Source organism: Neomonachus schauinslandi, chromosome 5 (genome assembly GCF_002201575.2).
Source record: "Neomonachus schauinslandi chromosome 5, ASM220157v2, whole genome shotgun sequence".
Lineage (NCBI taxonomy): Eukaryota > Metazoa > Chordata > Mammalia > Carnivora > Phocidae > Neomonachus > Neomonachus schauinslandi.
This window is the reverse complement of record NC_058407.1, coordinates 94,106,235-94,178,323: the sequence shown is the minus strand read 5'-3', so window position 1 is coordinate 94,178,323 and position 72,089 is coordinate 94,106,235. Positions and strand designations below refer to the sequence as shown.

Here is a 72,089-nt window from a genome sequence, read left to right as displayed (position 1 = left end):
TGAAGACAATAAAGAATGTAATTCATTATGGGGAAAACAGAATTGCTATAAAGAGAGGCAATGCATCCCGAAGCCTGTACAGATGGATACGGAAAAACGGTGGTGAATGCACTGGGCCAGTGCAGGGAGTTTTCTAGTTAAATCTGAAGAATTGATATCATATAAACTGAAACAAAAAACAGATCTCTAACGATCTTCAGAAATCCACCTTTGTGGTTTCCTCTCAAGTCTCAGGTATCCTGTCTTCTCATGGATAGAGAAATATTTACTTGTTCTCATTTTCTCCTTTACCTGGACTGAAGTAAAATGTAATCAAGTGTTTCTAAGACAAAGGCTCATTTTTTAAAATACTGCTAATATCAGAGGATAGAGAGATAGAAGATAGATGATAGATAGAAAGATGATAGATAGATGTGTGTGTGAGAGAGAGAGAGAAAGAGAGAGATGATAGGTAGATGTGTGTGAGAGAAAGATAGAGTTTTGTTACCAGTATATAACAAAGGTCTGACTTACCTTGTTGTCCACCCTCTGGATGCAAGGAGCTGTTCTCTGTTATGGAACAATGTTCAGAATTCATCTTTGTTCTAGTGAAGATTCCCTGGCTAATCCCAGGTCAAGCTAATCTATAGCAAAATTCTTTGTCAAAGCTCTTGTTCAGTCTCTGAGTCTGTGGGGTATCTCAGCGTTTATATTCGGTTGTATTGTCTCCACCCCCTTCCTCCTGCCTCCTAACCACTCAACTTCATCAGTTCTCTTTAATTTATGCTCCAGCAGCCCAGACAATTTACAATGTGTTATTGCGGTGAGCTGTGGGTTTTCCCTGTTGTCTGAAATGTGCTTTCTCACAACTGTAGGTGTAGCATGAAGAGACAAGCGGGATTTTCCCAGAATCTGAGACATCTTTCTTTAAATTTGTGAAAAACACAAATAACTTAGGAGACAGCATATTTAAGTAAAGAATGAAAAGTTCGGGATTCCTAACTTTGAGGTGGAAATAATTTAGAGAGTAATATTTCCCTTAGAACCTCATTCATTTATTTAACAACTAATATTTATTGAGCATGCACTTTGAACCTGACACTGTTTGGGGCTAGAGAGTTTACTGTTAAATAAGAATTTTAAGATCTCTGTCCTTATGGATCTCTCTCCACTCTGGAAGAATTTTACTTAGGAAGCTATACACTGGCTGTTGGAAGGGTATCATTCACTTCTTTCCTGGGGACTAGTTCTTTTAAGGTATCATTTAGTACGTACTTGTTTTAAGGAAATAGAAACCTTGTGGTCTGGAACTTCCTTTCTATGTTCTAAAATTGTTTATCTTAAATTATCTTTCATTTATCTCTTGTTAATTTTTTGGTCATATTTTACTTTCGTATAGATTGCCCTAATTTCTCCTAATATCTTATTCTTCTCTAAATTTCCCCTATTTTAGATTATTTTCCTGTATCCCTGAGGTGTCAGACATTTGGAGTATGATTATTATAAAAAACATATTACCATGGTATCAATACCATCCCAGTGAGCTAGGAAGGCAGAATGTCTGTGTATGGGGATTTAAGGAGGGGATCAAAATACCACTCTGGTTACCAATCTTTCTGCCATAATTTTTATCATTAGTATCACCTCTTTAAAGACTATGTGTTTTCAGAATAAAACATTTGTGGAAATATTATGCCTAGGTAGGTTCAGAATTATCATCTACCATAGCTTTGTTGGGCCAACATATTTATTTGTTAAGCTAAGACATGAAGAGGTGCATGTTGGTCTTAAGGGCTGTCTGCTTCCACTCCACTTTTTCAGTCAATTTCCTACTATGTTTTCCACATAACAGCAAGAAGGGTTGTTTTACAATTAAGTCATATCACTTTGGTGAGATGTTCATGCCCCCCCTTTACCCTCAAAGGCTTCTTTTCAAAATTACCATAAAATCCAAAGACCTTCTTATAGTTGAGAAGGTCCATGATCTGACCCCTGGCTACCTCTCCGGCCATTTTCCCAATTAGTCACTGTCTTCTCCAGCTGTAACCTCTGTTATACCACAAAAATGTCAAGCATACCCCCACTACAGAATCTTTGTATTTTCTCTAAAAGGTTCTTCTTCCACCTCCTTGCAAGTCTTGGTCTCCCTTCAACTCATTTTATTCACTATTCAACCGTGATCTGCCCAGGAAGGTCTTCACTTACCTTCTTTATGTAAAAAGAATCTCATGCTCTATGCCACCATATACCTTTATCTTTCTTTATATCACTTGGTGATATCTGATATCATACCATTGTTTATTGTCTACTTTCCTTACTAGACTGTAAGCTGCTTGGGGGCAAGAACTTTTTCTGGCTTGCCCCTTCTGTGCCTCTAACACCTGACATAGTAACTGGAAACTGGTATGTAGGCAGTACATACAGTACATACTTGTTGAATGCATGAATAAATAAATATGAACTAATGAAAGAATATGTATAAAAAACAAAAAGTTTTAAACTACAGCGTGTTATTCGAGGAGGTGTGTGGGCTTGTAGATTACCACTGGATAGCAAGTGCACACTTGAATATTGTGGATGAGTGACGGAAGGGTCAAGTTGGGTACTTAAGGGAAACAGCTGATCCTTTTGCTAATTTCTTTGGGTGAAAGCAACTTAGATCAGATCGTCTGTTTATTTTTCTAAACTTGGGAGATCTGAGTTAATGTCCACATTCTGATACTAATTACATACCCTATAATGTGAAGAATGCATGGGATTGAGAGAGTATAGGAAAAGCAAGAGGGACTTAATTCCTGTAAGGCCACAGGTCTGAAGCAAAAGTCTGAGGTTAAAAGTTTCCATAATCTTAGAGACAAATACCTCCTGGGAAAGCAAACAAATGAGAGATAACAGCTGTTAGGGATTAATGGTCGTCTGGGCAAAATTAGAAGTCACAATTTAAAGTCTGCTGTACAAGTATTTATACGTTCCAGGAGCCCTAGAAGAATGTCGACCATGGAGAAAGGCATCCTGTAATTGTCTCATGTCCACTGAAAAGTAACGACCAAAGATAATGACCGTGGGACTGAAGGACGCTTCCTCACTCCCAGCCCCTCGCCCTTTGGAAGAGTGACTTTATAAGCCTTGCACACTACCCCTTTGGGGAGCAACATTCCTCTTTCTTGTTGATTCCCTTGTATACAATCTATCTCTCATAAACTCTGCCTGGCTTTCTTTCTCTTGCGTTCAGTGTTCATTTCTATGACATTAAGGCTCAAGAACGGTCCCGGGGGTCCAGTAACTGGATAATATAGCAGTTTTAAATCTGCAACAGTATTTGAACTCTTCTAAGTCTGTGGGGTATAAAGAGAGAGAAAGAAAATATCTTTACGCACACCGATAATCCTTGCCGTGTGTGTTCTCCATATGCCAAGCAGTTTTCAATAGCTCATTGAACTATCCTAGAAATCGTGGTCCGGTTTAACCACTTACTAATGTGACTTTTCCCCTCTGATGACTCCCATATTCGTGTGAAAAACATAACTTTCTTAGTTGGACACCAACTATTTTTGAAATTATATATTCCAGAACAGTTAGGCTAATTAACATTATTTAAAAAGTATAGATTTTACAGACAAATAATCATTTCCCACAATTTTCCTTCTTATTCCCTGTAAGTCTGCTATCTGATTTTCTTTTCGTTCCTTGAAAAATTAAACTTATTTTAATTTTATGGAGGGTGTTCTTGCTCTTGTTCTCTCTGCTTTCAGATTTTCCATGGCTGACACTTTCTTCTTATTTATGTTACCTCACATGTCACCCTCTCAGTAAGACCTTCCCTAATCCCCTGTATAAATTACCTCCCATTGGCCACAATTTATTACCTCACTCTCTTATTAAATATATCCTCATCTGAAATTTTGTAGCTCATTAGATATCTGCATATCTATATAGTTTTAAAAATTATCATTATTGGGGCATCTGGGTGGCTCAGTTGGTTAAGGTTAAGCATCTGACTCTTGATTTTGGCTCAGGTCATGGTCTCAGGGTTGTGAGATCGAACCCCACATCTGGCTCTGTGCTCAGTGGGGAGCCTGTTTAAGATTCTCTCCTTCTCCCTCTGTCCCTCCCTGCTCACACACTCTTTCTCTCTCTCAAAAAAATTATCATTATTATTATTATTTGCCTTACTAGAAAGTAACATCTTTAAGAGCAGGGGCATGGCCAACTTATTCAACAACGAATCTCTAGCATATAATAAATGCCAAGAACATAGAAGGAGTTCAATAAATATTTATTGGGTAGATACATGACAGAATGTATTTGAATATCAGCTCAAGTGTTTGTTAACTGTGCGGATCCACTGAGCTTTGGCTTTGTTATCTGTAAATTAAAAATATTAGCATCCAACTTATAAAGTTTTGTGAAGAAAAAATTATACACTAGAAAATTAGTGTTCTACTATGGTGTTTGGTATATATGAGGCATTTAATGATGTATAAAGGAATCAGTTTGACATAAGTCATAAAAAGGGAAAGATTTGCATTTGATGTAGGATATAAAACTGAGAAGCCACAGCATTCTTGCTGCTATGATGTAATGTGGCTCTTGTCTGTCTACGATAGAGACAGGGGAGGCCGCTATTTCTTAGGTCCACCTCTGAGAGTGCCCATGACACTAAGACACTGGCCTGTGTGCTCAAGTCTTCTTGGGAATGGATATTATATGTATATATTTATATATATTTTGTATTTATAAACACATGCATATATATGTGACATCTATTATATACTTTGAATATGTAATATATATTATATATGCAGACCATTGGGCACAAAAAATGATAATGAGATCTTATTTTAAGAAATTAAATATCTGGAGGTGTCTGTGTGGTGCAGTCAGTTAAGCGTCCAACTCTTGGTTTTGGCTCAGGTCATGATCTCAGGGTTTTGAGATCAAGCCCCATGTGGGGCTTCGTGCTCAGTCTGGAGTCCACTTGAGATTCTCTCTCTCCCTCTGCCCCTCCCACTCATGCTCTCTCTCTCTCTCTCAAATAAATAAATCTTTAAAAAAGGAAATAAATCTGTAAACATTATAACATTGACCAAAATCTGTTACCCTTTTCTGAAATCATTTTTCTCTGTTTTTATGGGAGGAGCCAAAGTATTCTGTTGAAATCAATACTTGTATAGATGGGAGTAGGCAGCCTCCACAAACATAAAAACCAGCCCAATTCCTGAGAACATGTGTCATCAGCAGGGCTTCTAGGTATCCACTGCACCTCCTGCTATTCAGGTCCTTTACAATAACCTGAACTTCACTGCTGCAAAATTAATATTTTCCCATGAATCCTCCTCTGCTTCCTTATTCTTTTTAAGTGTAAGAAATCTCCCATAGATTTGAGAAAGCAATCAATTGAGATTCATATAAAGCAGTGGAAGAACAATGAATGGGGTTTGCCCAGCACAGTTCTGGTTGACACTTGTCCTGATGTCATTTCACTTGCCAGAGTGTCTTACTATATACAGTAAATTATACGCTCATATTACTAATCAGTACTGTTAAATCAAAGAAAGGTGTCTATACATGTGGAATTAGAGTAAGTAGGACAAAGCAAAGTGTAGAGTGTCAGGATGCGGTGTGGGAGAGATTTTGGGGTCAGGTTTTTCAGTTGCCCCTTATTCATCTAAATATGGAAGCAAGCTTCCTTTGTGGTCAGCCCTGATGGATTCAATTCTCTGAAGCAAGGAAACGCATGAAGAAAACTAAAGAAACAAAACTAGTGCAACTACACTTTTTTTCAATCTCCTTGTAAAATACACATAACTATAACTATAACAACTATAACTATAACTATGTATATGTAGCTTTCAATTCTTTCAGAGATGGTGTATGTCTTATTTCATACATAACATATCAAAAAATTGAAGGACATCCACAGGGCAGAGATTATCATTAACATTTCGTAGTTCATTTGAGAAAACTGAGGCTTAGAGAAATTAGTGTCTGGATAAATTTGGAAGAAGCCACTCAGGACACCAGAAGTCAGTGCAGCTCTTGACCATATATGAAGAATCCGGGGCAAGGTCGCAGAAAGGAAATGAAGTAATATGAGCTAGATGCAAAGTGATGCGGAGAAGACAGGATATACAATCCTTATCAGACAGCAGCTCAGCAGGATGCTTTTAGTAGCTCATGTTCACAGGGACCGCAAACTTCCGACCTAAGACAGTTTCCGGAGACAAAGTGTTCATAATTTTTTTTCCTGAAACTTCTTTTTTCTTTCAATGGGTGAATTAGGTTTCTGAATGGCTTTTAATCTTGGAAATCAAAACTTCAGTTTTTAATGTTTTGTCTCAAATACAATATATATTACATATTCAAATTGGTAAAATTTATTTTTAAATCACAGGTGTGCATGTGCTTTCTAATTGCTTACTGTAAAGGGTCAATACAGGTAACCATGAGTAAGTGGGGGAATTTCCAGTTCGAAACACTTTCCAATCTTCTCTGCTCTCTGAATTTACTCTTTGAACTTTCTAATTTTCCTCTTTGGTGGACTATCTACTAAAAACCAGAAATGAGTTGGTTTGGAAAATATGAACTGTTATATTTCTTCTCCCTGACTTGAAACAGTGAAGGTTAAATACAGAGTTCACATATACGTAAACTTGGACTCTGAAAAATTTGACTATTTTTGAAAGTAAAAGATGTAAAAGAACTCTCATAACCATATCTTAGTACTTTACAGAAATTAGTCCCAGGCTTCTTACACGTAGAGAACATTTTGGGGGAATATTCTCAAAGACAATAGTGTGGAAATGGCAAATGTAACATAGAAATTTGAGGCAGGCCTGGGCCTGAGCCACTAAATGATTAAAATGTGTCCATTTTGGGGCACCTGGCTGGCTCAGTCACAGTTGAGTGGTGGATTCTTGATTTTGGCTCAGGTTGTGATCTTGTGTTCCTGAAATCAAGCCCCCAGACGCTGCTCAGTGGGGAGTGTGCTGGGGATTCTTTCCCTCTGTCCCTCCCCCAACTTGTGCTCACACTCTCTCAATAAATAAATAAATCTTTAGAACATAAGAAACCACATTTTAGAAAAATAAAATAAATAAAATATATCCATTTGTATTTGAATCTTGGTAGATGCACAATGAATTTGAACAGAACTGCTTATCACAACTCCTGTAGATCTCTTTGCACTTACTTATATACTGAGAGAAAAACCTGCAGGTAGAAAACTTTCAGGAATTGTTACCATTCTTTTGCCTAATCAATGTGAAGTTTAAATGCATTAAAATATTTCTTTAAAGATTTATTTATTTTAGAGAGAGTATACATGAGTGGAGGAGGGGCGGAGGGAGAGACTCTTCAGGCAGATTCCGCCGGAGCCCTATTTGGGAATCAAACTCATGACCCATGAGATCATGACCAGAGCCAAAAGCAAGAGTTGGTAGCTTAAGTGACTGAGCCACCCAGACACCCCTAATGCACGAAAATATTTCTGATGGATTGTATTGGTCTTTACTGAGGCAAGATGTTAGGAAAGGAAAATGGAGACCCCTAAAAGGAATTTGCCAAAAGTAGGAGAGGTCAAGGCAGTCATGAAAATTCATAATAGTGTATTATGAATAATTTTAGGCTAGCATACTTGACAATGTAAGTAAAATAGACACATCCCAGACAAACACCTTTTCCAAAATTGGAACAAGAAGAAATGTTTAAAACATAGCATAGTTTTATAAATATTAAATAAATTGAATCCATAACTAAATATATCCTTTTGGGAAAGAACTAAAACATGAGAACAAACCAACAAAAACGCCATACCCAGATAATTTTATGTTCCAGTTTATCAAACATATAAGGAAGAAATAAGAAATAAGAAATTACAAATTCTTTCAAAGAAGATAAAAAGATCTGGTCAGTAAAACACTGTAATCAAAACCAGACCAGCCAGTCTTATTCATGAAGATAAATGAATAATTTTTAAAAATAAGTTTAGAAAATTGAACTCAGCAATATATAAAACAATATACCACAACAATATTGGTTTTTTTAATTATTATGTTATGTTAATCACCATACATTACATTATTAGTTTTTGATGTAGTGTTCCATGATTCATTCTTTGCATATAACACCCAGTGCTCCATGCAGAATGTGCCCTCCTTAATACCCATCACCAGGTTAATCCATCCCCCCACCCCCTCCCCTCTGGAAACCTCAGTTTGTTTTTCAGAGTCCATAGTCTCTCGTGGTTTATCTCCCCCTTCGATTCCCCCCCTTCATTCTTCCCCTCCTGCTATCTTCTTCCTTTTTTTTTTTTTAACATATAATGTATTATTTGTTTCAGAGGTACAGGTCTGTGATTCATCAGTCTTACACAGTTCACAGTGCTCACCATAGCACATACCCTCCCCAGTGTCTATCACCCAGCCACCCCATGCCTGCCACCCCCCCACTCCAGCAATGCTCAGTTTGTTTCCTGAGATTAAGAATTCCTCATATCAGTGAGATCATATGATACATGACTTTCTCTGATTGACTTATTTTGCTCAGCATAATTTGCTATTGTTTCTCCAGCTCCTTTAGGTGTAGGGTTAGGTTGTGTACTTGAGACCTTTCTTGTTTCTTGAGAAAGGCTTGTATTGCTATATACTTTCCTCTTAGGACTGCCTTTGCTGCATCCCAAAGATTTTGATCAGTTGTGTTTTCCTTTTCATTGGTTTCCATGAATTTTTTTAATTCTTCTTTAATTTCCTGGTTGACCCATTCATTCTTCAGTAGGATGCTCTTTAGCCTCCATGTATTTGAGTTCTTTCCGACTTTCCTCTTGTGATTGAGTTCTAGTTTCAAAGCATTGTGGTCTGAAAATAGGCAGGGAATGATCCCAATCTTTTGGTACTGGTTGAGACCTGATTTATGACCTAGGATGTGATCTATTCTGGAGAATGTTCCATGGGCACTAGAGAAGAATGTGTATTCTGTTGCTTTGGGATGGAATGTTCTGAATATGCCTGTGAAGTCCATTTGGTCCAGTGTGTCATTTAAAGTCTTTATTTCCTTGTTGATCTTTTGCTTAGACGATCTGTCCATTTCAGTGAGGGGGGTGTTAAAGTCCCCCACTATTATTGTATTGTTGTCGATGTGTTTCTTTGCTTTTGTTATTAATTGCCTTATATAATTGGCTGCTCCCATGTTAGGGGCATAGATATTTACAATTGTTAGATCTTCTTGTTGGATAGACCCTTTAAGTAGGATATAGTGTCCTTCCTCCTCTCTTATTACAGTCTTCGGTTTAAAATCTATTTTGTCTGATATAAGGATTGCCACCCCAGCTTTCTTTTCATGTCCATTAGCATGGTAAATGGTTTTCCACCCCCTCACTTTCAATCTGGAGGTGTCTTTGGTTCTAAAATGAGCCTCTTGCAGACAGCATATCGATGGGTCTTGTTTTTTAATCCAGTCTGATAGCCTGTGTCTTTTGATTGGGGTATTTAGCCCATTTACATTCAGGGTAACTATTGAAAGATAGGAATTTAGTGCCATTGTATTGCCTGTAAGGTGACTGTTACTGTATATTGTCTGTGTTCCTTTCTCGTCTCTGTTGCTTTTAGGGTCTCTCTTTGCTTAGAGGACCCCTTTCAAGATTTCTTGTAGGGCTGGTTTTGTGTTTGTAAATTCTTTTAGTTTTTGTTTGTCCTGGAAGCTTTTTATCTCTCCTTCCATTTTCAATGACAGCCTAGCTGGATATAGTATTCTTGGCTGCATATTTTTCTCATTTAGTGCTCTGAATATATCCTGCCAGTCCTTTCTGGCCTGCCAGGTCTCTGTGGATAGGTCTGTTGCCAGTCTAATGTTTCTACCATTGTAGGTTACATATCTCTTCTCCCGAGCTGCTTTCAGGGTTTTCTCTTTGTCTATGAGACTCGTAAGTTTTACTATTAGATGTCGGGGTGTTGACCTATTTTTATTGATTTTGAGAGGGGTTCTCTGTGCTTCCTGGATTTTGATGCCTGTTTCCTTCCCCAAATTAGGGAAGTTTTCTGCTATAATTTGCTCCATTATACCTTCTGCCCCCCTCTCTCTTTCTTCTTCTTCTGGGATCCCAATTATTCTGATGTTGTTTCTTCTTATGGTATCGCTTATCTCTCGAATTCTGCCCTCGTGATCCAGTAGTTATTTATCTCTCTTTTTCTCAGCTTTTTTATTTTCCTTCATTTGGTCTTCTATATCACTGATTCTCTCTTCTGCCTCATTTATCATAGCAGTTAGTGCCCCCATATTTGATTGCACCTCATTAATAGCCTTTTTGATTTTGACTTGGTTAGATTTTAGTTCTTTTACTTCTCCAGAAAGGGTTTCTCTAATATCTTCCATGCTTTTCTCAAGCCCAGCTAGTATCTTTAAAGTGATGATTCTGAACTCTAGTTCTGACATCATACTAATGTCCGTATTGAGTAGGTCCCTGGCACTCGGTACTACCTCTTGTTCTTTTTGTTGAGGTGATTTTTTCCATCTTGTCATTTTGTGCAGAGGAGAATAGATTAATGAGAGAACAAAATGCTAGCAGAGTAACAACGTCCCCAGAAAATATACTCTAAACAAATCAGAAAAGACCTTCCAGAATGTGGTCGCTTTTCTGTTCAGAGAGTTGTTGCTCTTCTTTTCTTCGATCTCCTGTTGAGTTTGTAGGTGTTCAGAATGGTTTGATCCCTATCCAGCTCAATTCCTGAGAGGAGACGAAATCCAGGTCTCCTACTCCTCCGCCATCTTGCTCCGCCCACTCTCTTTTCAATTTTTTGATGTAGAATGTTAGATCATTGATTTCAGACTTTCTTTTATAATGAAAGCATTTAGTGCTATAAATTCCCCTCTCACCACTGCCTTCGCTTAATTAGCCCACAGATACTGATAGATTGTATTTATTCAGTCCAGTATCTTTTCCCAATTTTCCTTGAGACTTCCTATTTGATCCATGGATGATTTGGAAACATGTTGTTTCATTTACAAGTATCTGGAGATTTTCTTATTGTCTTTGTTTTCAATATCTAGTTTGATTCCATTGAGGTCAGACCAAATTCTTTGTATTATTTCCATATTTTTCAATTTGCTGAAGTTTGTTTAATTGTCCAGGATACAGTCTACCTTGATATATGTTTATCAGGCTTTTGAAAAGAATGTTCTCCTCTTGTTAGGTTGAGTGTTATATAAGTGTCTATTAGATCTTGTTGGCTGATGGTGGGGTTGAGTCTTTCTATATTATTATTTACTTTATGTTTATTCTACCAATTGTTGAAAGAGAAGTGTTAACATCTTCTACTATGATTGCATATATGCTTTCATCTCTTTTTGTTTCTGTAAGTTTTTGCTTCATGTATTTCACAGCTCTATTTTTGCTGCATTCGTGTTTAAGATTCTGTGTCTTCTTGGTGAGTGAAATTTTATAATTAACTTCACTCTTCATTTCTGGTAATGATTTTTTTTTAAATTTCTAAGTCTATATTACTTGTTATTAAATATTAAATAGGCACTCTTACTCTTCTTTTTTTTAAAGTTTTATTTATTTGAGAGAGAAATTGAGCACAAGCAGGGGGAGAGGTAGAGGGAGAGGCAGAGAATCCCATGCAGACTCCATGCTGAGTGGGGAGCCTGACTCAGGGCTTGATCTCACAGCCCATGAGATCATGACCTGAATCAAAATCAAGAGCTGGCCACTTAACCAACTGAGCCACCAAAGTGTCCTCCTGTTCTCCTTTGATTAAAGTTTCTGTAATAGGTCTCTTTCTACACTTCTTCTTTCAACCTATGTACAACATTATAATTAAAATTAATTTATTTTTTACAGCATATTTGTGTCAGATTATTTAATCCACTCTGTCAATCTGTATTTCTTAAGTGTTATATTTAGACCATTTACATTCAGTGTAATTATTGATACGTTAGGGCTTAACTTTGCCACTTTATTTTTTGATATGTGTCTGTTCTCTGTTTTATGTTTTTCTGTTTTCTTTTCTCTATCTGCTTGAACATTCTTTTTAGAGTTGCCTTTTGATTTCTCTATACTATTTTGAATGTATGTCTTTTATAGCTTTTTTAGTGATTGCTCTAGGTATCACATTTTATATACATAACTTATCACAGTCTACCAGTGTTGGCATACCAATTTGAATGAGGTGTAGAAAACTTAAGTCTCTTTATTACTCTTTGTCCTCCCCCTATTAAATATAATTTAAAAATATTTCCTGTAAATACATTTAGTACCACATCAATCATGAAATGACTTGGAAAACACAGGATGAGAAGTCAAGTCTATCGTATTTACCCATATTTTCGCTCTTACTATGTTCTTTCTTCCTGCCTTATGTTCAAGTGTTCCTCTTGAAATGTTACCTTTCTATTTAGAGAACTTTCTTTAACTGTTATTCCTTTAACTATTCTTTCTTTAACTACTCCACCCCACTTAGGATGGGTCTGTTGGTGACAAATTCAAAGTTCACCTTCAACAGAGGATGTCCAGATTTCCCACTCTGTCCTGAAGGATATTTTCATTAGGTATAGGATTCTGAATTTTCAGTCCTTTATTTCAGCACTTGGAAAATGTAATGGTACTCCCATATCCTGTCATTCAGTTTTTCTTCTTTATAGGTAAGCTTTTGTTTCTGTTTCATTACTTTCAAAATTTTATTTTTGTCTTACTTTTCAGAAGTTTGACTATGATGTGTCTTGCCATGGATTTCTTTGTATTTGCCCTTTTTCAAGGTTTGCCCACCTTCTTAAATATGAAACTTTCTATCTTCTGCTAAATTTGACATTTCAGCTTTTAATTTTTAGAATAAATTTTTAGCTCTACCCTTTCTCCTCTCTTTCTGGAACTCTAATGATATGAATGCTACACCCTTTGTTATGGTCCCACAGATCTCTGAGGCTTTGTTCAGTTTCTTTTTTTCTCCTCCCTAGTGTATTTTCTCTCTATTGTTCAGTTTAATTTCTATTTTTCTATCTTTAAGTTCACTGACTTTTTCCCTCTGTCCCTTGCATTCTGCTGTTGATCCTATTTATTCATTTAAACAAAAAAAAATTTTTTTGGTTACTTTAATATCAGGTTCTTAAATTTCCATTTGGTTCTGCTTTATATCTTGTACTTATTTGCTGAGGCATCCCACTTATTCATTTGTTTCAAATGTGTCCATAATCACTTGTTGAAGACTTTATATGGTGGTTATCTTAAAATTTTTGTCAGATAATTCTAATATCTAACAACTCTAAGATTATTTCCTCTTATCATAGTGATTGTATCTATTGTCTTCTCTCATGCAAAAATCAATACACAAAAATCTATTGCATTTCTTTACACTAATAATGAATATTGGAAAAATATTAAGAAAACAATACTATGTACAATTGTACCAAAAAGAATAAAAACCTAAGAATAAATTTAAACAAGGAGGTGAAAAACCTGTATATTGAAAACTACAAGAAAAAACTTGTATATTGAAAACTACAAGGTATAAATGGAAGAAATTGAAGAAGTCTTGAATAAATAGAAAAATATTTGTACTCATGGATTGGAAGAATTAATATCATTAGAATGTCTTTACTGCCTAAAGCTATCTATAGATTCAATGCAGTTCCTATCAAAGTTCCAGCTGTTTTTCACAGAAATAGAACAAATTATCCTAAAATTTGTGTGGAACCACAGAAGACCTTGAATAGTCAAAGCAATCTTTAGGAAAAACAGACAAGTTTTTGGCCACTTCATTTAAGTTGTTGAATTTGTTGGTTTATTGTATGATTATATGCTTTTATTATCCTTTTAATGTCAACATTCTAAATATTCAACCTGTTACTTCTTAGACACTGAGATTCCTCTTTAGGATGGTTTATGTCAATTCAGTCTTCATCTTTAATAAATTTGAGCTTGCATTCCAATAAAAACAAGAGTGACTTTAGTTGCAAGAAACAACAAAAACCATGTGTCAGTTGACTAAAACAATTAGGAATCACTGTCTCCTGAAAAAAGAAAGTCAGAGGTAAAGTATCAATCATTTGGATGTACATAGCAGGTAACTTGACTCAAGATGGCTTAAACATTATCTGGTGGTAGCTTCAGAGATAGTAATTTCAAGAGTTCAAGGATCTTTCTATCTTGTCTGTCTATCTTTCTATCTTGCTATTTTTGTTTATTAGTTGGAATTATTTTCACCAATGGTCACAAAATTCCAAGAATCCCATACAGACACAAGGGCAACCAGTGAAGAAGAGGATATATATATATTCTCTAATATCTGATCTTTTGCTTATGCTTCTGGAATGAAGTGAAAGTGGTCTGTCAGTGAGAGTGTACTAGAAGTTATAAGTATTTCTGTTTTCCCTGGTCTGCTCAAATTCTCACAGCATTCAGGTTATTGTTATTGACATATCCTTTGAAATTACCTTCTTTTCCAAGTCTTCCTAGTTCTTAATCTTCTTCCTGCCTGGAGATAACCCCCATTCAAGTTATCAGCATTATTTCTTCTTGGGCTTTTTACACTGGTACCAGAATCTTTAGTAATTTCAAAGTTCTAGACTAGATGCAATATATTTCTGAAAAAGTTTATTTTAGATAATCTGTCCAATTCCTCTTTATCAGGGGTTGTCAAATCTAAAATAATTAAGTTCAAGTTATTCTAGTTGTCCCTCAATTATATTAAACTTCAAATGGAAATAAGTATAACTATCATATGAGGCAGTTGCAAAAGTTTAACGTAAAACACTTAAAATAGTGCATGGCTGAAAGTTGGTGTTCAATAAATGTTAGCTTTTATCCCTCACTAGTCTTTCATAACCCAATTGCTGGCAAAGAATGTATACCACCATGATTATTGAACCAATTGGGACTCATCTTCTGAGTTAAATGATTGTATTTACTGCCCCCTGGAACACCATAGCCACATGGAAGAGAGTGACTGCCTGAATAGCCTCTTAATTTGTATAGAAAAGAAGAAGGGAGAAATTGCCCTACTGGGTAGAAAATCATAACAACCTGCAACAATTATTGAAAAGATTTGCTAAAAAGAAATCTTTGTTACTGATCTTCGTATTCAAGCTCTGGAACTTTATGTCCCTAGCTTACATTTATCTTAGTCTCCTAACAGGAAATTTAAAACCACATTAGGTAACTTGAAAAAAATTTAAAGTGCTATTATCCAACACCATAGAGGTATTCTGTGATATAGAATTTAAAGAAGTGGGTGGGGAGTAGCAAGATCAGGTAAAAAGAAAACAAAATAGATATGGCTCACTGCAGTAGTAAAAGCTTGAGATGGAGAGGCTTAACATATCTTGTGATGCAAATGGTAGACTCCTGGGCTGGAAATCATAAATGGAGGCAATTTGAAGATAGACTGCTAGTAATGTACAAATGTAGGGAAGTCGCTCTATTCTGCTGAGTTGCGCTCATTCATTTATTCATCTACTTATTTAACAAATATTTAACAGACTGCTACTTTGTGCCAAACACTGAAAATAGGTACTGTAGACACAGAACTGACAAAACAACCATGAGATCTGTGCTTTTAAGGAGTGTGCAGTCTAGCAAGTAGGACAGAAAATAAGGAATTTAGTCTTCTTTCTTTTCTCTTGGTAATTCTAGCTAAAATTTTGACATTTTGTTGATTAAAAAAACAAATCTTGTGGTATCACTGATTTTCTATATTGCTTTCATATTCTGTATTTGCTCTCAAATTTTATTATTCCTTTGTATCTTCTTGCTTTCCATCTAGTTTGGTCCACTATTTCTAGTTAAGGTAGAAGGTTAGGTTAGTGATTTGGATCTCCTTTTTAAAATATAGGCATTTATGGCAATACATTTTCCTCTAAGAATTGCTTTCACTGCATCCTATGAAGTTTTTGTTTTTTGGTATGTTATCTGTTTATTTTTGTACATATTACAGTATTTTCTAATTCTTCATATGATTTCTTGTTATTTAGGAGTGTGTTGTTTAGTTTATACATATTTATACATTGTTGTTTATTTTATGCATATTTATGAATTTTCTAAATTCCCTTCTGTTATTAATTGCTAATTTCATCACATTGTGGCCAGAGAACATACCTTATGTGATTCTAGTCATTTTAAATTGATTAAGACTTGTTTTAGTGTGTTTTGACCTAACATATGGTCAATATGGAGAATATGTCCACTTGAAAAGAATTCTTGTTGTTAAGTGTTCTATGGATGTTAAGTCTTGTTGGCTTATAGTGTTGTTTAAATCTTCCATTGTCTGCTTGCTTTTCTGTTTAGTTTTATTTATTACAGAAATTGAGGTACTGAGTCACCAATTATAATCACCAGATTGATATTTTTACTGAAATATAATTGACATACAATATTATGTTAATTTCAGGTGTATAACATCATTCCATACTTGTATATACTGCAAAATGATCACCACTATAAATCTAGTTAACCTCCATCACCACACAGTTAAAATTTTGTTTTCTCCTGATGAGAACTTTTAAGATCCACTCTCTTAACAACTTCCAAATATACAATATAGTATTATTAATTAATCTAATTACACTTAATGTAATAATTGGTTTATTAGGGTTTAAGTCTGCCATTTTGCTATTTGTTTTCTATAGGTCTCGTGTCTTATTGTGCCTCTATTGTTCCATTACTGTCTTCTTTTGTGTTAAATATTTTCTAATTTGCAATTTAATTATTTTGTTTCACTTTACTATATAATTTTTTCAGTTATTTTCTTAGTGGTTGCCCCGGGGATTATGATTAAATCCTGATTTATAACAATCCAGTTCTGGTTATTACAAACTTACTTTCAATAGTATCCAAAAATTTTGCTCTTATATAGCTCTGTCCCCTCTCCCTTTGTGGTATTGTTATCATGTAAGTTACATCTGTATGCATTAAACATCTGCATAAATTTACAAATTATACATCTATACAAACTGATATATAATAAAAATATATTTATGCTACCTTTTATATTTACCCAAGTAGTTACCTTTACCAATGGTCTTAATTTTTTCATGTGAATCCAAGTTATGATCTAGTGTTCTTCATTTCAACCTGAAGGACTCTCTTCATTCTTGTAGGCAGGTTTGATTGCAACTAATTCTCTTAGTTTCTATTTATCTGGGAATGTCTTTATCCTTTATTTTTGAAAGATAGTTTTTATGGATATAGAATTCTTGGTTGACATTTCTTTTAGCCCTGTGGATTTTGAATATGTCGTCCATTGTCTTATTGCCTACATGTTCTCTAATGAGAAACAAGCTAATCATCATTCTCATATATTCTTTTATTTCTTTAAGTTTCCTTGCTTTAGACCTTCAAAAATATTTAAAACAGCTGATTTAAAATGTTTGCCTTTCTCTGCTTTTGCAGAGCCTTAAGTTCTGTCAGATGAGAATTTGGGGCCTTCTCAGGTCTTTCTTGGGTATCTAAAAACCCTACACATGTGTATAGAATTCTGTATTTCTAGCAACATGTTAGATCTTTTCAAAGCCCCTCCATCCCCCAAATTTCCCTCATAATTTTTTGTCAATCTTCCTTTGCCCCAACTGCTACTTCCTCCTCAGGCAGCAAAAATGTTCAGCAACTGGGGTCAATGGTTTTTGACAAATGCCCTTGGAGAATAACTGTTTGCACTGAGCAAGCTCTGTTTGTCGATTTCAGGTCAAATAAAGACATGATCTACAGGCAGGAATTTCTGGAAAAATGCCAGATAGTTCAATGAATGACTACTCTGAGCGTTTTCTTTTGAAAATTTCCAAATTCCTTCTGCCCCCTCTGGTTTCTAAGCTGCTGTTTTCCACAGCTGTAGTTGTGAGACTGTTGGTTTTCAAGATTACTGTGAAACTGAAAAGGGGATGGGAAAAGAACAAATCAAAACACCACAAATAGTACCATTCTTTATGAGATTCATCTATTTTCTTGAATAAATTCTTTTAGAGTTTTGCAACTCTTTAGTTAATTTCCGGCATCTTTGGAAAGTTGGTATTGACAATTTTTGTTAATGTTCTTGTTAAAGGGATAGCTTTCTGTAGGTCTTAACTCCACCATCCTTGCAGATGTCTGGCCAGACAATTAAACATGTAATTATGATGAAATATACTTAGTATTTTGATAGAAAAAATAAAGAGAGCTAAAGAGGCATATATATTGGGGAATGTGCTTAGGACCAGTGTAGCTTTATGTAAAAAGTAACGTTTAATATTAGAAGTAAAAAATGAGCAGAAATTTTCCAGGTGACTAGGGCAGGAGAAAAGCTTTTTAGATAGGAGCATATAGTACAAGTCTCAGAGATGAGAGGAAGGGTTGGTCCAGTAGAGAAACTGACAGAAATACAGGAAGCGAGAGTAAAGCGGGTGAAGCAAGCAACAAAGGACCAAATAAATGCACTTAAATAATCTAGAATTATTCTAACCACAGTGGGAAGTCTCTAAAGTGTTATAAATTGGGGACTAACTGAGATTAGATACTCATTTTTTGAAGTATTACTTAGGCTGAATAGTACAGGGTGGCTGTAGTAACCATGAGGAGAGAGAGATGATTGTATTCAAGACTAGTGCGGTCGCAGCAGAGATGAAAGAAAGTCATGGAATTAAAGACATGATTAGTAAAAATCATCTGATTGATTGGATGAGAGAATTTAAGATGAGGAGGTACAGAGAGAGAGAGTCAGAGGTGGTCCTCATGTTTTGATTCAGACAACATTGGGCAGTATTCCTTAAATAGGTTGGAGAATAAAGATTCAACTAGGTATCTAAAAAAATTTTTTTTATTAACATATAATGTATTATTTGTTTCAGGGGTATATGTCTGTGATTCATCAGTCTCAACTAGGTATTTTATTTTATTTTTTTTAAAGATTTTATTTATTTGACAGAGAGAGACACAGCGAGAGAGGGAACACAAGCAGGGGGAGTGGGGGAGGGAGAAGCAGACTGCTGGCTGAGCAGGGAGCCTGATGCGGGGCTGGATCCCAGGACCCTAGGATCAAGACCTGAGCTGAAGGCGGATGCTTAACAGCTGAGCCACCAAGGTGCCCCTCAAGTAGGTATTTTTTTTTTTTAAGATTTTATTTATTTGTGAGAGACACAGAGAGCATGAGAGGGAGAAGGGTCAGAGGGAGAAGCAGACTCCCCGCTGAGCGGGGAGCCCTATGCGGGACTCGATCCCAGGACTCCGGGATCATGACCTGAGCCAAAGGCAGTCGCTTAACCAACTGAGCCACCCAGGCGCCCTCAAGTAGGTATTTTAATAGACATTTGGATGCATGGTTCTAGCCCGACAGAGAGGAGTCTGATCAAGAAAAGGGCCTGTCTTCTCTGTTTATTTATTTTTATTTTTTAAAAAGATTTTATTTATTATTAATTAATTAATTTGAGAAAGACAGAGACAGAGAAAGAGAGTGGGGGAGGAGCAGAGGGAGAAGGACAAGCAGATTTCATGCTGAGCGCAGAGCCTGACATGGGGCTCGATCCCAGGACCCTGAGATCATGACCTGAGCTGAAATCAAGTCAGTTGCTTAACCGAATGAACCACCCAGGCACCCCTATCTTTTGGTTTAGAAAGTGACTTACCATCTGCAGTGGATGCAGTGGAGTATCCCCACCCTGGACTGAGGTACCCAATCCTTCAGCTGCCTAGGAGTTGGCATTTGAAGGCTTTAGCTGAATCTCTATGGTATAGCTTTTAGCCAAAGAGTGCCACCTTCTTAAGGTCACACTCTCTGTTGGGACTGACTGAATCAAATGACTGGTTATTTTAGACTATGAAGCCTGGACTTCTTCCTTGTATTGGGGCAAATTTAAAGGGACCACTCAGCTCCAGAGTTCCCTATAGTGTCCACTACAGCTTTTGTTGGGACAGAATCACTGTTCAAAATTTTCCTTTGCCCAGAGAGAAGTATCTCTCAGGTTTTGATTTTGAAATACCTCCTTAATTAGCATTCTCTATGCAAACCTCCATCTGAAAGTCTGTTTCTTGAGGAATCTGACCTACAAAAACAATCTAAAGAAATATCAGGAATATATCCTAGCAAAAAAGTTGAGTTCCATCCTTGATCTATTTATTTTTTGAATGATATATGCAATCTCTATTCCCTAGGAGCAGTACTACAAAGGAATGAGCAAATGTAGAAGTTCTCTGCAGCATATATCTTGAAGATAGCTGCTTTTCCAACTCCTCCTTGAATCTGACATTCTTGAGGGATGATTATAACGAATATTTTGACTCTTCAATAAACACTTGGATATGAATATTTTGCAGGAAAACTATCACATTTGTAGAAACCATAAAAATGACTTATAGAAAAGAAAAACAAAAATGGTTCTATTTACTGAGATCAGAGTGTATAGATTCATATTTTATCTCACAGAAGCTTCATTTGTCCATTTTTAATTAATCACTTTAACCAAGAGCTTGGTGTACTCTGGCTGACAACCTCCCAAGACCATATTATGTGAACAAATGATTTTTCCAATGAAATAGGAAGGAAGATGATGTAAAGACAAAATTTATAATTATGACTGTCATAGCTGAAGCTGTATATCTATTTAAATGTATGGGGCTTTTTTGTTTTGTTTTGTTTTGTTTTTGATTGACCAGATGACTGATTGGCTTAAATGGTAGGTGTACTGAATTAAATGTGATTGAATGGTAAGGTGAATGAGCACCTAGTGTCTAGAAGAACAACAAAGCATATCCAATATTAAATTAATGAATAAAATAGGAAATATTTTATTTATCCAGACTTTCAACTGCAAAGCTCTAGTGTCCCATGCTTCTCAATAAAGAACAGAAAAGTAAGAACCATAAGTGAAAACGATGAATGCCATGATTCCTGCCCTGGCTGTCTACAGTCTAATTTTAGATATAAGCCTTGTATATAAATCCTTTTACCTGTAAAAATATAATTGCAAAATGATACAATTACACAAGATGGTAAAAGGGAGAGATTTAATAATAAGCCTTGCTAAGGGGTTGTATGAGAAACTAGTTGTAGATAACATACTTAACAACCTTGCTTTCAATGTTGAAACAATTTTTCAACTGGCCAGGTTTTAGGAAACGTCACCTTTCAGTTTTCATTAAAGTCTCAGAATTCATTTGCAACTAAGTAAGGGTGTAAAGCCTACACATCTGTTTCCTTTACATGTTTCTTTTATTTTACCACAGAAGTTACGTAATCTATAGGAAGTCAATTTAGCTTCCTTACATAGAAACAAGAAGTTACAAATTTCAGGGGTATTTTTTAGAGGTACTGGAAGTTCATAATTTTACTTAAGGTTTAAGAAAAAGAATTGCTTAATTAAGGTTATCATTTGTAACTCTTATTAGTATAAGAAAACCCTAACACAAAATATATGTCAAAGTAGCAAATAACTGAATTAATTTTAAAGAAGATAAAATGAGAACATTAACAAAGAGTATAAATATAGAATCCAATGTACCTGTGGAGCAAAAAAATGATTTTTCTTAAAATGGTTTTGTCTATAAGAGCACCGAATGGCCTGGGATTGTAAAATTCTTTTAATGACAGTAAGATCACCTATGCATCATGACTATAGTGAAATCGGTATCTCCTGTCACAGCTCTGTGACTTGACTAATATCATTTGGCAATTCCTATGCAATTAAATCCACTCTTTTGTCTTTACCTGAATAGTACTTGAATAGATCTATTTAGCTGGGGAATAACAAAACCACGTTGAAATGTCTCATTGTAAAGGTATATACAATTCTAAATAGGCTTTTATAGTTAGTATTTCACCTTAAACTTTCTTTTTTTAAAGATTTTATTTATTTATTTGAGAGAGAGCGACACAGTGAGAGAGGGAACACAAGCAGGTGGAGTAGGAGAAAGAGAAGCAGGCTTCCCGGGGAGCAGGGACCCCAATGCCGGGCTTGATCCCAGGACTCTGGGATCATGACCTGAGCCAAAGGCAGATGCTTAACTGACTGAGCCACCCATGCGCCCCACCTTAAACTGTTTCTGTCAGGACGACCAATGACCCTCATTTTGCAAAACCGATGACCGATTCTCTCTGTTCTCATCCACTTAACCCATCAGCAGGTTATGACTTTATAGATTTCTCTTTTTCTCCTTTCCTTCCTTGCCCCTCCCTCTGTGGCCTCCCCTTCCCTCCCCACCCCCCACCTCCCTCTCTTCCTCCCCTTCATTTTCTCTATTTGTCTTGCATGAGACTCTCCAACTGACTGAGCATCCCTCCTGTCTCTTCTGCCAAACCTTTTCTATCCTCTTTTGTTTTCTTACAATACTCTATCTACATCAACTTCTTGGATGACCCTATCTAGCTCCTTGACATTATATCCACATTCTTATAACCTATGATCTCTTTGCCACATTCCATATAAACATACAAACAGTTGTGTATCAACTGCTTATTCACCCTTTCTACTTCAACAGCAAATAGGCATCTTGAACTTAAGATGTTCAAAATTAATCTTCATACTAAATTATTCTCCAGTGTTTCATATCTCAATTAGTGATATTTTTATCCCAGTAACTGAGCCTAAAAATACTGAGTCATCTCTGTCTCTTTTCTTTTTCTTAAAATCTACATTGAAGCTATCTATGAATCCTTGGGTTCTTCTTTCATACATACAAAATCCACCTCCACTGTTATCAATGCATTTCAAGCTAACACAAACTCTTGCCTGCCTAGTAAGATTTTAATTGGGATCTTTCTACTTCTGCCTTTCAGAAATTGCAAAGCAATCCTTTATTTTTATAACTGGATCTTGCCTTATTTGTCTTTCTTTCTTTCTTTTTTTTAAAAGATGTATTTATTTGAGAAAGAGACAGAGAGAGAGATTGAGCAGGCAGCGGGGCGGGCAGAGGAAGAGGGAGAGAAAGAAACTCAAGCAGACTCTCCATTGAACTTGGAGCCTGATGCAGGGCTCAAGCTCATGACTCTGCTATGTTTGGAGCTGAAACCAAGAGTCGGATGCTTAACTAACTGTGCTACTCAGGGGCTCTGGATCTTGTTCTATTTTTCTTCAAGGCACTTACCCACCATCTGAATTTCTATACAGCTGTTTTGTTGTGTTGTGTTTATTGCTATCTCCCACTATTTGAATGTAGGCAGCATGACAGTATCAGTTTTGTTGTATTCACTGTTATATCTCCAGTGCCTAGAACATTGACAGGCAGATAATTGGTGTTCAATCATTATTTGTTGAATTAATGAATAAATTAATGTATGTGTATGATAGTGAATGACAAATTGAGTAGATCGAAGGTGGTCATACTAGAAAAAGTGTTCAGAAAGGACTTCCCAGAATAATTCAGGAGATTTATTCTAGGCTTTGCATTTGTACCTACAGTAGTGCCCAGGAAAGAATTGGGCATGTAGAGGTGGTGTGCAGATACCAACTCCAAGAAATAAGACACAGAAGCCTTATAACTCTGGGGCACCATGTATTCCTTTCAGTTGTACCCTGCTTTGAAAGGTACCATGACTTTATAGCTCTCAAAAACCTCATTTCCAATGGTTTCTTATATACCGAGGTTGAGCTTGCTGAAAAATCTCCTGCTTTTCTCCATACCCCGTCCCCTGAGTAGATGAAATTGGTAGTAGCTTGAGAGGGAGTCCCTAGTCTGAGTAATCAAAATTTTTCATAGAGTCTGTATTAAATCAATTCCTCTTGTGTCCGTTAACGACCGAACATTTATCATGATTTAATTTTGCAAAATTCAAGCAGCAGTGGTGTGTAGACTGCTGAGATACTGTGAGGATGACTACGTTGGCTTTTACATGGGTTTTAGGCAGATCTACCTGACTGAAATGTTGTCTTCACGTCCAGTCTAAAATTCAGCTGAAACTCAGATGGTGGTTATTTTTATTATCATTGTTGCTATTATTTTTGTTATTTAATTCCAATCATTGAAGACACCACAATATTCTTTCTTTGGGGGAAATAAATCTTGGCTCTTCTACTGTATTCTTCAGGATAAATCTTAAAATTATTTTTCTGATGTTGTCAAGGTCGTTATTCATCTATCACTGTATTCTATATTCAATACTCAATTTTCTTCCTTCTTTTGGCTACTGAGAACTAGTATTAGCAAACCATTAATATCAAAACCACCATCTTTACTACATCTAGCACTTCTGACTCCACCACCGTTAATCTTCCCATGTGAAATTTGTGTAAAAGTTCTTTGTTTCATATTGACTTTCTTGAGTGGTTTTTTTTTTATTAGTCATATTTGTAACTATAATAAGTAGCTTCCTAAGGGACCTGATTTGGCAGTGGAGGATTTATATAGACTGTTATTTTCATAAGCCTGCATTGAAATTTCATACTTACTAATGAGATTTCTTTTGTTAATTTCCTACAATAAATATTTCCATATATATAATTAGTCCATTGCCCAAAATGTGTCTCTGTTCACTGGGATAGTCCTAATTTTTTCCTACTAAAAGTAGACTAATTCTAGGATACTGAATAAGTTAAAACTAGACATACATTTATTTTTTCACTACTCCTTTGATCTCAGTTCAAAACAATATAAAACATTTAAATATTATCTGGATTGGCTGGTTTCAAACCTCTGCTAATAAATTTTCTTTCTTCTTTCTTTTGCAAAAATTTCCACCACACTTTTTGGGTTAGTGGACCTAAATGCTTTGGTTTACAATTAAGGTACTGTTTCAAAAGGCAGGGGATGGAGGTGGGTGGGACAGGTAATCAGTCTTTTGACTATTATATCATGAGCAAAAGTAATTGGCTGTCATGGGATGAGCTCTAATGCTAACTCCATTATTTAACTTGAGCACGTTTCACTTTGTTTTCTTGGTAGAATATGAAACAGGAAGTCAACATCATCTAGGACAATGACTTCTCAGAAAATTAAAAAAAATCATGTCTTTATTCATTGCATTTTTTTAGAGGATTTTACTTATTTATTTGAGAGAGAGAGTGCACACAAGAAGTGGGAAGGGGCGGAAGGAGAGGGAGAAGCAGAATCACCGCTGAGCAGGGAGCTTGACTTGGAACTCGATCCCAGGACCCTGGGATTATGACCTGAGATGAAGGCAGATGCTGAACCGACTGAGCTACCCAGTGGCTCATTGCAATTTTTGAAATGTGACATTTTAAACAAGATTTTATTTATTTTTTAGAGAGAGGGGGGAGAGAGAGAGAGAGCACAAGCGGGGGGAAGGGCAAAGGGGGAGGGAGAGGGAGAGAGAGAATCTATCAAGCAGACTCTGCACTGAGCACAGAGCTGGACTGGGGGCTCAATCTCAAGACTCTGAGATCACGACCCTGAAATCATGACTTGAGCAGAAACTAAGAATCAGCTGCTTAACCCGCTGAGCCACCCAGGTGTCCATGAATTGTGACTTTTTTTTTTTAAAGGTTTTATTTATTTATTTCACAGAGAGAGATAGCGAGAGCAGGAACACAAGCAGGGGGAGTGGGAGAGGAAGAAGCAGGCCTCCCGCAGAGCAGGGAGCCCAATGTGGGGCTAGATCCCAGGACCTGGGATCATGACCTGAGCCGAAGGCAGATGCTTAACGACTGAGCCACCCAGGCGCCCTGAATTGTGACTTTTTAACAAAGGTTTACACAGGTCTTAGTGTGACTTTAGCAAAATACCTAACGTGTAATTCATTAATTCCATTTTTTAATCCTTAAAGAAAGAAAGAAAATTAATTAATTTTACAGGACTGTTAAGAATCTTGAGGCCTGTTGAAGGGTATTTGACATAGGGTGTCCAAAGCAGGTTGGCATTGAGAGTATTTCAACTTATACTTTTGTAAGTCATTTTTTTTTTTTTAATGTTTTATTTATTTATTCATGAGAGTCAGAGAGAGAGAGAGAGAGAGGCAGAGGCAGTGGGAGAAGCAGGCTCCCCGCCCAGCAGGGAGCCCGATGCGGGACTCGATCCCAGGAACCCGGGATCATGACCTGAGCCGAAGGCAGACGCTTAACCATCTGAGCCACCCAGGCGCCCTTGTAAGTCATTTTTACTTAGCATTCTTAAAAGGAAATATGTTTATAAAGCGATAAAATCTGTTTATTTGTGGCATACATATTTCTCATATAATAAAGTTGAAAAAAAGGAACTATAATTTCATCACTGGTTTCAAGGCAGCTGACTCTAATGGAATTATTTAATCAATAGTATAGATGTTTACTGTTTTTGGATGTTACTATTTTCACAAACTTGAAATGTATATTCAGGTATTTCATGCAGTATTCAATAATAAAGAAAATCTTAGGGGCGCCTGAATGGCTCGGTCGTTAAGCGTCTGCCTTCGGCTCAGGTCATGATTCCCGGGTCCTGGGATCGAGCCCCGCATCGGGCTCTCGGCTCAGCGGGAAGCCTGCTTCTCCCTCTCCCACTCCCACTGCTTGTGTTCCCTCTCTCGCTGTGTCTCTCTCTGTTAAATAAATTAAAAAATTAAAAAAATACAGAAAACCTTACATCTAAATTACTTTATTTTGATAATTTTAACTTTTTTGGCGGGGAAGTTAATCCTAAAAACTAAATTTTACAAGAGTAATTCATTATGCCAGCATAACAGCCTTGCTGAATGAAGGCAGATATTAGTAGATAGCAGGTGGCAGTACTGAGCGCAACGATCAACCAGATCAGTGTAGATAATTATTAAATATTAAGCAAATGTAACTTGATTGTTTTTGTATGCTTTAAAAATAATTAGATTAATTAAAAGAAGGCATGAGTCAGTGCGTGAGAACAGACCACGTGATGAGTTTGTGTTCCAAAAGACTGAGTAGGTTTGAGATCCGCAGAGTGCTGACCAACAGGCTGCGTTCGGGCTTTGTTTTTTTGTTTTGCAGCAAGGATTCTCACTGGCAGACCTTCAGCTCTGCTCACCAACTGGTGCTCTCTAGTGGTTGTGTGAGGCTTTAAACAAGACCTGCTACTATGTGATCAAGAGAAAATCTCTGTGGAGAGTAAGAGCAGGCCTCTCGCGCTGCTCTTCTTGCAAACAGTTTTCTTCCCAGGGCTGAATACAGTCACCAAGTCCTACCTTCCCAGCCAGGCATTAGCCAGACACCTGTTGGACACAAGCTAGCAGGATGGTGACTGACGGATGCTGGACCTACAAACACAGACTCTTTCCTACTTCACATGTTTTATAAATTATGGTCTGCAAAAAAAAGCAGAGATTAGCTCAGCAGAAACTCTATCACTGATGTTTGGTATTTCCTTTCTTAATTATTAGTCATTATTCTTAAGTTATTGTACTGTCAAGATCTGGAACATTCTAGCTATTAAATTAACACTGAATGAATGAATGAATGCATGCATGCGTGGTAGAAGCTATTTTAGGAAAAACAGTCTATGCAGAGATTATTGACGAAGAGGAAAGGATTAGATATGTGAGCAAAAACAGGAAAGAAAGAACTCTGATTCCTTTTTCTGAAATACATTTTTCCTACTTTATATGAGTGTTTGATCATATGGTTTTAATACATTTTCGTATATGATTTTCAGTTTTGTATGTGTGAAGTTTTTCAAAGATTAAATCATCCATTGCATTTTGTTATATCATATCTACTGTTTCCGCACATGTACAAATACTGGAGGGTCTTTCTTCATTTTGGAGGTCATTGTTTACATAGACAGGAAAAAAAAAGTCTAAAATAAGCAGATATTTGATTTGTAGAGCAGTGCATTTGTGGCCTTGGAGGACTATGATGAAGGGTTTAAGAGAATATAGTGTCAATTGCATTACTTGTTACTGTAGGGAAAGCTAGTGTAGGGGGAAAGACCAAATCTGAGGCCTTCTAAGTTCTAACTTCAGATTTTCACCAACCCTGGGTTATTTTGGGAAAATAACATAATCTCTCTTATGTTCCTCTTCTTCATTTTCAAAATGAGATAACAATTTAAGCTCACACAAAAGTGTGATCATAAGTTCTAATGATGTAATGTATGTGGAACACAGTTAAAAATCACTTCATATTTGGGGCACCTGGGTGGCTCAGTTGTTAAGCGTCTGCCTTTGGCTCAGATCATGATCCCAGGGTCCTGGGATCGAGCCCCGCATTGGGCTCCCTGGTCAGCGGGAAGCCTGCTTCTCCCTCTCCAACTCCCCCTGCTTGTGTTCCCTCTCTCGCTGTGTCTCTCTCTGTCAAATAAATAAAATCTTTAAAAAAAAAATCACTTCATATTTGAATTATTACTACCAGGGGCACTACTCAATTAGGGAAACTATCTTAATCCCCAGACTGATACCGTCTTTTTGTTACCCCTATGTCCAATCAGATGTACTTCTATAGCCTTCCAAGACTTTCAGTCATACGCTTTTCCTCTGGTCTTAAACTTAGCTTGTATTATAAATAGGGAATGCTTTGAGGCAGTTCCAGCTTTTATTAGTATCTTCACTCCCCAGTACCTAGCAATACCTAGCACATTACCTGACAAAGAAAATGTGCTTACTATTCTTTTAATTAATTGGACCATGAATGAATAAATATAGGACATATATTCATTGAGGATATATCAGCAAAAACAGATGATAAAATCTACAGCAAAGAGTCTCATAATTTTTTTAAAACATAATTCTGTAATAGTTTACAGTCTTGTATTTTAAGACACTTTTAGTGTAAATGTACTTATATAAATGCTATCAAGAAAGTAAACCAGTAACAGAGTGACTCTAGGTTGTATTGTCAAGGAAGATCTTGAGGAAATGATGCTTGAACTGACATCTTGAGGCATATTGATTATACTATAATATAAATCAAATAGGTATATAAAATATATATTGATATACCATCAATAAATATATGGACATTTACAGTATGGTTAATGAATGTCTTTGAGTTCAATAATAACAAAATCCCTGATTTAATTCCTGTATCTGAAAAGGTCAGTGGGAAAACTTCATGACATAATATGGTTCTTTGCAAGAATCACTTCCATAAGTGAAACCTCTATCAAGGTTTTAAAAGTAAATAAATGAAAGCTACAGGAAATCAGGAAGTAGCTTCTTAGCTGCATATTTTAGCTGTGAAATACAGTATCAAATTATTTAAGGAATTTTATGAATCAAAGTTATTTTATTATAAATTCCTTTGAATATTTAATAAAATAGTTCAATTTAAAATAGTTCAATATTATGCATTTGTATAGATATTTTTTATTCAAGTATAATTAACATACAGTGTATATTATTTTCAGATGTACAATATAATGATTCAACAATTCTGTACACTTTTTAGTGCTCATCAAAATAAATACACTCTTATTCCCCCATCACCTCACTTACCTCCCCTCATTTTTTCACATATGGATAACCAGATTTGCTAGCATCATTTGCTGAAAAGTCAGTCCTTCTTCCTCTCCTGATCTGCAGAGACACTTTTGTCATAATTGCCTGTATCTCTGCACCTGTTTCTGGGATCTTTTTCTCTTTTATTGGTCTATCATTGTTACACAGATACTATACTGCTTTAATTCATACAGCTTTCCAATAAATTTTGATATCTGGTCTAAAAAAAATAAATGTTATAACTCTAAGATATTTTATTATGTAAACCTCAAGCCACAACAACAAAAAAATATGTATAGAAGTTACACACACATAAGAGAAAGAAATCAAAGCATACCAATGCAAAAAATCAGCAAAACACAAAGGTAGACATCAAGAGAAAAAATACAGATAAAAGAATAAGACTAACAGAAAAGAACAAAATGGCAACAGTAAATCCTTCTCTATCAATAATTACTTTAAATGTAAATAATTAAACTTAAAAAAGACATTGAGTGCTAGAATGGGTAAACAAACAGACAGACAAAGCACAAGACCCAACTGTATGCTTTCTAGAATAAACTCACTTTAGCTATAAGGACACACACAAGCTGAAAGTGAAAAGTTAGAAAAAGATATTTCGTGCGAATGGTAAATAAAAGAGAGCAGAGGTGGCTATATTTATATCAGATAAAATAGACTTTAAGTCAAAAACTGTCACAAGAGACAAAGAAGGACATTATATAATGGTAAAAAGATCTATTAAGAACATGCAACAGTTATAAATGTATATGTACCCAACATCAGAGCACCCAAATATATAAAACAAACATTGACAAACAGAAAGGAGAACTAGAACAGCAACACAACAACAGTAGGAGACTTCACTACCCCACTTTCAGCAACAGATGGAACATCCAGACAGAATATCAATAAGGAAAACAACAGACTTGAACATACTTTAGACCAAATGAACCTAACAGACATATAGAGAGTGCTCCACTCAATAGCAGCAGAACACACATCTTCTCAAGCACACAGAGAACATTCTCCAGCATAGAGTACATGTTAGGTCACAAAACAAATCTTACAACATTTAAGACTGAAATGATACTAAGTGTCTTCTCTGATGACAAAGGAATGAAATTACAAACCAGCAGCAGAAGGGAAACTGGAAAATTCACAAATATATAGACATTGAACAAGTTCTCTACAGGAGAGAAGATAAAATGTATCAGATATTTTTGGAGCTGAGAGCTTTGGGCAACAATGGGCACAGCGAATTATTAAAAATACAGTTTTCTGAGCCCGCCAGAGCCACCTCTGCCAGCAGCATGTTCAAGGTAATTCAGAGGTCTGTGGGGCCAGCCAGCCTGAGTCTGCTCACCTTCAGAGTCTATGCATCACCTAAAAAGGACTCACCTCACAAAACTTCTGTGAAAGTTAATGAGCTTTCACTCTACTCCGTCCCTGAGGGTCAATCTAAATATTTATTATTATTTATCCTGCATCCGACATTACTGCGAGCCATATACAAGTTGGTGTCAGGAAATGTACTCACAAACTAAGCCCAGGATGCAGAGCTTGGTTCAATGGGGGTTAGGCAGCTATGAATATCTCCAAAATGCACCTCCTGGTTTTTTTCCAAGACTTGGTGTTATTGGTTTTGCTGGCATTGTTGGACTTCTTTTGGCTAGAGGTTCAAAAATAAAGAAGCTGGTGTATCCACCTGGATTCATGGGACTTGCTGCCTCTCTTTATTATCCACAACAAGCCATCGTATTTGTCCAGGTCACTGGGGAGAAATCATATGACTGGGGTTTACGAGGATACATAGTCGTAGAAGATTTGTGGAAGGAGAACTTTCAAAAGCCAGGAAATGTGAAGGATTCACCTGGAAATAAATAGAATGCTCCATGCTCTGCCCATTTTAATCAGTTATAGGTAAACATTGGAAACTCCATGCAGCAAACCAGTATTTCTACAGAAAAATGGCAGAGAAGTCAGTACTGAATATAGTAAATTGGCTTTCTTCTTCAGGACAAACTATACTAGGCTTCTTTGTTATCTTGGGTGATGCCATACTGCAAGTGGACTAATCGGAAATCCTTTCACCTAGAGATAATGTCTAGCCTTAGAACTCCTCGTTCCCAAGTTGCTATTTATGTACATAATTAAAATTCCAAATTAAAAAAAAATACAGTTTTCTAAGTCTTCGTAAATAGTCATGTGTATAATACGAATAAGTACAAGTCATACCAGAATGACCTCATATTCCTGGTAGTTTTATACTAATGTGTCTGAAAAAGACTCATAATAAAGTATATGTGGTGTTCATTGGGATATTTGACAAAATCTACCATAATACCAATCTGCACGAAAGAAGTTTTATTTAGGTTAGGTGTCATTAGTTGGGAGAGAGATCACTTGCTATATGCCAGATGTATTGTCTTTGGTCTCATCAGGTCCCACATTTTAAGAAAGAGAAAGACAAGTGTCATATGATCTCACTGATATGAGGAATTTGAGAAACAAGACAGAGGATCATAGGGAAAGGGAGGGAAAAATGAAACAAGATGAAACCAAGAGGGAGACAAACCATAACAGACTCTTAATCTCAGGAAACAAACTGAGGGTTGCTGGAGTGGTGGGGGGTGGGAGGGATGGGGTGGCTGGGTGATGGACACTGGGGAGGGTATGTGCTATGGTGAGCGCTGTGAATTGTGTAAGACTGATGAATCACAGACCTGTACCCCTGAAACAAATAATACAGTATATGTTAATAAAAAATTTAAAAAAAGAATGCTTCAATTAACATAACGAATTTGTAGATGGCACACAACTTGGATAGCTAATGCATGGAGTGACAGAGTCATACACTCCAAACACTCTGAAATTCAGAGAAAATGAGGAATCTGACAAGATGAATCTTTTAAGTTTGTATTAAAATCTAAACTGAAAAAGTAATGGGGTAGGGAGAATTATGTTAATTTATAGAGGCTCAAAAAAGCACAGGGGGGGGGGTTCAGTGGCCACGTTCTTTACTTCCACAAATGATTTTTGTGTTTAGTGTAATTACTGGCTTCTAGTTCATCAGGAGCTTGATAGTGTTCCTTATTAGAACAGTCTTCTTTCTGGGCATTAGAAGCTCTACACCTAACAAAAACAAGATCTTGGATGAAATAGGTGATGGGGATTAAGGAGCACACTTGTGATGAGCACTGGGTGATGTAAGGAAGTGTTGAATCACTATATTGTACCCCTGAAACTCATATTACACTGTGTGTTAACTATACTGGAATTTAAATAAAAACTTAAAAAAAATAAAACGTAAAAAACCCCAGCAAGACCTTGGGTAAAGGAAGCAATTTCTTCATGTGGATTATAGGGTGTAATAATGGGAGGGGGGCAGGTTGACGTTGAATCCTAACTCCATGCTTTGATTCATAGACCTGTACGTTCTGTCTGTGGCACCAGCTTCTGTCACTAGTGTGCCTTCAGAAAGTCATTTCAGCATCCTAAATAAATAAATTCTGCAGGCATGAACTGATTACCAAACTTTCTTTTCTGCAAAATGTCAAATGCAAGGATGTGTGGAAAATCATGACAACAAAGAAGACATTCTGTAGCTTTGTGAATGGTGATGCTAGCAGAAGCATCACAGGTAGAGAAGTCAAATCTACTCCTAAAGTATGTGATTATTCCTGTGAGCACAAAGCACTAGACAGTGCATGATGGAAGATTCTTAAGTAGTAGATCTGCCATCAGGAGGTTGGCTGGTTTCCCTCTGAAATTGTGCTCTGCTTTGGTCTCTGCCTTTAACAGGTTGGGCATTTGGCAAGGTTTTAGCAAAATCAGCCATGATGGGGGAGGACCTTATTATCTGAGCTTATAACTTCCATCCTTACTGTCCTGGATCATTTTACAGGTGACCATTTAATAAGGTCCAGGATGTCTGAGATGTCTGAGGAAAGAGGCTGATTGACATCCACAAGATAGGTCACTGTGTCCACCCAGTTATTAATAAATACACCAAAAGTTGAAGACTCTTGGTGAAAAATGTGTAGCAGGAAAATAATAGAAAATTTTAGCCAAAATTGTGCTACTGTAACTGTGGAAGTATTGAATGTAATTATCATTAAGTCACTACTAAATTCAAAAGGCTGATTTTTGCACCTCCAGCTCTGCTGTCCACCTTCTACAGCTCATTCTCTGTCCAGGAAGATTGGCCTGTGGAGACAAACTTGCCCTGTGGCTTCCACATATTGATTTAGGGGCAGCAGAAGAATGAGATAGGAGTCAGGCTAATGGGCCCGGGCCCCCTCTGTGAGAGCAGGACTGGCTGTTTCCAGGCAGGAGTGCCTCCTCTACTCAGCTCTTTCCTCAGTCTTCTGCTTCACCAGTGAAGTCTTCTGGTGGAAAGCTTTCGGTTTCTGTTCTCCATTTGCTACAATGACCAAAGATTTGGGATTTAAGTGTCAAACTTTTAAACTTTATCTCAACTTATAAAATCAGTATTTCCAGAATTATATTACTCTTTTTAGATTGGCCTTAAGGGAACTTTTTAGTGTGATAAGAAAGTGCCAAAACTGGATTTGGGTGGTGGTTGCACATATCTGTATATTTGCTAAAAATCAGCTAATCATGTACTTACAATGAGTGAATTTTATGGTATATAAAGTAGACCTCCTTAAAGCTGAGAAAAAAAATCTGAAATTTCTGGTCTGTCTCGTGAATATTGGGCATTCTCTTCAAATACCAGAAAAAGTAATTGAAAAATATGGTTTTTTTCCCAAGTTCTCCCCACTCCCTGAATTTTTGTGTGTGTGTGTTTAAGATGTCTTTAGAATGCGAAAAATTGCCAGTGTTTTTGTTTTGTTTTGTTTTTAAAAGATTTTTATTTATTTATTTGACAGAGAGAGAGAGAGCGAGAGCAGGAACACAAGCAGGGGGAGTGGGAGAGGGAGAAGCAGGCTTCCTGCCGAGCAGGGAGTCTGCTTCTCCCTCTGACCCTCCCCCCTCTCATGCTCTCTCTCTCTCATTCTCTCTCTCACATAAATAAATAAAATCTTTAAAAAAAAAATTCACATATTTTGGCTAAACCAAAAACGCCTATGTATCATGTAACTCAACTCTAAAAGGAGTACAATTTCCATTTCCCTGACTTTATGGGTTAATCAGGAAACATTTTTTAAAGAACCACATATGATATTAAATTCAATATGTGGTGGACAGTTGAGAAATCATGTGTTATCTAGGTCATGAGAAATAAACTTAAAAAAAAAAGAAAACATTTCCTCTGAGGTTTTCACCAATAGATGAAATTCTGCACCCTTGTTTGTACTTTGAGTGGACAATTTGAGGACTAGTTCTGATTAACAGCAGACTTATTATTTTTCTTATTACATATCATACTTAAAAAAAAAACAAAACGTACATATATACACACATATATTCACCCACATTGAAGATGCAAGATGAAGAAAGATACATGACATTGAATTTACAATTGAAAAAAAGGAGTTCTAGCCAAACGTCGCAACTTAAATTTAAAGGTATGAAATTCAGTTTTTTTTTTAATTGGTGTGGGTTAATATGGGTATGGATTTAATACTGGTTAATATTAATATGAACATGAATGTGGACAGTAATTTCCAATATTCTGTTCTTTACTGTTCTTGGACTATTTTATTTGCTTTTCTCTGTCTCTGTCTCGTCTGTCTGTCTCTCTGTTCGTCTATCCCTCTATTATTTATCAAGGCGAGGGCTAACAATTACTTGCTTATTTTATTTTATTTTTTGAAGATTTTATTTATTTATCTGATGGAGAGAGAGAGCACAAGCAGGGGGAGTGGGAGGGGGAGAAGTGAAACAAGCTTCCCGCTGAGCAAGGAGCCCAAATTGGGACTCGATCCCAGGACCTTGGGATCATGACCTGAGCCAAAGGCAGACTCTTAACCCACTGAGCCATCCAGGTGCCCCAGATTATTTGCTTTTAAAGTAAGATTTTGTGTCATATAATTTCCTAAGGACATTCTCAGGAAAAATACACAATCAGTTAAAATTAATAAAATTAAAATTAATATTTAGTGCCAGTCATCAACCTCCTTATCATTCATAAAAATGGCATCTTTAGTACTAGTTTTTAATTCAGCATGTCAAAAACGTTAAAATATGCTTTTCACTAGGTGGAAAATTTTGTTTTGGAAAGTAGAGATACTAACCTGAAAGACCACAAAATGTAATTGCTCTTCTGTGTAAACTTTTTTTCACACTCAGTTTGTAGATGCCACTCTGAAACCAAAATGTGTTTTGGTTCAGGAAAGGAGCTCAGGAGGCTGCAAATAATAAATGTGCAACCCTAGCTATTTAAGTGGCATACTGATATTCATCCTTTACCAATGTATCCTCTGCTAATAGTAAAATTTGCTAATATTTAGTAAAGCTTACGGTATGATACACATTCGAATCTAATTGACAATTTAAGCCCTGTCATTTTACACAGGGCTTTTACTTAACTCTGTGACTATATATTTGTATATTTTTTCTCATGTCTTGGTGCTAATGAAAATAAGAAAGTACATTTTTTGCCACTATCTAAAGCTTCAGAATCACTATAGAAATAGTATTACTAATAATATAGCTACTTAAAGCAGATTGAAATGTTTTTGCAGGGTTTTTTTGTCCTTAGTATATATTCCATCAGGCAAGCACAGTCAAATTATGCTTTAAAATTGCTTGGGGGAGCCTGGGTGGCTCAGTCAGTTAAGCATCTGCCTTCAGCTCAGGGTCCTGAGATCGAGCCTCCCCACCCTCCCAGTCTCAACAGGGGGTCTGCCTCTCCCTTCGCCTCTTCCCACCTGCTTGTGCGTGCACGTGAGCTCTCTCTCTCTCAAATAGATAAATAAAATCTTTTTAAAAAATTAAAAATAAAAAAATAAAATTGCTTGAAATACTTCCTTTCTACGGATTAGGACCCTTTACTTCATATTCCATTTCATTTTTAGGGATCGTTTTTTTTTTTTCATTTTGACTACTTATTTTATAATTATGTATAAGTATACATATTATGCAATCATAACAATATACATAATGCCTATTATATATTAGAATCATTTTATAATTATTTAAAACATTTATATATTTTCAAAGTCAAGCCTATATAGCAAGGTACTTCCAGACATCTCCAGCTCCCAAAGATCCAGCTTCTGTCTTGCTGTTTTCACCCTGCTCTCTCCTTCCCACACACTTTAATCCTATATACAGCCTAACATTTCTCCATTAAGTGGATGTACCATAGTTCATTCAACTAGTTTCATTACTGGACACTTAAGATGTTTGCATTCTTTTTCTATTATATCCCTATTATAAATAACATTGCAATGCTTGCACATAAGTCTTTTCATATATTGCCAATATGTCACTGGGATGTATTCCTAGAAGAAAGATTGCTGGATCCAATGTAAATGCTTATGTAATTTTGCTAGTTTTCCCCCAAATATCCCTCCACAGGATTGTACCATTCTATGCCACGATGAACATGAGTGCAAACATCTTTTTGAAATACTGATATCAATTCTTTTGGATATACCCAGAAATGCAATTGCTGGATCATATGGTAGCTCTATTTTTAATTTTTTGAGGGACTGCCATATTGTTTTCCGTAGTGACTGCACCATCTTACATTTTCACCAACAGTGTGCAAGGGTTGAATGTTCTCTGCATCCTCATCAACACCAGTTATCTGTTTTTGATAGTAGCCATTCTGTCAGACGTGAAGTGATATCTCATTATGGTTTTGTTTACATTTCCCTGATGATTAGTGCCGTTAGATAACTTTTCACATACTTGGCCATTTGTAGGTCTTCTTTGGAAAACTGTCTATTCAGATCCCCTGCCCATTTTAAAATAAGATTGTTTGTTTGTTTTTCTAATTGAGTTGTGTAAGTTGTAAGAGTTCTTTATATATTTTGGGTATAGACCCTTTATCAGAGAGTTATATAATTTTCAAATATTTTCTCCCTCTAGTTTGCCCTTTTTTCTAGTTCCTTGAGGTTTAAATTTAGATAGTTTATTTGAGATCTTTCTTTTAATGTAAATGTAGTTATTTATGGCTATAAAGTTCTCTCTTACAAGTGCTTTTGTTGCATCCTCTAAGTTTTATGTTGTATTTTCATGTTTGTTTCAAGATTTTTTTAAATTTCCATTTTGGTTTCTTCTTTGACTTGTTAGTTTTTCAGGACTGTGTTGCTTTATTTGACATATTTGTAAATTCTCCAGTTATCCTGCTGTCTTGATTTGTAGTTTCATACCATTGTCATTGGAAAAAAAATCCTTGGTATGATTTCAATCTTCTTAAATTTGCCATGACTTGTTTTGTAACTTATCATATGATCTATACTGGAGAATGTTCTGTGTGCATTTGAGAAGAATGTGTATTCTGCTGTTGTTGGATGGAATGTTCTCTGTATGTCTGCTAGGTCCATTTGCTCTAAAGTAATAGCTCAAATCCCAGATTTTTGTAGTGATTTTTTGTTTGGATGATCTATCGTTATTGAATGTGAGGTATTGAAGTCCCTTGTTATTAGTGCATTGCAATTTCTCCCTTTCACATCTGTTAATATTTGTTTAATGTATTTCGCTACTTTGGTGTTGGGTGCATATATATTTATGATTATTATATCCTCTTGATAAATTGATCCTTTTATCATTATATAATAACCTTCTTTGTCTCTTGTTACAGTTTTTGACTTAAACTCTGCATTGTCTTATATAAGTATAGCTACCTCTGTTCTCTTTTAGTTTCCATTTGCATGGAATATCTTTTTCTATGCCTTCTCTTTGAGCCTACCTGTATCCTTAAAGATGAAGTGAGTCTCTTGTATACAGCATGTAGTTGTGTCCTGTTTTGTTTTTTTAATCTATCCAGCCACTCCATGTCTTTTGATTAGAGTATTGAATCCATTTAGAATTAAAATAATTCTTCATATGAAAAAAACTTACTAATGCCATCTTATTACCTGTTATTTGGCTGTTTTGTAATTCCCTTATTCCTTTCTCCTTCTCCTGTCTTCCTTTGTGAATTGATTTTTCATAGTGGTATGCTTTGATTCCCTTTTCTTTTAATGTGTGCATCTGCTGTAGGTTTTGCTTTGTGGTTACCATGAGGCTTATATAAAACATCTTATAGATATAAGAGTCTATTTTACCCTGATAACAGCTTAACTTCAATTGCATACAAAAATTCTACCTTTTTAATGCCTGCCTTTTATGTTTTTGATGTCACAGTTTACCTCTTTTTATATTGTGTATTCATTAGCAAATTATTGTATCTATAGTTACTTTTAAGAATATTTTCTTTTAACCTTTATACTAAAGTTAATTAATTTTTTTCCAAACTTTTGTGGAAAACTTCCAGCGTTTCTCAATTAACTTAATTAGAACCAAAAAAAAAAAAAACTCTTGTGCATATTGAACAAGTATCCATCAATTCCTGCTTTATTTTCTAACATAAAGTTGTTGGATTTTATCAATTGCACTTTCTACATCTATTGGGATGATGATACATTTCTCTCTAGCTCTATTAATAAGATAAAATGAATTTCTTACTATTGAACAACCCGTGTATTCCTAGAATAAACCCACCATGGTCGAGGTATGTTTTGGCTACTATTAGTATATTTAAGATTTTTGTATGGACATTTAGGAGTGACTGATTGTAGGGCTTTTTGTTTTTAAATTATTTTTATTTTTATTTTCTGATGTTAAAAGATTGGTAAGTTAAATTCTGTATGGGAGAATTCTCTACAACTTCTCTACAGGAGAAAACACAGGTAATGAAAATGTTATTTCCTCCAAAATTGTAAGCCTTAATATGCCTCAAATTCATACTGTAAAGCTCAATTCATGATACTTAGGAGAAATAATTGAGTCTGAATTGAATCTGAAATGGCTTCCACATCTTTTCTCCTAATGTTTTCTGATAATCATGTGTTTGATTTTTTTAAGTGAATAAATGACATTTTTTACATGTGCTGAACACTTTGAATTTATTGATTATAAATTTAATATATTAAAATATTAGAAAATAATCTGGGAAATGCAGGGTAGTCATTAATTGAATTATAATAAATCTTATTTTACGATCTTTGTCAATACTATAAGATAAAAACTGTGTACTAGTTCTCTGACATACTGTTTCATATGATTTATTATGCTTTTTCTTGACAGAGTTTAGCATCTTCAAATGTGGTTTTTTTAATTCCCGTAGGTTTAAAGGGTATTTGGAACACAAATTTCAGTACTAATAACTCAATTTATTGACTGAACTCGAAGTTTAATCATAGTTATGGGGAGTGGTTCCTTATTAATTATTGTGATGCACTTATAAAAATTATCTTTGATGACAAACTATTATGCAAAATATAGATGTTCATTTACTCAGTATAAACTACTCATACAATTCCATAAGCTAAGTTCTTTTTATTTATTTTTTATTTTTTTCTTTGTTCAATCTTTTTAATACCATGCACAACAAAAAATAAGTATAATTAGTGCCACTTAGCACTTGCATTAACAGTTATTTATCTTTAAGTTATAAAATCAATAGTTCATTCAAATTTAGTTTCCCTATACTTTTTGCCCAATTCACACAAAAACAATGTATTTTTTAAAAAGCATAATGACATAAAATTTTATCCAAGGTTGCAGTCTTCCATGCTGTCTTCTTCACACATCACATCTAGAAAATGAACTTCATATGCTTGATTCCATAAGTTTTGAAGAAAACCATTATAATAAGTGCCCACAATCCCAGAATAAAACTGCCAGGAGGATGCCAATCTTTCAGCTTTGGTTTCTGGTGAATTATCTGAGCTACAGGAAGTTGTTCAGCTTATTTCAGTGGTTCCACGAGTTCCTCATCCATCCAGTCTTTCTTATATCTGCTTTCCATGATTTCTAGATCTGGTTGCAAACTAATAGTCTCTTGTAATTTCCACTTTCCGTACGCTTCCAAAAAAATCAGTTATCAGGACATTTTTAGGATCCCTCTGAAAAAGATCAGTGCGATGTCCAGGGGTAGACACACAGAGACTTCTAGGACATAACTGAAAAAGGTCATTCATATTAGTTTGGCTAGCTGGATTAATTTCTTCCAAAAATGCCAAGACATAAAGTGTGTATCTATCCATAAGGTGGACTTCAATTGCAGGATCAGGTTGATGCGAGAGTGAATCTTCTCCCACTTGGCTACTAGCTAAAGCCATTATGTTAGGAGAATAAAATCGTTCATACATGAATGCTCCTTGATAAGTATCAATAATAAACAGTAACTCGTTGTAGCGTCTTTTTTCCCACATTTGCTCAAAAGCATCTGCAAGTTCTATGTTGGTAATCTTCAGAATCTTGAAATTTCAAGAAACCATTTCCACCATGTCCTGTCATATAAATAAGAATATTGCTTCTATCCTCAGAAAGAAGACGTTTTGAGCGAGGAGTACTAGGTGGGATCCTGCCGGTTAATACCCATAAAAAATTCTCCGCAGTTACCTCATAGCTTCTATAACCCACTTCCACATCATCTCCATACACACTTAGTTCCATATTCTTGTGACTAAACACCGTAGCTGGTTTGGGATTTCTAGGGTTGCATGCCATATCGTCTGCAAGCATCAGAACAATGTGACTGTCAGGAATACCTCGCCTCTTGACACTTCTGTAAGAGAGAGTATCTGCAACATGCCAATAATTAAACCAGAACCGGGATGTACATACCAAAACAGCCCAGTTGTTTGTGTGGCCACTTCGAAAGAACTGTTCTGCTTGATCCTCGATCTGACTAGCGGCCAAGGTGCCGAAGGTCAAAAGCAACAACCCTGCCAGGGTAGTCAAACTCTTGCTGAGAAAACACGCGGCCACCACGTTTCCCGGCTTCAGCTTCCCTAAGCTAAGTTCTTTTTAATGAGGTTGAGAAAAATAGCAACATATATACTTGAAGCCCTGAGTGAGACTATTTACTTTCTCTATTATGATATCCTTTTGTTCATTAATAGCCATCACTGAATGCACATCTTATCTCTAACATAGCAGCGTAAGCATATGAAAAATAAGTTATCACTCTTAAAGAGTTCACCATCTAATGAGAAGCTGAAACTTCGTTATTGCATTGGTTAGAAAAGATTTTAGGATTTTTTTAGGTTAAAAGAACAAGTATCAGGAGTCATATTTAGTTCTGATTTGTATTACATCCTTAGTAGATGAAATAGGTTGAATGACTTGTGAATATTACATTAAAGCAAATTATTAATTAAAAGTATATACTTATGTGAATATATATGTGTGTATCTGCGAGGCGAGCGTGATAACCACTACACTACGGAAACGGGACCATATATGTGTGTATCTGTAAGTGCACATGAGCAGGTGTGTGTGCACGCGCATGCACGCTTGGGGAATTATTAGGCGTATACATTAAAATTCTTTATCCACTAGGTCTATTATGTAAAATATTAGCAATTTCTTAAGATTCAATGTAACGTGCATCATAACTGCTCTCCATATGCAGTATTATCATTACTAAATAAAATAGGTATATATTTTCCTATTTATTTAGGTTTTAAGCTTTTGATTGCCTACTACCCTTTAAAATTCAAAACCAGTACTATATGCAATCTTATTATTATAGTTGCTTTCACTTCTTGGAAATGTACTTTTCTGAGCTAATTCATGTGATTAATCTCTCAGATTGTTCTGTGATGTTGCACTGGTATAAAATCTTATTGGGGATATCTGGAACAGTAAATGGTATTCTGGTTTTGGCTTTGATCTCCCTGTCTTTACTGGGTAAGTTAAAAGATCTTAAATAAAAATATAGAAAATGTTTACTATTTTCTTATGACTCTTTTCATATTCATTCATTCATTTGTTCATTTTTTTGTTAACAAAGTCTTAATAAGAAGCTACTATGTATAAAGCCATATACTGTACTCCATAGCAATGCATTTAATATGTAGGCAAATCAGGTATCTTGTCCTCAAATGGCATACAATCTAAAAGGAAGAAAATTGTGTGTGTGTGTGTGTGTGTGTGTGTGTGTGTGTGTGATGTGTATTGGGAAACCACATTTTTGGATTTCTTAGAAACCTGTGAATAAAATTTCATGATTTTTCTTAAAAATGTTTACATGTTGTATCTAAGATTGTATTTAGTTTATACTTTATACTACTATACCCCAAGCATTACTACAAATTTCTGAAATAAAAAAAGCCCTCAAAACCAAAAAACCAAAAAAGGAATAATCATGGTGATAAATCTCTAGTGAAAGAAATAGACTTTAAATAAGTAATTATGGTAGAACGGGCTAAGCACAGTGTCGTTGGTTTCAGCAAAATCATGACATTAAGAAGGCATGGAAAGAGCATGTATACTCCCTAGAGTGGAAATTTTGCTTCATTTACTACTGTTTCACCCGTTCTTAGCATGATGCCTGGCACAGAATAGATCCTCAACAAATATGTATTCTATAAGTGAATTAATTATGTAGTATTTGAAATTATTTTTCATTCAATAAAATGAAAATAAGAAAGAAACTTTCTAGCTATCCCTTCAGTTGTTTCTTGTTCCAATCATCAGAATCATTCCAAAGAATCTGTGTCTGGAGCACTGCACAGGAGGAGATATTTACCCAATGTTAAAATAATTCTGTTTTTAAGTTTCTCAGGGAATATTGCTAAAATGCCAAGAAGCAAAGAATTCAAATATCACCCAACATGATGATATTGGAAACCTGAAAATGAACAGTGGCACAAGAGGAAATATAAGTAATAAGGACACAAGCCACTGTGGTTCAAAAGCTACAGACCATTCAGGTATCTCTCAAGACTTGGCCTATAAAATTCTTTTGGCTTTCTAAGTTTGAAAAATCCTATTTAACAGTTATGCAGATTACATTAACAAATAAAGATTTGATATCAATCTACTTTTCATTCAAAACTTCATATATACATATAATTTATTACTCTTTTTGTGGTGGGAGGATAGGGATCAGTGAAAAGAACATAACAAAGAGGCTCTTCCCTTCAGGAATTTAAAATCAAATTGAAACACACAAATACGGAAAGTTAATTCCGATTATAAGGCAGTATGTAACTAACTATTTTTGTCTCTTATTTATTCAGTTTTGAAGTACAAAATGAATAAAAGTAATTATACACATGAATGATTCATTATGATTTTATGCTTATAACTTCCAATTATACAAAATTTTAGAAAACTGTCCCTTCTACTTCCAATTTTGTTTTAGTTTAACTTTAAAGCGCTTAACTTTTTGGGCCTTCAACAATTTGTTTTATAGTATATGTGAGAAATGTGCAGATTAATTTATTTTATAATTATTTATCAAAGGATTTTCTCTAGGGGCGCCTGGGTGGCTCAGTCGGTTAGGCGTCGGACTCTTGCTTTCAGCTCAGGTCATGCTCTTGGGATCCTGGGATAAAGCCCCAAATAGGACTCAGCACTCTGTGGGGAGTCTGCTGGAGTTCTCTCTCTCCCTCACTCTTTGCTCTTCCCCTGACTCTAAATAAATAAATAAATAAATAAATAAACAAGATCTTTTAAAAAAAGGATTTTCTCTAATCCACTAGTTTGTGTTGTTCTCCTTATCACATATGAAAATGTCATATATATTATTGTTTACTTATTGATACTCTTTTCTTTTGGATTATCTATCTGTTTTACAAGTCCCAAACTAATTGAAATACTGTAATTTTAACACTTATTTTAGACTCTGACTAGCTAATTCGTCATTATGTTGGGTATTATAATGGAACTTTTTCAGAGGTAAGAAAGCTTTGACAGGTAAACGTTGAATCATATAGACACCATTAAACTTTTATTAAAATGTCTAAATACTGTATATCAGGTTGTAAGATATTAATTTCTTATTACTTTTTTCTTCTTTTTTAATTGAGGAAATATCCACAAACATGAAGTTAAGCATTTAAAATAAAACAATTCAATGGCATTAGGACATATGAATGTTCAACGACGGTATCTAGTTCCAAAACATTTTCATCACCCAAAAAGAAATCCTATTCCCAATAAGCAATTCCCCATTCCCTCTCCCCCAGCCTTTAGCAACCACTAATCTGCTTCCTGTCTCTGTGGATTTACCTATTTTGGACTTTCATATGATGGAATCATACAATATTTCACTTTTTGTGTCTTGCTTCTTTCACTTAGCATAATGTTTTCAAGGTTCATCCATGTTCTATCATATATCAGCATTTTATTCCCTTTTCTGACTGAAGAACATTCCTCTGTTTGTATAGATCCACAATTTGTTTAAGATGGCAATACAAAGCGAAGTGTTCTGTAGATTCAAAGAAATTCCTATCAAAATTCCAATGACCTTTTTTTGTGGAAATGGACAAGGTGATCCTAAAATTCATGTGAAATTGGAAGAAATCCTGAATAACAAAAATAATCTTGAAAAAGAAGAATTAATTTGGAAGATTTACATTTTCCAATGTTAAAACTTAATGGGATGGAGAGAATGAATAATGACTGCTTAATATTTACAGGGTTTCATTTTGGGGTGATGAAAATATTTTGGAATTAAATAGTAGTTATGTTTGCACATTGTGGATGTAATAAAATCCATGGCATTTGCACCTTAAGGTGATTAAAATGGTGAATTTATGTCATATGAATTTTACTTCAATAAAGAAGGGAGATTTTGGGGGGCACCTGGGTGGCTCATTCGTTAAGCGTCTGCCTTTGGGTCAGGTCATGATCCCAGGGTCCTGGGATAGAGCCCTGCATCGGGCTCACTGCTCAGCCTGAAGCCTGCTTCTCTTTCTCCACTCCCCCTGCTTGTGTTCCCTCTCTCGCTGTGTCTCTCTCTGTCAAATAAATAAATAAAATCTTAAAAAAAAAAAAGAAGGGAGATTTTAATGGCCATAAGTTTGAATAGTTATACTGACCTGAACTCATATTTATTCATACAATTTACTTTCTCTCGTTATTATTCCAAAGTCTCAGATATTTTCAATTGAAGACCTCAGTTTAATTTAATTTAAGAAAATCAAAGAACTTCAATTTGTAATTATATAGGGGCTGAAAAACTATTATTTTCGATACTATTTAATATCAAAAAAGAGTTATTAAGGGAAGATTTATGCACATAAGACAAGGAGAGAAATCTTAAAGCTTTATATGATTAAATTCTAAGAGAATGGTATAAATAATATTTAATCTCACAAGTAGCATTAATGCAATTTACAGCTTAAATGGTTCATGTTATTTTAGTAATTACATTAGAACTGGGCATGAAAAAGAAATCCTCTTTTGTCTAAGTTTTGCTTCATCTTATGAAATTAATTTCTTAATTCCCGTGAATTATCATTTGTAATTTGGACATCTTTTAAATCTGAGCACTTCGTTAGAGTGATTTTATCATACAGCTCCACTCTTATTTATACGACACAGAAGTATTCAATTTTCATTGAATACGTATGTAACTTAATTTTCTTTGTTTCCTCCATTTCCCTATAGGGTTGTGCCCATCTGAATGGCTCAAATATCAAAAAAAGTGTTATTGGTTCTCTAATGAGATGAAAAGTTGGAGTGACAGTTATGGGTATTGTTTGGGAAGAAAATCTCATCTACCAATCATTCAGGACCAACTTGAAATGGTAAGTGATTTAGTGTCAGGGTTATGACATTAATCTCTGTGCAGTTAAAAATGGTATTCCTCAAGACAATTATCATATGATCTCACTCATATGTGGAATTTAAGAAACAAAACAGAGGATCATAGGGGAAGGGAGGGGAAAAATAAAACAAGACAAAATCAGAGAGGAAGACAAACCATAAGAGACTCTTAATCATAGACTCTTAAACAAACTGAGGGTTGCTGGAGGGGAAGGGGGTTGAGGGTGGAGTAGATGGGTGATGTACATTAAGGAGGGATTTAGTATGGATTTATACATTTTTTTACTACTTTGTTGATGTAATGATCACAGGGTGTTATGTGCAACCGATGAATCACTAAACTCTACCTCTGAAACTAATAATACACTTTGTTAATTACTTGAATTAAAAAAAATTATGCTAAATGAATGAAAAACAAATGGCTTTCCTCAAGGGTGCCTGGGTGACTCAGGCAGTTAAGCATCTGACTCTTGATTTCAGCTCAGGTCATGATCTCAGGGTTATGATCTCAACGTCCTGACATCAAGCTGATGGGGGCATCAGCTCCACACTCAGAGTGTGCCTGGGATTCCCTCTTTCCTTCCCCCTCTGCCCCTCCCCTCTCTCACACACACTCTCTCTCTCTCAGGCTCTCTAAAATCAATCAATGAATAAATGAAATCTTTTTAAAAAATGGCTTTTCTCAAATTTCTTCCCACCCTTCCATTAAATTATCATTTATCTCAATCACCGAGTTTTTGGCACCCTCCTAATTTTTGTGCTCAATGCCAGTGCTTCACTTGACTCATGCTAGACCTGGGCTGAACATTCGTATTCAATTTACAAGTGATATATATGTATGTGTATGTATGTAATAAATACATAGTGTGTGTAAATAAGTTATGAATTGATTAGTATAAGACTATTCATGTAGGATGCTAATTGTCCAATAAAATTCTAAATCTTAATTAGTATGTCTACATTATTAAAATATTCTGTTCACTTAGTTACTCATTACTTTTTAGGCTTTTATACAGAAAAACCTAAAACAAACAAACTATGTGTGGATTGGGCTTAACTTTACATCACTGAAGAGGACATGGACCTGGGTGGATGGTTCTCCATTAGATTCAAAGATGTGAGTCCAAAAACACTGTCTGATTTACTGTCTATTGTAGAACTTATCTCCATAAAACACCTCTAAGTCCACCAAAATCAACTCTGAAATAATTTTGATATTAAGGAATTTGAAAGGATGAAAATTGATTTAATGTTCACTGGAATAATGATGGATATTTTGGTTTTGGTTTCAAAGCTAAAAGAATTGAAAACAGTAATCATTGTGCATTTATTGTTTAAAGACTACACCATATAAAAAAATGGAAAGAAGACTAGAACAGAGATATGGACAGAGATTTACTCTTAGCTCTGTCATTTCTAACAGACTCTCTGGGAACTCTGTGCAAATCACAGAGAATAAGACTAAGTTACAGAGATATTGTAACTTTTAGTGAATCAAGGGATTTGAAAATGCCCTAAAATCTGAATGGCCTTTCAATTAAGGGAGGGTATTAGTTGAAAACACAAATGGATGTCTTTGGCAACAATGATTAACAATGAATTTATCCCTTCTTCTACAGATTTTTCATAAAAGGACCAGCTAAAGAAAATAGCTGTGCTGCCACCAAGGGAAACAAAATTTATTCTGAAACCTGCAGCAGTGTTTTCAAATGGATTTGTCAATCAATCAATAATCAATGATCAAAGTTTTTTTGCCAATTAGGTTCTAATATTAATCTTAAGGAGTAAGAATTTAAAACTACAATTAAAAAATAGAATTGCAATTAAACAACAAAATGTCTTCTCCATCTTCCCTCCATCATCTACCTTGGTTCTAACCTTAGAGTACCCCATGTAAACAATCAAAAATATTCCCTTTCAATGTTTTACGTGGTAATATAATCCAGTGTGAGTCCATGCGTTCATACTCAAGATTTTTATTCATTTTTCATTTTACAACAAATGTGGTCAAATTATATCTGCTTTTCTGTATTGTGCTTGTTTAATTTGTAACAATATCCTATGCAAATTTCATATAATTCTGAGTTGTGCTTTGGTATGGATTTATACATTTTTTTTACTGCTTTCTTGATGAGCATTAACTTTGTTCTCAAGTTTTTTCTACTGTAAACTATGCTGCAGTAAACGTTCTGAATATCTTTTTAAAAAGTAATACCTGTTATTTCTTTGATATAAACCTTAAAACTGGATTTTATGACTCAAAAGCATTAAATATGTTGTTTTCTTTAGATTTTATACAATTTTAATCTAAATTTAGAAACTATCATAAACATAAAATTACAGGTACAGCACAAAAGCACTTTCCTTCTTCCTGAACCTCTTGAGAATTACTTGTCAGATTGATACATTTTATTGTAAAATTTCAAGTATCATTGGATACTTTTGTGTACATTTTCTACAAAAAAATCCCTTACTTAATCACAAATAATGATCAAAATTAACAAACTAGCACTGACACAGTGCTACCATCTAATTCTCAGACTCTCTTTAAGGTTTGCCAATTGTCTCTAGAGTAAAAGATCCAGCTCAGAATCATCTTCTGCGTTTAGTTATTATGTCTCTTTAATCTCCTTAAATCTAGAAGAGTTCTTTAGCCTTCCTTGCTATTCACAGCTTGACACTTCTGAATACTACAACCCGGTTATTCTGCAAAATGTTCTTCCATTTGAATCTGTCTGATTATTTCTCATGGTTATATTCAACTGCTCCTTGGCAGAAACAGTGAGAAGTTCTCACTGCATCCTTTCCAATGGCACACACATTTATTTGTTCCATTGTTGATGCTATTGACTTTGTTCACATGCTTAATCTGATGTCTATCAGACTTCACTGTAAAGTTTCTCTTTTCCCTTTGTAATTAATTAATATTTTGTGGACAGTGACCAAGATGGTTTTAACATTCCCTTCAGCTTAACTAAATTTTAGAAAAGCTTTGTTCTTCCTGACCTCCTCATTTTTAGACCATTTACTTGAGGAAACTTGTAATTGGAAATTCTGTCTCCGCTTCTTTGAGATGCAAATCTTTCAAAAAGCTTTTTAAAGGCTTTTCAACCCAGAAGTGTCTCTCTTAAGGACCAGAGAGTCATTCCTTTGAAATGTAATCATCAAGAAAAGTAGCACCTCTATTTCTTAGTTTCTGTGGGAAGGTAGGAGGCTAACTTCAGTGGGCATCTAGATCCAAGTTGTAAAACTCTCTCCTATCATGAAGACCTGAAAAAGTTTAATTTGCCTCTGGGTACAGCTGTTTAGCAGACACAGATGGTGTATGATCTCCTCCCTCGCCCCAGCTCTGCAAAACCTTGCTGTCCTCTGTTTCAGCAGATTTTAGTTCAGACCGAGTTCTTGCCTATGTCCCTATTGTCATAACATTGAATGAAGTCTTTTCCTGTGTAATATTGTTTGGTGCAATTTTTGCTTTGACAGAAGGTACTTTTAGACTTTGTAAATATCCCATTCTTCATCAGAATCTCAATGTATTCATTTTTGTATTTTTATCTTTGGGACTCTCATTTTCATATTTTGTTCAATTTGTATACTCTATTTTGACTCTCAACTTGTTCCAGACCTAGTCGCAAAAGTTACCCTTTGAGGTGACATTGCTATCCTTGATCTCCATGATCCTTTGCTGGTGTGTAGTGTTGTTTATTTGTTTTGTGGTAATAACCTTAGCAGAATGCCAGTAACCATTTTCGCCAATGTTTGAACTGGTCTTTATGTTCGAGTCTGATTTCCTGTGACTCTCAAAGATTGGTGCTGGGGTACACTGATGATCACAAACCTAAATCTAATCTAAAATATGCACAAAATATGAGCAATAATTAATTTTTTAGACATATTAAACTTACCATTCACAATTTTATACCATAAATGTAAAACAACACATCTTCTTTGAATTATTGAAACAATAATCCCAATAATCCCCCAGAGAAAATTTTAGGGCAATCACATTAATGAATTTAATAGGAATATTAAAAAATAAATATCAGAATAAATCAACTTAGAATAAATATAACACCATAGCCAAGTTGAATTTGATCTAGGAATTCAAAATAGTTATTTAATATTAGAAAACTTTTGTCATTTACCACATTGAAAGATTAAGGAAGAACATCAAAATAGATGAAGGAAACAAAAACATATAAGAAAATTCAAAGTCCCTTTCTATTGAAAAAATTTTTTTAGGAAACAGGAACAGAAAAGAACTGCCTTAACTTAAAAAAGCGCATAAAAATGAAATAAAAGACTGATAGTGTTGAAATGTTAGAAGTGGAGTGCCTGGGTGGCTCAGTCAGTTGGGCATCTGCCTTTGGCTCAGGTCATAATCCCAGGGTCCTGGGATTGAGTTCCATGTCAGGCTTCCTCCTCAGTGGGGAGTGTGCTCCTCCCTCTCTCCTTATTGTTCTCTCTCTCTCTCAAATAAATAAATAAAATATTTAAAAAAAGAAGATGTTAGAAGAATTTTCTTTAAAATGTGAAACAAATTAATAATGTTCACTGCCAATATTGTCTTGGCAGTTCTACACATTTTAATTATACAAAAATTAAGTAATAGTACTAAGAAAAAAAAACTTATTATTTAAATATTTACAATATTTTTTACAATATTTAAAAGAATCCACAAATTATTAGAATTATGAGCTTTCAGAATGTATGTTGAACAGGAGAAGAATAACACAAAGAATTACATTTCCATATATAAAAGTAACTATTATAAAAAATAATAAAATTACATAATTACAACAGCATAAACATCAGATACATTTAATAGGGACACATATAATAAATAACATGCAGTGACTGGTTAGAAAAACTATAAATCATACAAGAAGACAAACACCAATATAAGATATATATTATAAATGAATAAGAAATAATATTATAAATACAACACTTTCCAAATTGATCTATAGGTCCTGTGAAATTAATTACAGGAGTCTTCTAAAATTGATATAGAAAAGATCCAGGCCTTGAAAAGTAGAAAAATAAGTTGAAGGAAATTATTTTGACAATTATCAAGATGTATTATCAGGCTAGAACATTAAAGCAGTGAAGTGTTGAAAGTTAACTTATACAGAGGGAAAGAAAAAAAGAATTACAAAAATCATGGTACCCATGTTGCAATTCCACTATGGAAACATTAAGTTAGTGCATTTTCCTCCTGCAAATCCATTTTCTTTCTGTGTAGCATCTGGCTGTTGCTGCACCATCATCATCGAGGTAAGCACATTTTTCATTTCCTCTCACAGAAAACCTACAATAAAGGGATTAAACACCATGTACCAAAAAAATCCTGTGATTTCTCATTTGCCCAATGACCCCATTTAAAAAAATATCTGTCCAGAGTCCTGAAAAAGTGTGCTGTGGCAGTGTCCTCTCTTGCTAAGGGGAAGATATCTACCAAATCAGACCATAAGAGTTCCTCTTCCAAGAATTTATACCTGTTAAACTGACATTAAGATAGTTATGTGTAATCAGTGGAACTACCAGTTTATATAAACCAATAGTTCTTAACACAAGGCGATTTTGCTTTGTGTTCCCCACCCCACCCCCCAACACACACTTGGCCACATCTGGAGACATTTTGGGTTGTCATAAGTGGAGGCGGGGGGAGGACTGCCTAATAGGTAGAAGCTAGAGATGCTGCTAACATCCTGAAATGCACAAGACAGCACCCCGTCCCCACAACAAAGAATTATTCAGCCCAAAATGTCAGTTGTGTTGCTGTTGGGAAATTCTATTATAAACTAAGTGGCTAAGTGGCTGGCAGTCACCATTTAGGGTGGTTATGTGGAGGTCATTTGTGCAGTAAATGTTGCAAAGTGGAAGATATGAGGGCCAAATAAAATCAGGTAAAAATGAACAAGTTTAACTTGAACTGTAAAAGATGTAAACAAACAGGTAGCATGAAGTTTGAAGAATAGATATAAATTGGAGAATATAGGTTAAAATCAGGCAAATGTTTTTTTGGATTTTTTTCTTTTTTTTTGGTCTGTGTTTATGAATCACCGGTCTTTATTTTCAAAATAACCAACTAAGATCTTCCCTCTTATATCCTGATTTCCAACCTCCCTGGTTGATTCTTGGAACTAATCTCAATGCATGATACTGTTTTCCCTCTCATTTTTCCAACACACACCCAAACCTTGGGCTCTAGAGAAATGCAGCTAATGCAAAGGTTCTGGAGAAGGCTGTGCTATCTAAATTTAAATAATCCCCCAAAGAAAGAAACTCACCATTTGTTAAATATGGTTCCATTTACCCATCGTCCTGCTTGATTTTCTGTCATCTCCAGCCCAATCCAGTGATCAGAAGTGCATTTGTGTCGCTTAAGAAATGCCTTTAGAGATGAAATAAATTTTATATATTTTTTAGTTTTTACTACAACCTATTGTGTATCCCTTGCTTTGCAGGTTGTGAGGAGCAAGGCAACAAATGTTCAACTCCTGCTTCACCAGAAAATAGCAACAGGATTTTGAGAAAGCATTTTACCTTCTGACCCTTAGTTTTCTTACTTGTAAACAAAGATGTGAGATAAGTTTTCTTTAGGATACTTTTTGATTCCAAATTGATAGATATTCAATATGCAAATCTATTCCTCCAGGATTTTAATACCATAAACTCCCAGAAAGCCAGCGTTTGCAACTGACTTCTTACACAGCCTTTTTAATCATCAGATACTTATTATAATGTTTTTCCACTTCCCAGTAAATACTACTATACTGATTTTAATGTTATATTTTACTTCAAATTCTCTCCCAAAAGGATCACATGGGCACGCACACAGACACACACCCTCCATATACCCAATTCCTTTAGAATTTAATTCTCAAATTTTATTTTTCTGCCCCAAAATTTCTATTTCTAAAGAGATCATTCAGGGGAAAAATATAATTTTATCTTCATATTTCTCCTTCTCTCCTTATTCATTCAGTGTTGAAATTTCTTGCTGCCTTGGAGCCTTTTTAACCACACAATTATATACAGAAAGTCATTGAGTCTATTATGCCACTAAATATCTGGGAAACCACAAACTTGACATTGTATCACTCCATGTTTCAATTTTATGATAAATATAAGGGATGGGTTCACAACATTATGGTCCATTCCTGTCTATAACAGTGACACTAATAATAACTTTTGACATTTTAATATACCATTTTCTGCAGGATTTCATAAATTTATTTGAAAAAAAAATTTAACTCATCGAGCTAAGCTTCGGGTTTATGAAAGAACAGATTAAATTAAACACTGTCCCTGGATTCACAGGGTTTCATTTATAGTGAAGAAACTTATGTAAACATAGAGTTAGAAAATATCCTCCTGGATAAGGAGAAGAATGTGACTGTAATAAATACAAAGTGAAATTTTAGTTTATAAGACAGAAGTATCTGAATCTTTATAAGGCACTTGCATATAGGATGTGCTCTAAGAGGTGTATCTGGAGGGGAAGAATAGAATATTCCATAATAAATACAGACAACAAGAAAGAAGAGGACAATTCATATTCTAGGCTTAGGGAAGAGCTTGCTTGAAGGCAGAAAAAAATGTGAGAAAGGATAAATGTATTGACAACCAACAGTGTATATGTTATTGGATAACTGGGAAAATTGGATGAGTTTCAGTAGTTGTGGTCTTAGTGACAGGGAACAGGGATGTAAGTTTCCTAAAGCCTGTCCTAAGAAAAATGTTAATTATTATTTGCTTACTAAAAGAATACCCATGTGGCTTCTTGTTAAAGATGCAAGATAACTTTACATAAGTGGAAGTAAATATGAAAAATATTTCATGAAACAAGCTATATCCCATTTTAACTAAGGAAAACATTTTGTAATTTAAGTAAACATATATAATATTTTAATTAAGTTGTTTTAAATAAACAGTCCTTTAAAATTCTTCTATATATTATTTTTATCACTCCTTCACAGACAGCTTTTCCTCATTTTGCTTGTCACTTAAATTTTGCCCAGATTATGTAGTAAATATAGGAATCTATGACTTCCAAAATATATCAGGAAATTGTAGGATCAAAGTCTCTTTTCTTGATTCAAAGAGTACGATCATTCTTAACTGATATGTTTAATGACTTCTCTTAAGTTCAAAACTAATTATTTTGGTATGCTTTGATCTTTGTGTTCTATGATATTCACTATTTTTGTCAGCCTTTGCTGACAAGATTCTTATAAGTGAAGATTTTTAAAATATTTGCCTTGTTAATTCTTTACCTCTCAAAATTTTTACTAGCACTCATTATTTTTCCATCTTGTTGCAAATTTAGACATTTTTCCCCAAGAGGAACTATAAAGGACAATTTAAGAATTTCTCAGAATGTTCATTGCAAAAGTCTTGCAAAATTCAGCTGTGAAACTACTGACTACATACAGAAGATCTTCCTATTGATTCGAGTCTGCATCTTCCTTGATTTGCTGTGTCTACTGTTCACATACCTAGTTTTTTGTTTTATTTGGATTTCTATACCTTTTGTTTTAACCAAAATAGTTGAGTTTTCTTGCACTATAAATTGTCCCTGTCCGGTTCACATCCATTTAAATTTGAACCAATCTTTGCGCAGATTACGTAAATGTATTTTATTGACCACAGAATTAAGAGAATTCTCTTTTAACAATTTTAAATGCTGTGCTGTGCTGCTTAACATTTTAAACACTTAACTGAAAATTATTCAAGTTATCTTACTGCTTATATTGACCCCTTACCTATTTTTTTTATTTGAGTATAGATGATGTACAATATTACATTAGTTTCAGGGGTACAACATAGTGATTCAACAAATTTATGCATTATGGTACACTTATCACAAGTGTAGCTACCATCTGTCACTTATACAAGGCTATTACAATATCATTGACTGTATTCCCTATGTTGTGCCTTTTATTCCTGTGACTTATTCTTTCCATAACTGGAAGCCTGTACCCCCCACACCCCTTCACCCATTTTGCCCATCCTATCACCCCTTTCCCTCTGGCAACCATCAGTTTGTTCTCTGTATTTCTAGATCTGATTCTGCTTTTTGTTTGTTTATTCATTTGGTTTTTTTAAAATCCACATATAAGTGAAATCATATCTTGACCCTTAACTTTTAAAGAAACTAAACAAGAGTAAAAATGTATGTTTACCACATAAGTGATTCAGGGGAAGAACAGATTTCACAAGTGCAGAAGTATGTAGTTTCACAATCCTTTGTTAAAGTTCTAGGATATTTCCTTTACTTATATAGGATTTTTGCCATGTAAATCAATATTTATTTTAAAAAGGGCCATTAAGCTTTTAATTTGTACCTGCCTTTATGGTATAGCAAATGTGGCAACTTCAAATAAAACATAGTGTGTGTTCAGTGGAAGCTCATGCTTCAGTCTAAGACTTTCAGTTACATATCTATTCAATTACTGGTAGTGAGTGCTCTGATGGAAGCTGCTACGGGCCTCAGAGAGAACAAAGCAGGACTAAGTCAGAAGAAGTTTCCTCAAAGGGGGTAGATTGGAGAATCCCATCCTTCCTAAAACAGTTGTCTTTATGGAGTACTGACTTTTAAAAGGATTCCAAATATTATCAAGTTCTTCTATTTATACTCCTTAAAATATAAAGATACCTGTCAAGTCTACTACTTGATAAAAGTCTTACACTATTCAAACCAAACATCACCAAGTTTTTCAACTGCATCTCACATGGCATGTTCTAAAAATCTTCTGCATAGACAGACATGTGAAAAATTTTAAAAATCATATTACCATTTGAATATTCCCAATGCCCCTACTTAAGAAATTGCATAAGAATTGCATATCAAATTACCATTTCTTCCTCAGTGTCAATCATAGTTAGGTCAGCACGTTGAGTGACACAGTTGTGTCTACTTGAATTCCAATCCCCTTCTTCTTTAGAGAAGTAATAGCATTTGTTTTGGAAACTAATCCAATCATCTGGGCAGGAATCCTGAGTACTGGTAAATGCTAAAAGTGGAAATGAGACAAACACATACATTAAGGGCCAGATAAAATAATATGCCTCTGTATTTTGAGATCAATGGGGAAAGACAAGATTGTGATGTAAGTTTTTGATCATGACCAGAATTGCATATCTATCATGCAACAAGTTGAAAACAAATTTCATGTTAGGTTAAATGACAGCAGTTCAGGATTTGACAGGACACTGATATTCCTTTCAACTTCAACTTGTGATACATCATCCTTCATAGGGCTACCAGTGTGATTTTACTTGTGTTAAGTCACCTATATAACTTTTGGGTAAGTGAAATATAACAAAATCCTAGCATTGTCTGGAGGTAATAAAAATACTAATTTATATTAGACTGTTATAATCTAGGACACATGTTTTAATTTCTAAGGAAGCAATTAAAAGAATAAAACAGAATATATAATTAACAATATGTGTGTTTGATTGCTTATTGTCAACTAAGTACCACTATCACTGTATGGCTCTGAGTTAGATGCTGAAAAGAACCCACATGAGATTTTGAAGGTGGAAGTAAAGCAGAAACTTTTATCCTGGGAGACCTAGGGCATAGGAACTTCACAGGCCTTTTAATGAGTTTGCCTTTGGTAGTCTTGATAGCTAGATATATTTTTAGACTTTCCTTTAATCTTTGGTTCTACAAACTCATTAGCACTTTAAGCCAAAATCATTAGTGACTATTTCTCCTCCAGCTACACAGCTTTCCAGACCATCACTCCTCAGCTACTTCCACAGTGATGTTATTCCTAAACCCCATATTAAAGTCCTATTCTTGTAACATTTTTAGTGTCTATTTTCCTGAAGGCACCCAGAGTGAATCAGTTTTGGGTACCAAAAGTGGGTCTAAAGGAACAAAACCTTAAGGATGAGATACGGTATTTATTGTCCACATGATTCACTTTAAAGGCATTGATTCAAACACCAGTCATAAATGGGATGCTGGTGATCTATGGTATGTGAAGATAAAACAAATTATCACCTACAGTCATCTGATGCCAAGTACCTATAGAAGGTAAAACTTTTAACACCTTTTTCTTTTTTTCAATTTTAATGCCAGTTAGTTAACATACATTGTTATATTAGTTCAGGTGTACAATATAGTGATTCAACACTTCCATGTATCCCCCCATGCTTATCACAAGTGCACTTCTTAATCCTCATCACTTATTTAACCCATGCCCCACTTCCCTCCCCTCTGATAATTATCAGTTTGTTCTCTATAATTAAGAGTATGTTTCTTGATTTCTCTCTCTCTCTTTTTTCCCCTTTGCTTGTTTGTTTTGTTTTTTAAATTCCACATCTGAGTGAAATCATATGGTATTTGTCTTTCTCTGACTGATTTCACTTAACATTATACTCTCTAGCTCCATCCACCCCATTACAAATGGTAAGATTTCATTCTTTGTCATGCTGAATTATATTCCATTGTGTATATATATATATATCACATCTTTTTTATCCATTCATCTATCGATGCTTCACAAGGGCTACTTCCACATCTTGGCTATTGTTAATAATGCTGCTATAAACATAAGGGTGCATGTACCCTTTGAATTAATGTTTTCATATTCTTCAGGTAAATACCCAGGAGTGTGATTGCTGGATCATAAGATAGTTCTATTTTTAAATTTTTGAAGAACCTCCATACTGTTTTCCAAAGTGGCTGCATCAGTTTGCATTCCCACCAACAATGCATGAATATTCCCTTTTCTCCACATCCTCACCAACACCTATTGTTTCTTGTGTTGTTGATTTTAACCATTCTGACAGGTGTGAGGGCATATCTCATTGTAGTTTTGATTTACATTTCCCTGATAAGTGATAATGAACATCTTTTCAGGTGTGTGTTGGCCACATGTATGTCTTCTTTGGAGAAATGTCTGTTTTTGTCTCCTGCCCATTTTTAATTGGATTATTTGTTTTTTGGGTGTTGAGATTTATAAGTTCTTTATATATTTTGGATACTAACTCTTAATTGAATATGTCACTTGCAAAATATCCTGTCTCATTCCATAGTTTGCTTTTTAGTTGTGTTGATTATTTTCTTTGCAGAAGCTTTTTATTTTTTATTTTTATTTTTATGTAATTTGACACCTTTTTCTTTTTTCTTTTTTTCTTTTTTTTAAGATTTTATGTATTCTTTTGAGACAGAGAGATACAGAGAGAGAGAGCATGAGCAGGGAGAGAGTCAGAGGGAGAGAGAGAAGCAGACTCCATGCTGAGTGAGGACCCCCAATATGGGGCTTAATTTCAATACCTGAGATCATGACCTGGGCCGAAACCAAGAGTTGGTTGCTCAGCTGACTGAGCCAGCCAAGTGCCCCTACAAGTAACCATTCTTAATGGAAAAATATTTTAAAACTTTCTCATGGATTTAAGAAAGAGATAAGGATGCAACCCTAACTACTTCTCTTCAACCTTGTACTGGAAGTTCAATCCAGTAAAATAAGGCAATACACTGAAAGTTATAAAGATTTCAACAGAATAAATAAAAGCATTTCTATTTGCAGATAATCTGAATGCTTACATAAACTTCTAAATGAAGATTGGCAAGTTATTTAAATTAATAATTAACATAAAACTCACATTAACAAATTTAGAAGAAAAGAAATCATATGATGTCGGCTTTCAGATCACAATGGAATTAAACCAGAAGTCAATAACAGAAAGATAGATGAAAGATTTCCCAAAACATGTAGATAAAACAACAAAGGTCTAAATAGCACATGGACCAAAGAAGAAATCTCAAGAGAAATTTTAAAATGTTTTGAACTAAAGAAAAATAAAAACACAACTTATCAAAACTTGTGGGATGCAGTGAAAGCAAAGCTTACAGGAAAATATATAGTATTGAAAGCATACTTTAGAAAAGAAAAAGATCTAAAATCAATCATCTAAGTTTTCATCTTAAAAACTAATAAGAGAAAACTAAACTTAACTAAACAGAGGAAAATAAATAATAAGGATTACAGCAAAAATAAATGAAATTGAAAGTAGGAAATTAACAAAGAAAATCAACAAAATCAAAAGCTTGTTTTTTGATGAACAATAAAATCAGCTAGCTTCTACCCAGGTTAACTATGAAAAAAAAAGGACTCAAATTAATAATATCAGAAATGAAAAAGAGGACATCACTACAGATCTTACGGAAATCAAAAGGATAATAAAGGAATACTATGAATAACTCAGTGACCCAAAATTTGATAACCTAGATGAAATGGACCAATTCTTTGAATAACACAATCTTTCAAAACTCAAATGAGAAGAAATAGACAATATGAATAGGCTATTAAAGAAATTGAATGAATAATTAGTACTATCCCAAAATAGAAAGCACCAGGCCCAGATGGGTTCACTGGTGATTTGTACCAAACATTTAAGGAAGAAATTATACTAATCCTCTACAATCTTTTTCAGACGATAGAAGCAGATGGGCTACTTCCTAACTCAATCTATGAGGCAAGCATTACCCTAATACCAAAACCAGACAAAGATATAAGAAAGGGAAACTACAGACCAGTATCTTTCATGAACATAGATACAAAAATCCTCAACAAAATATTAGCAAATTGAATCCAACAATATATAAAAAGAGTTATATACCATGACAAAGTGGGATTTATCTCAGATCTGCAAGGCTGGTTCAGCATTTGAAAATCAATTAATGTAATCTATTACATCAACAGGCTATAAAGGAAAAATCACATGATTCATGATCCTATGAATAAAATACTTGACAAAAACCTAACACTCGTGACACAAACTCCCAGGAATCTAGGAATAGAGGGGGAACTTCCCCAACTTGATAAAGACTATTTACAAAAATACCCTACAGTTAATATAATACTTAATGGTGAGAAACTGGAGGCTTTCCCACTAGAATGAGCTTTCCCTTCTCACCACTACTTTTCATTATATTAAAAGTTCTGTGTAATGCAATAATGCAAGAAAAGGAAATCATAGGCATACATATTGGAAAGGAGAGATGTTCAGAGATGACATGATTGTTCTATAGAAAATCCAAAAAAACTAAAAAACAAAACAATTCCTTTGTTCAGAGATGACATGATTGTTCTGTAGAAAATCTGAAAGAAGTAAAAAAAACCCCAATTCCTTGAACTAATAAATAATCATGGCAAGGTTGGAGGATACAGGTTAACATGCAAAAGTCAATTGTTTTCCCATGTACCAGAAATAAAGAAGTGTAATTTAAAATTAAAAATAAAATATGATTTACATTAGAACCCCCCAAAATTGAATACTTATATATATATCTAGTAAAATATATACTATATTATCTATATGAGGAAAAGTACAAAACTCTGATGAACAAAATCAAAGAAGAACTAAATAGTTTTTAGAGAGACATTCTATGTTCATAATTAAGAAGACACCATATTGTCAACATGTTACTTCTTTCTGGACTTGAGCCATAAATTTGATGAAATCCCAATCTAGGCAGGTTATTTATGAATACCAATAAACTAGTTCTAAGATTTATATTGAGAAGCAAAAAGTACAGAATAGCCAACTTAATTTGGGAGAAGATAAAATTGGAGGACTGATACTACCCAACATCAAGACTTGCTATAAAGCTACAGTAATCTCTAAGACAGTGTAGTATCAATGAAAGAATAGACAAATAAATCAATGTAATAGAGAAGAAAGATCAGAAATAGACTCACACAAATGTAGTCACCTGAACATGGACAAAGAGCAAAGATAATATAATGGAGCTAAGACAGTCTTTTCAACTAATGGTGCTAGAACAACTGGACATTCACATGTCCACGCAAAAAAAATGAGTCTAAACACAGACTTTACATCCTTCACAAAAATTAACTCAAAACATAAAAAACCTAAATGTAAACACAAAACTAAACTAAAAACAAATGTAAATGTAAAAACAAACTAAATGTAAACACAAAACAAAATGAAAAAATTTCTAGAAGATTTCATAGAGGCAAACCTTAACGACCATGGATATGGTGATGACTTTTTAGATACAACACCAAAGTCACAGCCTATGAAAGCAATAATTGATAAGCTGTACTTCATTAAAATTAACCGCTTTTGCTCTGTGAAAAACAATGTCAAGCAAATGAGAAGACAAACCACAGACTGGGAGAAAGTATTTACAAAAGACTCATCTGATGAAAGACTGTTATCTAAACATAGAAAGAACACTTAAAACTCAACAATGAGAAAAGAAACAACCTAATTAATAAATGAATAAATGGTCAAAAAGCCTAAACAGACACCTCAGCGATGAAGATATATAGATGGCAAATAAATATAAGAAAATATGCTCCACATCACATGTCATCAGGAAAATGCCAGTGTAAACAATAATGGGATACTACACACCTATTAGAATGGTCAAAATCCAGGACGCTGACAATACTGAATGCTGGCGAGGAGGTGGAGTAACAGGAGCTTCCATCCATTGTCAGTGGGAATGCAAAACAGTACAGGCACTTTGAAATACAATTTGGAGTTTTCTCACAAAACTAAACACATTCTTACCATACAATCCAACAAGTGCACTCCTTGGTATTTACCCAAAGGAGTTGAAAACTTCTGTCCACACAAAAACCTACATATGGTTGTTCATGCAGCTTTATTCATGATTGCCAAAACTTGGAAGCAATCAAGATGCTCTTCAGTAAGTGAATAGATAAATAAACTGTGATACATCAGACAATGGAATATTATTCAGTGCAAACAAACAAACAAAAACCTCTCAAACCATAAGACACAAGGGATCCTTAGATACATATTACTAAGCGAAAAAAGCCAGTCTGAAAAGACTACATACTATATGATTCCAACTGTATGACATTCTGGAAAAGTCAAAACAATGGAGACAGTAGAAAGATTAGTGATTGCCAGTGGTTGGAGTTTGAGGAGAGATGAATACATGGGGCACAGAAGTCTTTTGGGGCAGTGAAGATGCTCTGTAGGATAACATAATGAAGGGTACATGTCATTATACATTTTTCCAAATTCAGGATGCACAACACCAGGAATGAACTGTAAAGTAAACTATGGACTTTTCAATAAATTGTTTCAGATCAGAAGACTATTTGAATGAAGAAAAATACATTTGACATTATACCCAAACACTTACAACAATCAATTTCAAAAGCGTTATAGTTCTGGGTGTGAAATTAGTAAAAATATAATAAATGTTACAATGGAAACTCTAGAGTAATATCTTCATGCATGTGGAGTACAGTAAATTTCTTAAACAGGATGTAAAACATAGTAAAAATAGAGAAAAAAATTTTAAAAATTAAAACTACCAAAAACTTAAGAACTTCCCTTTATTGAAAGACATCATATAGAAAATAAATGTAAGCTTCATAAAAATTTTTTACTATACTTATATTTACATAGTAGAAGATATTTACAATAGAAATACAAAACAAAAAACAAAGAGTTAACTCAATAAAAATATGGACCAAGTATTTGAATATACCCATCACAAAATACTGCGACTAAACTATAAATACAACAAGGAGCTTAACAGTATTGGTCATCAGGAAAATGTCAACTAAAGTCACAATAAGGTATTAACACACACTCATCAGAATGGCTAAAATAGGTAAAACTGACAACAATGTGTTGACCCAATGTTAAACAACCAGTATGTCATAAACTTCAGGCTAGATTATCTACAATCTATGGAATTATTTACTAAAGCTGACCTATACACACTCCATGGTTTACTAATTCTTCTCATAAGTATATCTCAAACGATACCCACTATTCACTAAAAGTCTAAAAAGTATGAGGATGTTCAAATCAGCATAATTTGCAGTAGTCAAAATGTATCCAAATGTCCATCAAAAGTAGAGTGATTAATAAATTAATATATAGCATGAGATACTCTACAGCGAGGATCTGAAAACTACACCCTGAGGCCAAAATCAGAGCTAAAAATGTTTTTACATTTTAAAAATAATCGACACAATAATAAATAATAGAAAATCAAAACAATTAAAAGAGGAGTAATATTTTGTGACACATGAAAATTATACAATATTCAAATTTCCATGTTTAATTTTAGTGAAACACAGCAAGGTCAAGTGTTTATATATCATGTGTGGCTCTATTTTCACTACAAATGCAGAATGGAGTACTTGCAACACAGATTGTATGGCTGACAAAGCCAAATTTATTTACTATCTGGCTCTTTGCATGAAGTTTTTTCGACCCCCTTCAGCAATGAGTCAATGAACTTTTGCTACATGTTATGACATGGAAGAATCATACAAACATGATATGGAACAAAGAAAAGATGCAAAGTATACATAAAATTGTATGATCTTACTTATGGAAAAATTTTTAAATGGGCAAAACTAACCTATGCAACAGAAATCAAAGTAGTGATTGCCACTGCTTTGGGAATGTTGGGTGGAATGGGAGATTATCAGGGTGAATGATTTTTTCTTAATCATTTTTGCATCTCCCAATGCTTTACATAGGTCATGTAATTCATAATAATCCATTCATTGATACTCATTAAATCACGAATAATGGGGAAAGAGTAAGAATAATGAGAAAAAATCATGATTGAGGCAGAAAAGAAAATGATCATTCAAAAGAAAAAAATAAGTAAAGAAATAAAAAGTGTAATTTACTCACCTAATACAATAATTAGAATAATAATAAAAATTAAAGATATTGCAAATGTAATACACATGCAAGTTGTCATCTTACACTTGTCCTTTACACCTGAAAAAAATTAAATTTAGAAACAGGTAAAAGAAAGACTAAATTTGCATTCATAACCATAACTAACAAACTTCTTTTGGCAATTTATTCCGATATTTCATAAGATAACACAAACATATTATTTGTTTGATATATGGGAAGAAAACCAACCCTATTTTTTTGAAATTTCTCAGTTCATCTTTACATTCAATCTAAGTGTCACCATTGATTTTACTGTCATAGTCCAAGGAATCAAATATGTATAATTCTTTAGGGTAGAATTTCTTAAGACCTGGAGCTACCCCCAGGCCTTCAGTATCCTTTTTCTATGGTACAATATCAGTACATCCTAACACTCCTTGAATATTTTTAAGAAAATCTACTTTCTAACTAATGAAAAATTTATTTTAAAGGATAGATAGTATAGCATATTTGAAAGTTCATAAGTAATCAATCCAAAGATTTGGAATTGAGATTTTTTGCTACAAACGAGCAAAGGAATTTGAACAAGACACTTTTTTTTTTTTTTCTGGCCTGGTATTATTAGTATCCATTTGGGGAAAAAATGGTACATAAGTTCTTTTGAAATAAAACTCTTTTGTTATTTTATGTGATTATAAGCATCCTTAATGTAAAATTTTATGCAATTTTAAATGTTACAGGAGGTACTTATAGACGATAAACATATTGAGGGCATTTATCATTCCTATCTTTTTCCTAGTGAAGAGCTATTCTTTTGTTGAATAAACATTTTTCCTTTGTGGATGTATGAAAGATATTAAATTTAAAACACATCTAAGGGGCACCTGGGTGGCTCAGTCATTAAGCGGCTGCATTTGGCTCAGGTCATGATCCCAGGGTGGCTCCCTGCTCAGTGTGGAGCCTGCTTCTCCTTCTCCCTCTGCCTGCTGCTTTCCCTGCTTGTGCTCTCTCTCTCCATCAAATAAATAAATAAATTCTTTTTTTAAAAAAGAATTTATTTATTTAATTGAGAGAGAGAGAAATGAGAGAGAGCACATAAGAGGGGGGAGGGTCAGAGGGAGAAGCAGACCCCTTGCCGAGCAGGGAGCCTGATGCGGGACTAGATCCAGGGACTCTAGGATCATGACCTGAGCCGAAGGCAGTCGCTTAACCAACTGAGCCACCCAGGCACCCATAAATAAAATCTTAAAAAAAAATAAAACACATCTAAATTTCTACTACTTAGACATAACCAGCATTATCATTTGGGTTAACATCCTTCCATCCATATATCTCTCTAATCTTATTTTCACACATATAACCTCCCCCACAAATACACATGATTTTAAATGAGTACAATCATGTACCCACTGTTTTATATTCTAATGTTTTCAGTTAACAGTTTGTTTCTCTCATGTGTGGTTGACTGTTAAGAATGGCCCCCAATGAATCATGCCCCCCTGTGTCCACCACCCCTTTGACACATGATCCTGCTCCTCCTCCCATCAAGAGATCTACTGTATTCCCCACCACTTGCATATGAATCACCTTGTGCCTTGCTTTAACCAATAGACTAGTAGAAGTGACACTGAAACTTTAGAGCCCAAGCCTTAAGAGACCTTTAATTCCTACTTTCACTGTTCTGGAGCCCAACATAACAGAGGAGACATGAGCCATTCCTCTTGAATCGGTCCTTATCCCTAAACCTTAGAACCATAAGCAATACAATGATTGTTGTTTTAAGCCACTAAAATTTGGAGGTGCAACAGCTGGATTTATACATCATGTTAAAGAATAATTTGACATTATAAATTTAATGACTGATAATACTTTTATGTAGCTATACTGTTTTAAAAAAATCCTTTTCTGATGGGTATTTAGGCTGTCCCACCCTTTTTAGTTTTTTTTTATTTAAAAGATTTTTTATTTATTTATTCATAAGAGACAGAGAGAGAGAGAGAGAGAGGCAGAGGGGGAAGCAGGCTCCCCGCTGAGCAGGGAGCCCGGTGCGGGACTCGATCCCAGGATCCTGGGATCATGACCTGAGCCGAAGGCAGATGCTTAACCATCTGAGCCACCCAGGTGCCCCGACCACCCTTTTTAGTTTTAACCAGAATTAGAACTATAGTTTAAATGTCTTGAATGCTTATCTAATTATCCTGTTAAGAAAAAAAAATGTCAAAGATAAATAAATTGGCATATATTGATTAGATGTTCTTCCAAAAGTATGAGCTATCTACACTATCATGCATAACATATGAAAATATTGGTACTTATAAAAATTCATAATAAAGTAATTTTTAAGAAGTACCATAAGGAGGGAGAGGGAATGAAGCAAAGAGGAAACTAGCATTGTTTTTGAGCCACCAGACTGTTATTATTTCAACCATGTGAGAAATATGATTAGGAATTATGTCTAACCTGTGTGTTTCTGCCAAATTTCTGAAAAGCCCTGTCATTAGTTGTGCATTTCTTCTGACCATCTGGAATTTCAAAGCTACATAATAAGCATCAACTGCAATGCTTCACTTGTGTACCAGCACTGTGTTTATTTGTTCATTCTTTGACAAATATTTACTGATCACCTACTATGTGCTAGTTTCCATAAATATAATAATAAACAAAATGACATAATCTGTGCTCTCCTGGAATTTGCATTTGGTGGAAAAGACATAGTCAACTGAAAAAAAAAATTTAAAAATTACAGATTGCAACAAGAGCTGGAAGGCAATAAGCAGGGTGATAGATAAAGGGAAAATGACCAGAAAAGATAGCGTGTGTTTGTGTGGGGAATTGGGTGGAAGCGACATTAAAACCAAAACATAACAGTGGCCATTTATGTGAAATAAACCAGAGAAAGCATTTTAAGCAAAAAGAACAGCAAGTTCAAGTGCCCTAAATCAGGAAAGAATTGAAAAGAATGTGGCCAAGTAGAACAAGTTTGATAAGGTCAGAAGTAGCATGGAATAGTGACTAGTTGGGAGCAAAATGATGCTAAGCATTGAAGGCTCTGGGAAAGAACTTGACATTCTTCAAAATATAATGGAAGCCACTGAATTGTTTTAGGTGGGTGTTTGGCACTGCTACATTTATGCTTTTAAAAGTTCCCTGTGATTGGGGCACCTGCGTGGCTCAGTCGTTAAGCGTCTGCCTTTGGCTCAGGTCATCCCAGGGTCCTGGGATGGAGCCCCACATCGGGCTTCCTGCTAGGCAGGAAGCCTGCTTCTCCCTCTCCCACTTCCCCTGCTTGTGTTCCCTCTCTCGCTGTGTCTCTGTCAAATAAATAAATAAAATCTTTAAAAAAAATAAAAAGTTCCCTGTGACTAGTGAGTGGAGAGATTATGTAGGGAGCTATAACTCTAATCAACTGAATTATAGGGATCTCGTAAACAAGGGTGGTAGCAGTGGAGGTAGAAAAATCTAATGGAGCACTTGGAGGCCACTGATATCCTTGATAGAATGGTTTCAGAGTCACACAGAATAAGGGCATGTTGCTGGAAGTAAGGAAGTAAAATCAGCATGTAGACTCAGAGAACTTGTGCTGTGTGTATGAGAGCAAGCAAAGAAGTAGTTAGAACGAGATGGGTGGTTATTATAGGTTTGGTTTTTTTTTAAGATATAACACATAATGTTTCTTTTATGAATTTGGGCATGATTTAATAGGGAAGGGATAGATTGCTAATGCAGGCAAGAAAGGGAGGGAATAATTAAATTAAGAAGAAGAATTCTTGCACAGTCTACAGGGGTTGTGGTCTGAAGTACAAATGGAGGGGGTATTCCTAGGTAAGAGAAATGACCCTCCCTCAAATGTACCAAAGACATAAAGAGGAGAAACAAAACATACACCTGTGTTTTCAGCCTTTTATTTCTGTATATGCCTCAGTTCCAAACTGTAGTCCAGGCTCTGTCTAATGGGGTTTTGATCACCTTTCAAGTGTCACCTTATTAATTTCTTGAATTCCCTATTAGTTTTCTTCAAATATCAGGTATCAAGAAAACAAGTCCCCAAAACTGCTAGAACTCATACAGGAATTCAGTAAAGTGGCAGGATAGAAAATCAATGCACAGAAATCAGTGGCATTCCTATACACCAACAGCAAGTCAGAAGAAAGAAAAATTAAGGAGTCGATCCCATTTACAATTGCACCCAAAACCATAAGATACCTAGGAATAAATCTAACCCAAGAGGCAAAGGATCTGTACTCAGAAGACTATAAAATACTCATGAAAGAAATTGAGGAAGACACAAAGAAATGGAAAAACGTTCCATGCTCATGGATTGGAAGAACAAATATTGTGAAGATGTCAATGCTACCTAGAGCAATCTACACATTCAATGCAATCCCCATCAAAATACCATCCACTTTTTTCAAAGAAATGGAATGAATAATCCTAAAATTTGTATGGAACCAGAAAAGACCCCGAATAGCCAGAGGAATGTTGAAAAAGAAAAGCAAAGCTGGCGGCATCACAACTCCAGACTTCCAGCTCTATTACAAAGCTGTCATCATCAAGACAGTATGGTACTGGCACAAAAACAATCACATAGATCAATGGAACAGAATAGAGAGCCCAGAAATGGACCCTCAACTCTATGGTCAACTCATCTTTGACAAAGCAGGAAAGAATGTCCAATGGAAAAAAGACAGTCTCTTCAACAAATGGTGTTGGGAAAATTGGACAGCCACATGCAGAAGAATGAAACTGGACCATTTCCTTACACCACACACAAAAATAGACTCCAAATGGTTGAAAGACCTCAATGTGAGACAGGAGTCCATCAAAATCCTAAAGGAGAACACAGGCAGCAACCTCTTCGACCTCAGCCGAAGCAACTTCTTCCTAGAAACATCGCCAAAGGCAAGGGAAGCAAGGGCAAAAATGAACTATTGGGACTTCATCAAGATAAAAAGCTTTTGCAAAGCAAAGAAAACAGTCATCAAAACCAAAAGACAACCGACAGAATGGGAGAAGATATTTGCAAATGACATATCAGATAAAGGGCTGGTATCCAAAATCTATAAAGAACTCATCAGGGCGCCTGGGTGGCTCAGTTGGTTAAGCAACTGCCTTCGGCTCATGTCATGATCCTGGAGCCCCTGGATCGAGTCCTGCATCAGGCTCTCTGCTCGGCAGGGAGTGTGCTTCTCCCTCTGACCCTCCCCCCTCTCATGTGCTCTCTCTCATTCTCTCTGTCTCAAATAAATAAATAAAATCTTTAAAAAAAAAAAAGAACTCATCAAACTCAACACCCAAAGAACAAAAAATCCAATCAAGAAATGGGCAGAAGACATGAACAGACATTTTTCCAAAGAAGACATCCAAATGGCCAACAGACACATGAAAAAGTGCTCAATATTGCTCGGCATCAGGGAAATCTAAATCAAAACCTCAATGAGATACCACCTCACACCAGTCAGAATGGCTAAAATTAACAAGTCAGGAAATGACAGATGTTGGCGGGATGCAGAGAAAGGGGAAGCCTCCTACACTGTTGGTGGGAATGCAAGCTGGTGCAGCCACTCTGGAAAACAGTATGGAGGTTCCTCAAAAAGTTGAAAATAGAGCTACCATATGATCCAGCAATTGCACTACTGGGTATTTACCCCAAAGATACAAAAGTAGGGATCCGAAAGGGTATGTGCACCCCAATGTTTATAGCAGCAATGTCCACAATAGCCAAACTGTGGAAAGAGCCAAGATGTCCATCGACAGATGAATGGATAAAGAAGAGGTGGTCTATATATACAATGGAATATTATGCAGCCATCAAAAGGAATGAGATCTTGCCATTTCAATGACGTGGATGGAACTGGAGGGTATTATGTTGAGCAAAATAAGTCAAACAGAGGAAGACATGTATCATATGACCTCAGTGATATGAGGAATTCTTAATCGCAGGAAACAAACTGAGGGTTGCTGGAGTGGGGGGTGGGGTGGGAGGGAGGTGGTGACTGGGTGATAGACACTGGGGAGGGTATGTGCTCTGGTAAGTGCTGTGAATTGTGCAAGACTGTTGAATCTCAGATCTGTACCTCTGAAACAAATAATGCAATATATGTTAAGAAAAAAAGACGAAGAAGAAGAAGAAGGTAGCAGGAGGGGAAAATGAAGGGGGGAAATCGGAGGGGTAGACGAACCATGAGAGACGAAGGACTCTGAAAAACAGACTGAGGGTTCTAGAGGGGAGGAGGGTGGGAGGATGGGTTAGCCTGGTGGTGGGTATTGAGGAGGGCACATTCTGCATGGAGCAGTGGGTGTTATGCACAAACAATGAATCATGGAACACTACATCTAAAACTAATGATGTAATGTATGGGGATTAACATAAGATTAAAACAATTTAAAAAAAAGAATAAAAGAAAAAATATGATCTAAAAAAAAAAGAAAACAAGTACTTTTCTCCTTTTTCTATATCATCAGTCAAGTCAATGTGTCATTACATGTATATAACACCAGACTCAATAAGATGCCTGCGCCATGAATGTGGCAAAGAAACAGCATGGCACGCTACGGTAAGTGTAGCACAGAAATAGCGGGACTAGAACCAAAAGGCTAATTGATGTTGGGATATATCTTTTCACAAATAACCAGAGAAAAGAGATGACTGAAGACTCTCTCGATGTTTCAATGCCACAATAAAGTTAGGAAACGTCATATAACCCAGAAGAAACCTCCTCCCCCGCACTCTCAGTACCACCAAACAGCATGGATTAAATGTCCTGTCAGTTCAGTGGGATGGGGACTTGGAGTGACTTTTAGTTTGATACAGGACACTAATGAATTGGACATGTACTGTATTTCTGATATGCGGATACATATTTAAGCACGCTACATGTTCATTCTCTAATCTGTCCTGAGCCCTAAAATCTACTTTTCTACATTCAGTATAAATGGCTTTCATTTTATAAGTTCCTTCTCTTTATCCTTATACTCAATGATCAATACCTGCACATGCACAAATTATCCAAAAAACAAGCAAACAAAAAAACCCAGAATATATTGGTTTCCCACTGTGAATTTAGTAGTGAGATGAATTTCAAAGAAGTTGCTCAGCCCTTATAATGTGTGCAACAAAGGAAAGTAAAAACAGATAACATCCCCGGGCAGCTCAATGAAAATCTATTAATAATGTGACTAAAATAGTTCTAAATTCATCCCTATCATAATCTAAACAGTTAAGGATTCCAAGTACTTTCCCCATAGAGCTGACTCAAGTAATTTCTCTCCGTTTCTGGCACTGATCTCCTCTGTGCTTGATTCCACAGCACATATTCTAAAATTGACAATGATCTCCAAGTAGAGATAAGAGGAAAAATCCAGGGTGACCAGTGAATTTAAAACTCAATAAAATACACTTTTTCTTAGCTGACAGCTATGGGGAAAAAAATTAACAAATTACTAATAAGAGAGAATAATATAAAAGAAAATATTAAAAAATAAATTATATCATGCACTAAATTAACTATTACAATAGTGTTTATAAGTTCAAATTATATATCTATGTATGCTATATATAATATACATATACTTAATATTACTTCATAAATTACAGACTATATTTGTAATATATATCATTTATTCATACATAAAATATATAAATTCATATTGATGATTGATATTTAGGGTAGAAATTAACATTGATTTTATGAGTGGCTAGAAAGCATTCTTAAACTTTTGGTTCTGATATTTTCATATTATCATATAATATTTGATCCCATTGTACCCAACCCTCTTTGATCTAACCTTAGACAGAATTATCCAAAAAATGAGGAATAATTATTTATGCATTCTAATATGACCTGCAGTAACAATAACTTTTGACTGTTGCATGCACTAGTAGACTGAAAAGAAATTAAATGGCAAATGCTTAAAACCAACCAGAGTTCCTAAAATGATTATTGTATTTAATGGATTTAGCCTCTCTTCTTCACCATATTTTGACTATGAAGACCCTTGTTGAAATACCTTTGAAAGATTTTTCTGCTAGATTTCAAGTTTGGATCTTACATATTCTGAACTTGCTAGTTAGTATGTCCAAAGCTACCAAGTTGTTTTCTAGTTTCTACTTTTAGTTTTAAAGTGCATTTTCTTTTCTTATCTTTCTTAAGGTTGCCAGAGACATCTTCAAGGACATCAGAGTACTAGTGATTGTTCAGATAAGAGGAGGATAGGGAGATACTCTTTCTGCTATTAAGTACCCCAAAGTCTGGCTTATCATGACTCCACTCACTGTCCATAAACAATCTTTTAAGACATTAGAAATATTGGCCAAATTTTTCATATTGTGTCTGCATTCTGGGCCTTGAATGAGTCTGTGGATCAAATTTAACATCTTCTCCAGTTTTAGTTTTATTAAATACTTAGTAAAAATGAAATTAAATCTTGAATAGTTTTAAACTGTGGTTAATCCCT

The 72,089-nt window shown here is 35.1% G+C and overlaps 3 protein-coding genes and 2 pseudogenes across 3 annotated transcripts in view; 2 read left to right on the top strand and 3 right to left on the bottom strand.

The window, feature by feature from the left end:
• LOC110580994 (early activation antigen CD69-like) overlaps window positions 1-629 on the bottom strand; it is a 7,563-nt gene extending 6,934 nt beyond the window's left edge. Inside the window, exon 1 of the mRNA XM_021690699.1 lies at window positions 514-629. Coding sequence (XP_021546374.1) covers window positions 514-577 — 64 coding nt within the window. The 5' untranslated portion in view covers window positions 578-629. The remainder of the gene's footprint in view (window positions 1-513) is intronic.
• A 29,917-nt stretch (window positions 630-30,546) lies between these two features.
• Window positions 30,547-31,429, top strand: LOC110581038 (annotated as a pseudogene).
• Window positions 31,430-34,707: 3,278 nt separating this feature from the next.
• LOC110580776 (killer cell lectin-like receptor subfamily F member 1) lies at window positions 34,708-47,690 on the top strand. Its single transcript, XM_021690438.1, has 6 exons — window positions 34,708-34,792; window positions 41,982-42,080; window positions 42,950-43,105; window positions 45,792-45,931; window positions 46,955-47,067; window positions 47,570-47,690. Exons 1-6 carry the CDS (start codon window positions 34,708-34,710, stop codon window positions 47,688-47,690), a joined length of 714 nt encoding a protein of 237 aa, XP_021546113.1.
• LOC110580731 lies at window positions 39,979-41,796 on the bottom strand (annotated as a pseudogene).
• A 3,377-nt stretch (window positions 47,691-51,067) lies between the features above and the next one.
• Window positions 51,068-63,702, bottom strand: CLEC2B (C-type lectin domain family 2 member B). Its single transcript, XM_021690439.1, has 4 exons — window positions 63,645-63,702; window positions 55,815-55,972; window positions 52,244-52,347; window positions 51,068-51,261 (listed from the first exon to the last, which is right to left on the bottom strand). Exons 1-4 carry the CDS (start codon window positions 63,700-63,702, stop codon window positions 51,153-51,155), a joined length of 429 nt encoding a protein of 142 aa, XP_021546114.1. The 3' UTR covers window positions 51,068-51,152.
• Window positions 63,703-72,089: the final 8,387 nt, after the last annotated feature.

What these genes read in the sequence shown, in the direction of transcription:
- LOC110580776 (XM_021690438.1), top strand. Translation starts at nt 34,708, where the DNA reads ATGCAAGATGAAGAAAGATACATGACATTGAATTTACAATTGAAAAAA. An exon ending in GATCTCCCTGTCTTTACTGG is followed by an intron (nt 42,081 to 42,949) that starts GTAAGTTAAAAG and finishes TCTGTTTTTAAG; the next exon opens with TTTCTCAGGGAATATTGCTA. An exon ending in TCTCCATTAGATTCAAAGAT is followed by an intron (nt 47,068 to 47,569) that starts GTGAGTCCAAAA and finishes CTTCTTCTACAG; the next exon opens with ATTTTTCATAAAAGGACCAG.
- CLEC2B (XM_021690439.1), bottom strand. Translation starts at nt 63,702, where the DNA reads ATGTGTATTACATTTGCAATATCTTTAATTTTTATTATTATTCTAATT. An exon ending in TATTCTAATTATTGTATTAG is followed by an intron (nt 55,973 to 63,644) that starts GTGAGTAAATTA and finishes TTCCACTTTTAG; the next exon opens with CATTTACCAGTACTCAGGAT. An exon ending in TTGACACTGAGGAAGAAATG is followed by an intron (nt 52,348 to 55,814) that starts GTAATTTGATAT and finishes TCATCTCTAAAG; the next exon opens with GCATTTCTTAAGCGACACAA.